The 60948-nt window shown below is 43.5% G+C and overlaps 1 protein-coding gene across 2 annotated transcripts; it reads left to right on the top strand.

The window, feature by feature from the left end:
- The first annotated feature begins 217 nt into the window (after nucleotides 1-217).
- Nucleotides 218-52089, top strand: SLC25A43 (solute carrier family 25 member 43). 2 transcript variants are annotated; one of them, XM_020975121.2, is made up of 5 exons: nucleotides 218-622; nucleotides 10981-11222; nucleotides 12719-12891; nucleotides 40133-40267; nucleotides 51753-52089. In XM_020975121.2, the coding sequence occupies exons 1-5, from the start codon at nucleotides 348-350 to the stop codon at nucleotides 51861-51863; spliced, it is 936 nt and encodes a 311-aa protein (XP_020830780.1). In that variant the 5' UTR covers nucleotides 218-347; the 3' UTR covers nucleotides 51864-52089. The 2 variants fall into 2 exon arrangements, with proteins under 2 accessions (XP_020830780.1, XP_020830779.1); XM_020975120.2 differs by lacking the exon at nucleotides 51753-52089 and adding an exon at nucleotides 41311-42712 and having other exon boundaries at nucleotides 220-622.
- The last annotated feature ends 8859 nt before the right edge of the window (nucleotides 52090-60948 follow it).

The following is a 60948-nucleotide window of genomic DNA, read 5'->3' as shown; positions in this document are numbered from 1 at the left end:
AAAATTTCTTATTGGAGGAGAAAGGGCTTTCGGTGTGGCTGGCCTTTTCTCGGTCCGGCCTCAACGTCGGGGTCCGGGCAGGGATAGGAGTGTAGGGACGGTAGGAAGGACTGCAGCGAGCCCACGGGCCGAAGGGCCGCGCCCCCGGCCCCCCGGCCCCCCGGCCGGCCGCACTCCCAGCCCCAGCCCCGCCCCGGGCCTCCACCCTCGCCTTCCCTCCCTCCCTCCCTCCGTCCCGCCCGCCGGCCGCCTGCTGCGAGGGGAGCCCCAGGGCCGCGGGCCGTCCCGGCTGCGGCGCCCGCGTTGGGCCGGAGCTGGGCCCAAGGCCACGGTCACGAGCCACTGCTATGGCTACCTGGCGACGAGACGGGCGGCTCACGGGCGGCCAGCGGTTGGTGTGCGCCGGCCTGGCCGGGGTGCTCAGCCTCAGCCTCACAGCCCCACTGGAGCTCGCCACCGTCCTGGCTCAGGTGGGCCGGGGCCCGGGGCAGCCGCAGGGCCCGTGGGCGGCCAGCCGCAGCGTCTGGAGAGCCGAAGGGCCCCGGGCCCTGTGGAAGGGCAACGGCGTGGCGTGCTTGCGCCTCTTCCCCTACAGCGTTCTGCAGCTGGCTGCCTATCGCAAGTAAGGGAGGCCGGAGCTGGGCCCAGGCGGCTCGGGGGGCGGTGGGAGGTGGGGGGGGAGAGGCAGAGAACAGTCGGGGCGGGGGGGCTGTTGGGCTTCCCGGATACCTCGGCCGGCCAACCCCACCCCCCGCCCGGAGCTCATCAGGACAATCATAGATTTAGAGCTGGGAGGGACCTCAGATCATCCAGTCCTGCTCCTCACAGCTTGGGAAACTGAGGCCCAGGGAGGGCCCGAGTGACTTGTCCACAGTAACCCAGAGGAGCTGGGAGGGACCTCAGAGGCAGTCCAATTCCAATTTAACCTCCTCACACCTCGGGAAATTGAAGCCCAGGGAGGGGTCAAGTGATGATGACTTGTTCGAAGTTTTCCCATAGAATCCTAGCCCTCGTGGTGGGGAACCTCAGAGATCCTCCAGTCCAACAACCTCCTTGACAAATGGGGAAATTGAGGTTCGGAGTGCAGAAGTCACTTGCCCAAGATGACACAGCTAATCAGCATCAGAGGTGGGATCCTTATGACCATTCCCAGGGCTTAGTTAATTGATCTTAATTCATTGAAGAGTGTGTGAGAACTATGTTAGAGTATCCCCAAAAAACTTGGCCTGTTTCTAGCTGTAGATAGGATTCTTCTGAATTTTTCCAAGTTTTATGTTTTTCTTCTTGATATAAGCACAGACTCACCCAAGCTATTGACAAAACACAAGAAGGGTTTGATTTAAAGAATTATCACCTATGTGAATCTGTTTGGATTTTCTTCGTTGAATAAAAACATTTATAAAAACCACAAGCCTTTTTTAAAAACAGCTGTATTAGCCCTAGGGCAGCTAGGTGGCTCAGTGGATAGAGCATCATCCCTGGAGTCAGGAAGACTTGAGTTCAAATTTGGTCTCAGACACTAGCTTGTGTGACCCTGGGCAAGTCACTTCACCCTGGTTGCCTCAGTTTCCTCACTTGTACTGGAGAAGGAAAGGGCAAACCACTCCAGTATCTCTGCCAAGAAAACTCCAGATGTGGTCCCCAAGAGTCGTACAGGACTGAACAACAAATATTAGCTCTGCCTTCAAGGATCATATGTTCTCTTGAGGAAGATGTGCATGTATCCAAATACACACAGATTAAATTTAAAAAATACACATGCAGTAGTTTAGGGAGAGAAGGCACTAGAGATTTGAAGACAACAAGTTTTGAAAGGAAAGTGAGGGATTCTCCCAGGCAGAGGTGAGGAGAGAATCCATTCTGGGTATGCAAAGGCAGGGATCAGAGATGGAGTAGCCAGAAGGTCAGTTTGACTGGAATAAAGTATAATTAGCCTCAAAAGGCAGATTGGGGCCAAGATGTAAGTACTCAAATAGTTTATATTTGATTCCAAATGCAATAGGGAGGTAGGGAAGTTTATTGAGTAGGAGAGTGGAAGGAAGGACCAGAAAATTCTTTTGGAGGAAGGGTTAGAGAAGTAGGGGGAGACTTGAGCCCCGGAGACCATTCAATAGTTCACATGTGAGGTGATTAGGGTCTGAAATAGGGTGCTTTTTGGTTGTATGGGTAGAGAAAAGAATAGAGAAGGAAGAGATACTGTGTAGGAGGCAGAAGCATCGATATTAGGCAACTGATTGGATACTCTCCTTGTAGATAGGGTAGTATTCTTCAGCTAGAATATAAGCTCCCTGAAGGTAGGCATTCCTTTAATTTTTGTAGAGGCAGATACCTGGCCTGAAGGATAGACCTGGACCTGGAGTCAGGAAAACCTGAGTTCAAATAGGGCCTCAGACACTAGCTGTGTGACCCTGGGTAAGTCACTTACACTCTCAGGCTGTTTTAGCCATCTATAAAATGGGGATGATAAGAACACCAGTCAGGGTTGCTGGAGATCAAATTTGTAGTGATTTGTAAACCTTAGAGCACTAAATGAAAGCTGGCTGTTATTATAGCCCCTGCCTGTGGCATGTGGTAGAAACTTAATGATTGTTTATTGAATTGAATTATTCATTGAGTACTTTTATGCAAGGTGGGGGGGCTATAGAGCCAGCCCCAGGGTTGGAGTTTCACCTCTGACATACACTGGCCACCTGATGGAATTTCTTAGTGTCTTAAAATAACAGACCAGGTTATTGATAGAGGGAATTCATTACATCTTGAAAATTACAGATCCAGGCCAACCTACCCCCCCCTTCCCAATTTTGCACAGGATACTAGGCCAGCAGAGGTAATGTAAAAGTGAGAAAGACCTAGGCCCTACCATGCAACACGTAGTAGTAATAGTAGGAGGAGGAGGAGCAGCAGTGATAGTGGTGGTAGTAATAGTAATGCTGCTCCTCCTGCTACTCCTCTTCCTCCTCCTCCTCCTAATATGTAGTGCTTTCAGGTTTGCAAAACATTTTTAAACATTTGAATAATCTAGGAAGCCAAGTATACACTTAGCTAATACAAGCTAAGATTGCCAGAAGAGGGGCTTAAAAAAGTACAGTTGGGATTGCAAAGGAGTAAAAAATTTACATCTGGTGTCATTAGGCTGGCTTCATGGAGGAGGTTACATATGAGCTGGGTCCTGTTTGGATCTGATTTTAGATGTGGAGATAACCACAGAGGATGTATGGCCCTGACCAAACAGTCAGAGATAGGAAAATGCAAGAGGTATTTGAGGACTGAGAGTATGGAGGAGACATGGGAGAATAAGGCTGAACATCAATAGAGCGGGAGCTTAATCTTGGCAGGCCTTGAATGTCAGGCTGAGGACAATAGGAGAAGGGAATAAGCATTTCTATATTGCCTACTGTGTGCCAGGCACGATGCCAGGCACTTTACAAATATTATCTCATTCAGTGCTCACCACAACTCTAGCAGGTAGGTACCATTATAATTATTTCCATTTTATACAGTTGAAGAAACTGGGAAAAATAAGTGAAGTGACTTGCCCAGTGTCACACAGCTAGTCAGTGTGTGAGTCTGGGCTTGAGTCTCAGGTCTTCCTGGCTCCAGGTCCAGTGCTCTGTGCACTTTGGCGCTACCTGGTGGCCTTGCAAAAATAGACTTCATTTAATTGGTAATCTGACCAGGCAGTCCAGTCAATAAGGCTGTTAGAATAAAGTGGTAATGAAGGTCTGAACCAGGATAATGACATAGGAAAATTTGACAACACCCCATTCCTTGCTTGCAGAGCTAACATTTTTCAAGAAATTTGTAAGGGCCAAGGGAATCGAGAAGTGGTGCTAGAGTACCCCAGAGAAAGGCTGGTAGGTGATCTCTCACTCAGCTAGCAAGTTATTCAGCACCTACTGTGTTCCACCAGCTGCCTGAGGCCCTGAGGTTCCCAAGGCAAAGTGGAATAGCCCCTGCCCTCTAGGGGCTAGAGGGGCACTATAGGATAATGAGAATGGGGGGGGGGTGTCCACTGGTATAGTGGAAACAGCTTTGGTTTTGCAGTTGGAGCTTTGGGGTTCAATTCCTTGCTGGGCCAACATTGGATAAGCCAGTTCCCTTCTTTGGGACCCCATTTCCTCTGCAAAATCAGGAAGTTGGGCTTAGTTCAGAGGTTTTTAACCTCAGGACTATGAACTTTTTTTTTCCCACCAATATTGTGTTAACTGCATTTCGATATAATTGGTGTCCTTGGTAATCCTGGGTATATTATTTTATGCATTTAAAAGCCTTATCCTGAGAAGGGCCTCTTCTGTAGGCTTCCCCAGACTGCCCAAAGGGGTTCAAGAAGCAAAAAAGCGGAAGAATCCCTAGACCAGATGATTTCTCAGGTCCATTTGAGCTCTAAATTTACAATCCCATGATCCCACTGTCCCAGGAGCAACAGGACATTTGATTTTCCATAGCTCTGTCTCTGCCCAGATTGCAAGGGTAGGATGAAATGTGTGGGAAGGAGGAAGACAATAAGCATTTATATAGCCCCTCTGTGCCAGGCACTGTGCTAAGTACTTTACAAATATTATCTCATTTGATCCTCACAACAACCTTTGAGGTAGCTATGTTTATTATCCCCATTTTACAGTTGAGGAAACTGAGGCAAACAGACTAAGTGACTTACCTAGGTTCACATACAAATAAGTGTCCAAAGGCTGATTTGAACTCACAGCTTCCTGACTTCAGGCCCAGTACTCTATCTAGATGTGTACTTCAAGACAGGAAGAAAATTCATGCCCTCAACTCTCCTTTATCCAGAAGGGTCATGGAATGAGATGTTCTGGTTAATTGAGAGAAAATGTGAGTATCATATGTGGGTCACCAGTATTTAAAAAGTTAAATCACAGGCAATTTAGCAGCATTAAAATCACAGATCCTTGAAGCAATGGCTATGTTAGTGAGACGCCCCAGGTTCAAATTCCACTTCTACCCCTTGTTATATAACCTGGGTGGTGCCAGGCAAGTCAGCTGCTTCTCTCAGTTTCCTCAAGTCAACAGGCGCTTAGTTTGTGGTAATCACTGGGGATACTAAGAAAAGCAAAGCTAGTCGCTGCCTGCATGGAGTGTACAATCCAGTGGGGGACACAATGTGAAGATAGCTGTGTACGAACAAGATATATTCAGGATAAAATTGGAGGTGATCACAGAGGAAATGCACCAGCATTATAAGGGATCAGGAATGGCTTCTTGTGGAAGGAAGGTAGGATTTTTTAAAAATTTATTTTTAGTTTTCAACAATCTCTTCCATAAGCTTTTGAGTTTTAAATTTTTCTCCCCATCCCTCCCCAAGACGGCTCACAATCTGATATGGGCTTTATACATTCCTGTTAAACATATTTTCACATTAATCATGTTGTAAGGAAGAATTAGAACCAATGGGAGGAACCATCAGAAAGAGGAAACAAAACACAATAGAAGAAAAAAATAGCAAATAGTAGGCTTTGATCTGCATTCAAACTCCATAGTTCTTTCTCTGGATGTGGATAGCATTTTCCATCATGAGACCTTGGGAGATGTCTTAGATTCTTGTATTGCTGAAAAGGGCTAAGTCTATCAACATTAGTAAAATGACTGAACATTATTTTTTTTGGTTTTTTGGTGAGGCATTTGGGGTTAAGTCCCTTGCCCAGGGTCACACAGCTAGTAAGTGTCTGAGACTGGATTTGAACTCAAGTCCTCCTGACTCCAGGGCAGGTGCTCTATCCACTGCAGTGCTACCTAGCTGCCCCAGGAAAGTAGGATTTTAACTGGGACTTGAAGGCAGCCAGGAGATGGACATGAGAAGGGAGGGTTCCAGGCGTGGGAGACAAGCCAGAGAAAATGCCTCGAGTCAGGAGATGGAGTATCTTGTTCACTGGACCACAGAGTACATAGAAGGGGGTAAGGCAGGGATATCAAACCTCAAGACCTCAAGGCTGCAGGTTCCTTATCCCTGAGTAAGGTGTAAGAAGCCTAGAAATGTAGGAGATGGCCAGGTTATGAAGGCCTTTAAAAGACAAAAGGGATTTTTCAATTTGATCCTGGAGATAATAGGGAGCCATTGGCATTTGTTGAATCAGTAAGGAGGAAGGTATATGTGTGGCATCGTCAGACTTATGCTTTAGGCACTGGAGTAGGGAGAGACTTGAGGCAGGGAGGTGAACCAATAGCCTGTTGCAGTGGTCCCAGAATGAAGTGATGAAGGCCTGCACCAAAGTGGTGGTAGTGTCAGAGGAGAGAGTAGGGGATATATAGGAGAGATGGTACAAAGGTAAAATCAACAGGCCGTGGCAACAGATTGGATATATGGAGGTTAAGAGTGAGGAGGTTGACAAGGCTAACACCTAGGTTATGAACCTGGGTGACTAGGAGGATAGTAGTGCCCCTGACCATACTAGGGAAGTTTGGAAGAGTGAAGGCTTAGTGGGGAAAGAGAATGAGTTCAGTTGGGACATGTTGAGTTTCAGATGTCTATGAGATGTCCAGCTCAAGGAGTCCCATAGGCCGTTGGAAATATGAGACTAGCGGTCAGCAGAGAGAAGTAGATCTAAGAATCATCTTCAGAGAGATCGTTGAATCCGTGGGAGCCAAGATCACCACATGAAATAGTAGAGAGCTGGGGCAGCTAGGTGTCATAGTGGTTGGAGCTCTGGTCTTGGAGTCAGGAGGACCTGAGTTCAAATCTGGCCTCAGACACTTATTAGGTGTGTGACCCTGAGCAGTCACTTAATCCTGTTTGCCTCAGTTTCCTCACCTGTAAAATGAGCTGGAGAAGGAAATGGCAACTATTCCATTATCTTTGCCAAGAAAACCCCTAGAACTAGAAAAAAAATCAGGATGCAGTCATAGCTAATGTGTCATTATCATCTGTGAAATGGGGGGGGGGCTAGATGGCTTCTGAGGCCTCTTCTAGCTGTAGATCTAGGAACCTAAATGTTCAAGTTAACACCCTTAACATTGACATTATACTGGATGTCATTTAATCTTCTCCAGTGAATCAGGGTGTCAGGATCCTGGCTGCCAATACCGTAGGGGAAAATTTAATTTATTTGAGCTTCTTGTTTGCTTGGATTTTTATTGAGCACCTGTTCTGTAGAAGACCTCATAAACACCAGGAGAAGATGCAAAATCAAATGGGATGTAGGCCCTGCTGTCCACTCATGAGAAGGCTGAGGCAATCATACAGAAAAATAGTACGTGGTAGAACCGTGGCCAATGAGAGACATACACATAATTCAATATGAGTTCCAAGGAGTGAGACATTTCCAGCTGGAGTGATCAGAGAGGCTTCATGGGCAACTGGGGGCTTATTCTTTTGAGAACCAGGGAGGTCTTTTATTGTTATTTTTGTTTTTGCTCTGTGATAATTAGAAAAGACAGGAGGGTGAATGCCAGTTTCCAAATACTAAAACTTTCTTTGTCTTCCCACCTCTCCAATCCCTGTGCCTGGACACCTGTTCCCCTGCCTGGATAAACAGCAATATAGGTATGCAAAGCTTTGAGGTGTTTCTTGACCTACCTGCCTCTGTTTCCTGAGCCCTTCAGGGACCTTGGTGGCTTCTACTGGGCTCACTGATTGCTCACAGAGATGGTTGAATTGAAATGTCTGGGGATTTTAGGCAAGGGTACTGAGGGTAGCACAGAGTGCCCAGATTTGTGTGCACGGAAAAAGGAATACATACTGACCTGATGACCTTAAATCAGGCCTGCACAACATACAACACACTCACATTATACTTAGGACATAATAAATATTCCTCGAACTTAATGTAGTGTCTTCATACTAGACACTGGAGCAGAGTGGTTAGATTTCTGGCCTTGGAATCAGGATGAGGTGGGTTTCAGCTCCATCTCTGACATTTAGGTGTCTGACCACTGGCAAGTCAAGTCACTTAACCTCTTTGTGACTCAGGCAACAAATTATAGGTTGTGTTCTGGAGATGAAAAAAAGTTCCCCCCCCCCCGCCCCGTGAAATCTTGGGCCCTTGATTGTACCCTAAGCCTCACCCAGCAAGCCAGCTCTCCCTGAGCTGTGCCCCAGACTCCAAAAACTACCCCTCCCTTCTCCTGAAATCCAAATCAGAATTACTATGCCTTTCAGCCTAAGCCCTCATTCATTCCCTGCTCCCAGGTCCCCTGTGAGTTCTGTTGAAAGCAATCTGATTAAATCTTAAGGTGTGAATGAGGCAAAGGATGGTTACCTTTTAAAAGGGCCAATTCTGTAATTGGTGGGATTTGATACCAACAAAAGTAATCCATTTCCAGCCTTGTGAGAGAATTATTTTAAAGGGATTAAGAAGTTATTTGGGAGGCAAAGGCTCCTTAAGCCCCATTGCCCAGGCCTAGTATCTCTCTATTGTAAGGTGGTCCTGGTAAACATGGAAACCTAGGGAAGAGAGAAGAATACACCAATTAGCAGAAAGGTAAAGAAGCTTAAGAGCCAAGGAGAACCTTTATTTGAGAGAGTAGAAAGGGGTCAGGCATCTCTGGTTTCAAATAAATTACTCTGCTCTTGTCTTTCTGCCTCTTTTACTTTTTGAAAATTAAATTAAATGTATTTCCATTAAAGTAATTGCCTCTTTTTCAAATAGTAGAAAATATTATGTCTCTTTGCTACCCTAGACCCCTTTGGCATGTTTTTTAACCTTGTTTGCACAGAGGAGTGGCTCCCTCCCAAGTTCCTTGGCTAGAGAATGCCTTCCATGAGAGTTCTCGATAAATATTCCTACTTTTCTCCTGGAAGACCTTTATGATGGAGTTTATGAGGAACCCTGTGACATTCATATTTGCATAGGGGGCAATTCTTTAAAGGCCAGAAGTTAGTGAAGGTACTTGCTTATATTTCAAGTCAATTCACTCTTTGTGGGTGGGGGGAGGTAAAAAGAAGGAACCTTTTCCTTAGTGGATGAGAAGAGCTCCTATTTACATTTCAAGGATCCTAGCTCTGGATCTAGCCCCCCCCCCCCCCCATGGAAGAGACTTCAGATTCATCTAATTCAACTCCTTCATTTTACAGAAGAGGAAACTGAGGCCCAGGAAGGGAAGAGTCACATGCAGGATCCTAGGGCTAGAACTGGGATAGCTCTCCAAGGCTATCAAGTCTAACCCCCTCATTTGAACAGATGAGGAAACTGAGAGCCGTAAAGATTAAATGACTTTCCAAAGGACCCACAGAGTGTAAAAATTGTATAAAGTCAAGTTTCATGCCCAGTTCTTGTGATTACAAATCCAGGGCTATTTCCACTTGCCCTACTCCCCCCAGCCATTAAGTATTATCATTCTTCTTGTTTTGCAGATGAGGCAGCTAAGACTCAGAGAGGGAAAGTGAATTTCCGAAGGTCACACAGCTCAAAGGCAAAGCTGGGACTAGATCCAGGGAGGCCTTTTGGCTCCTGATCTAGTCCTTCTTCCACCATCCCCCCCTCCATATCTGCCCCCTTCTAAGGTTGCCAGTAGGTGAGAAAAGGCCACTAGTCAAGCCTCAAGAAGTTTCTGACTTAAACTAAAGGAGGAGAGATTTCACTAGCTAGAATTTAAGCGGGACCATGGTAGATAGAGAGCCAGCCTGGGAGGCAGGAAAACTTGGGTTCGAATTCTGCCTCTGATATTAGCAGTGTAACCTTGAGCAAATCTCTCCCGCTCTCTGGGTCTCAGTTTCTTCTGCTATAAAATGAGGGGTCAGACTAGATAGTAGGCCTCAGAGGGCCCTTCCAGCTCTAGATCTAGAATCCTACAAGTGACCTTGGACAAGTCCCTTCCCCTGCTTGATCCTCAGTTTCCCTCTCTGTAAAATGGGGGAATTGGACTAGATCTAGGCCTCTGAGGCGCCTTCCAGCTCTAGATCTGGGAGCCTAGGACCTAAGTCTGTGATCCTGTGCTAGCAAATGCAGGGTGATACGACTCTTCCTTCAACACTTGGAGTGTCTGCAGTGTGGTTACTGTGGTCCTTAGGTGCCCCTTCCATCTCTGGAGCTCACATCCCTTCTACTTAGGCAAAGGTCTTGCTGGGACAAGAAATCTGTTACCCTACAGGCAAACACTGAGGTTCTTCCTGAGCTTGGCTGCTGTCCTAGGACAGCGTGGGCCGAGATGGACTCCAAGCCTTCCTGGCTTGGGAGAAACTGACCAAATTTGTCCTCTCTTTCATAGCCTTCCTGAACCCAGAGTCATCTCCATGCTACTATTTGGCATCAGAAATAGGCTATTATTGTTGTTGTAGTAACCTGTGTGCCCTTGGGCAAGTCCTTTCCCCTGTCTAGGGCCTCAGTTTCCTCATCTATAAAGTGAAGGGGGTTGGACTTAGTGGCCTCTGAGGTCCCTCCTAGCTCTAGAGTTCAGATCCCATGTATGACCCTGGGCAAGTCCCTTCCCCTCTCTGGGACTCAGTTTCCTCATCTATAAAGTGAAGGGGGTTGGACTTAGTGGCCTCTGAGGTCCCTCCCAGCTCTAGACCTAGGGTCTTATGTGTGACCCTGGGCAAGTCCATTCCCCTCTCTGGGCCTCAGTTTCTTCATCTGTAAAGTGAGCAAAGTCAGACTTTATGGCCTCTAATGTCCCTCCTAGTTCTTGATCTGGGATGCTATATGGGACCTTGGACGAGTCCCTTCCCATCCTGGGCCTCAGTTTCCCCTTTTGTAAAATGATGGAGGTAAGAGCACGGGCCCTGGAGTCAGGAGGACTTGAGTTCAAATCCGGCCTCAGACACTTGATACTTACTAGCTGTGTGACCCTGGGCAAGTCACTTAACCCCAATTGCCTCACCAAAAAAACAAAAAAAAATGATGGAGGTGGATTGGGGGCCTCTGAGGTCCCTTGCAGCTCTAGATCTGAGATTCGTCAGTAGTCCCATTGCTAATCCTAGCTTATGTTTGTATAGCCCTCTTAACTTTTCAAAGTCCTTTCCACTGCCTTGGTGACGGTCCCAAAGTAGAGGAGAATGCTTGGCCATTGTTTATCTTGCCTTTGTAGGTTCCTCCTGCTGTTCATGGATGACCTGGGTTACGTTTCCCAGTGGAGCGCAATCATGGCTGGAAGTCTCGCTGGCACGGTGGCCACCATTGTCACCTACCCGACTGATGTCATCAAAACGCGATTGATTATGCAGAACCTGCTGAAACCCTCTTACACAGGAATCTCCCATGCATTCTGTACCATTTATCGCCAGGAAGGCTTTCTGGCTCTTTACCGAGGAATTTCCCTCACTGTTATAGGTAAGCTGGAAGAGAAACTCTTGGACTCTGTCTTATTATGCAGAAGGTCCACCAGAAAATAGTATTTTATAGAGGAAAGAACACCCAGAGCATTGGCTTCTAATCCTGGCTCTACCACTAATTAGTTGTGTGACCTTGGGCAGTCTCTTTCCCTTTTCTGGGCCTCAGTTTCCCACAAACTCTAAAAATGACTAAATGATCTGTAAGGTACCTTTTAACTCTGTCATTCCATGACATTGGGGAGGTAGCATGGTACAGTGGAAAAAAACCACTGTCTCTGGAGTCAGAGGATCTGGGTTCAGATTCTACTGAGTGCTTGTGTGACCTCAGGCAAGTTACTTAACCTCCCAAGGCCTCAGTGTCCTCATTTTTAAAATGAAGGGCTTGGGCTAGCTGGCCTCTCAACTCCAGTGTCCTTATGTGCAAAATGGAGCCAATAATAGCACCTATCTCAGAGGATTGTTGGGAGGGCCAAATAAACAAATCTATATGCAGCACTTGGCAAATTTTAAAGCCCCGTAGAAATATGAGCTATTACTAAGTTATTTCACCTCCTCCGGGGCTTCAGTTTCCCTCTCTGTAAAATGAGTGGGTTGGCCTGGATGGTACCTGAGGTCCCTTCTAGCTCTAGATCCATCATTGAGTGAACTTCTAGTATCTAAGACCCTAAGACCCTCTAGGTCCCCAAATGCGGTCCTTTGATGGAATCCCCACCCCTGGTCTAAGATTTGGCCTTCCCCCCTCACCCCAGCCATTGTGGCAGCGTGTGTCCATGTCCTCATTTTAAAAGGCCGTGAATCTCAGATGTGACTGGTTTTCCTTACTTCTTCCTTAGCTAGAGTAGATCAATTGTTTCCCACTGTCATTTTTCAGGGGTCTAATTTGAATTCCACTCTGCCTTCCTCCCCCAGAGCACTGCTCTTCTACTTGGCTTCCTCCAGGTTGTTGTTTTTATCTTTTTTTTAAAATTAATTAATTTATTTTTAGCTTTCAACATTCACTTTTAAAAGATTTGGAATTCCAAATTTTCCCCCCTCCCCAAAACAGCAAGCAGTCTCATATAGGCTATACATGTACAATCATATTAAACACATTTCCACATTGGTCGTGTTATGAAAGACGAATCAGAACAAAAGGGAAAAAACATGAAAAAGAAAAAAAAAAGAGCAAAGAGTATGCTTCAATCTGCATTCAGACTCCATAGTTCCTTCTCTGGATGTGGATAGCATTTTCCATCATGTGTCCTTTGAAATTGTCTTAGATCATTAAGAATCAATTAAAAAACTACTTGAAATAGTGAACAACTTTAGCAAAGTTGCAGAATATAAGATAAACCCCTATAAATCATCGGCATTTCTATGTGTTACTAACACAGCCCAGCAGCAAGAGATAGAAAGAGAAATTCCATGTAAAATAATGGTAGTTTTTTTTTTCTTTAAGCCGATTTTTGTTTGTCCCTCAGCTCACCTGCCTCTCTCCCTGACCTTACCATGTAGGTGCTCTCCCATTCTCGGCTGGCTCTTTCCTAGTCTACGTGAACCTGCATCGCATCTGGAATGGCCCCCGAGATCGGTTTTCCCCACTCCAGAACTTTGCCAACAGCTGCCTTGCTGCTGGGGTTGCCCAGACAATCTCCTATCCTTTCGACACAGTGAAGAGAAAGATGCAGGTAAAGGGGTGGGAGGGAGTCTTAGTACATGGGTTCCAACCCCTGAAGATGCTGGCTTCTGAGGTCATGTTTGCCCTAGAAGAAAGAAGACCTGGTATTAATCCAAATTATTTCAAAGCAGCTTGGGTCCAAATGGGTCGATTTTCTAGTAAGGTCCTCTTTGCATTTTTTACACATCCTCTCTACCAAAGCGTTTCTTACCCTAACATCCTAGGATAGATTTGGGGGACCTCTGAACTTAGACGGGGAAAAAAAATGACATCTTTATTTTCACTAACGGCAAACTGAAATTTAGTGTTTCCTTCAAATGTGAACATAGTTATTGGACCTGCTGCTAGATCGAAGGTGATTGCAGTCTTCCCATCTGTAGTCGGTACTTCAATCTACTTATTTTCTTTGTTAGCCTACATATTTTACACCTTTAATTAAAAACATTATTCTGAGAAGGGTTCCATAGGCTTTGTCATAGGGGTCCAGGTCACAGAAAAAGGTTAAGAACTCCAGGTCTCCAAGTGATAGATTGGCAGGAAGGGGTCTCGAGTCATTGGCACAGGCTAAAAGAGGCCAGGACAGAGCAGAAACCTCTGCCTCATTTCCACAGTCATCCATCTCTCTCCTCCCTGGCCTCCTTCACAGTCGGGGGTGGGGCTGCCAGTGGCAGGAGGAATTGGGCCTACTGGACTTTGTGTGGTTTCTGAGCTGTTGTTGGAGACATAGGCTTGCTGCTGCCACCACCTGGAGAAGCAGTGTCCCTCCACAACACAATGGCTTTCCTTGAAATTGTACTGGAGGCCCCGCCTCAGTTACCTCATTGCCTGAATGTATGGCTTTAGGTCATTGTGCCCCCCCCCCCAAATTCATCAATCTCTTGTCAGCTTTCTGATGGTGAGCCCCTCTCCCCACATAGCTAGGCTGGGTCTTAAGCAACAGACAGAGGGTTCATTGTCAGCCTGTACCCAAAGGTACACTAGATAAAGGGCTAGATTTGAAATCAGGACCTGGGTTTGAATCTCAGCTCTGCGGCTTGCTACCTGTGAGACCTTAAACAAGTCCACTCCCCTCCCTGGGCCTCAGTCTCCTCCTCTGTAAAATGAGGGCATACCCTCCAGCTTTAAATCTAGGACCCTATGTGTGTGACCTTAGACAAATCACCTTACTTCCCCTGGGCAGCTAGATGGAGTGGATGGAGTGTTGGACCTGGAGTCAGGAAGTTCTGAGTTCAGGTCCTGCCTCAGATACTTAGTAGCTGTGTGAACCTCAGCAAGTTTCTTACTGTCTCTGTTTTCTCATGTGTAAAATGAGGATAATACTAGATCATGGGGTTGTTCTTGAGAATCAAATGAAATAGCATGTGAAGTGCTTTGCAAACCTTAAAGCTCTATTATAAATGCTAAGTCTTATCATTATCATTAGCAACATCATGGTTATCATGATTTTCTCCTCTGTAAAATAAGGGGGTTGGACTCATTTGCCTCTGAGGGCATTTCCAGCTCTAGGATCCTATGTGTGACCTTGGGCAGGTCATTTTCCCTCCTTTGGCTTCAACTTCCTCTTCTGTAAAACGAGCAGCTTAGAGTAGACCACCTACGAAGTTCCTTTGAGCTCTGAGTCTCCAGGCCTTCCCAGCTTGGCAAGAACTAGCATAGTTGGCACTGGCTTGGTGTAGCCTTGGAGAAGGCCAGTGGGCACAGAGGAGGATGCCAGTGGAGGGCAAACCAAATTAGACTTGAAGTGCAATAGGGGAATTCGCCCTATGCAGAAGGGCCCTGCCATAAAGTGAAGGAACCTTTGGGAGTATGAATCATCATTTCCTGATGTTTTGAAAGTTTGAGTTTCCATAGTGGGCAGAAACAGACTTTACATTTGCAGGTTGGTGGAGTTATTAAGCACTAGCTGAGAAGAAATGCAGAACTGGGTCATGGGAAAGCCCTGCCACAGTGACAAGGATTTTGCCTCAGTTTCCCATCATTGATGTTTTCTTCAGAGTCCTGAGGTTGAGCTAAATTAGCCAAATGGGAACTGTTGTTATTTGGGATGGGACTATACCTGTGATTTCATGCAATGAGGAACTCCTGGGTGAGGACACTTCCTCTACCAATTTATGACTTAGGGTCTTAAAGAGTTTTCCCAGGACATTGGAGGGGAAGGTTGAGGGGGTGTGGTTAACACATCCAGTCGTGGCAGACAGGACTTGAACCCAGGTCTTCATGGTTCCTAGGCTGGCTCTCTATCCACCAGCCGCTCTTATTTTCCTCACAGTCCTTTCTTACTTCTCCATGGTCCAGCTCCTAACCTCATCGTTCAATCCATACTGCTCTCTCTGAAGTTACCAGTGACCTTTACTGCCCATTCAAATGGCCTTTTCTCAGTCCTCATCCTTCTTGACCTCCTTGCAGCCTTTGGCACTGCTGATCACCCTCATCTCTTTGATACTCTCTTCTCTCTAGGTTTTTGTGTCCTTACCATGTCCTAATTCTCTTCCTCCCTACCTGACTGCTCCTGTTCAGGCTCCTTTGCTGGTCTAGGTCACACCCAATAACAGTGGGTATTGCTCAGGGCTCTGTCCTGGGCCCTCTGCTCTTCTCCCTTTATACTATTGCTATTGCTGATGCCATCAGTTTCCATGGATTCAATTATCATCTCTATGCTGATAGTTCTCAAACCTGCCTATCCAGCCCTAAGCTTTCTGCTGACCTCTAGTCTTGAATCTCCAACTGTCTATTGGGCATCTCAGATCAGATGACTCATAGACATCTTAAACTCATCATGTACAAAACCAAACTCATTATCTCACCCTTCCTCCAAACCTCTCCCACTTCAAACTTTTCTATCATTGGCAAGGGTACCACCATCCTCCCAGGTTCCCAACCAAGGTATCGTTCCTGACTCCTCCCTGTCTCTCACCCCTATATCCAATTTGTTACCAAATTCTATCAATTCCACCTTGGCAATATCTTTCAAATATTCCCCCTTTTCTTCTCGGACACTGCCACTACCCTGGGCAGGCCTCATCACCTCATACCTGGCCTGTCATCTTCCCCAGCCTGCTCCCATCCCCCACCTTTTCAATCTTACATCTTACTCCCCTATGAGAACTCTTCCTTCCGTTCAGTGACCCTGGCCTCTGGACCATTCCTCACAGTGGATAGTCCATCTCCTGACTGGGCCTTTTCCCTGGCTGCCCCCCATGCCTGGAACACTCTCCTTCCTCATCTCTGCCCCCTGGCTTCCTTCAAGTCCCAGCTAAAATCCCACCTTCTGCAGGAAGCCTTCCCTAATCCTTAGTTCTGTTGCTTTCCTTCTATTGATTATCACCACTTTATCATATAGATGGATATTATACACACATACATATGTGTATGTGTGTATTTGGGTGTGTATACATATATCTTGTTTGTATGCTGGTTCCATGTTGCTGTCCCTGTTAGACTGTGAGCTCCTCAAGAACAGAGACTGTCTTGTCTGGCTGTTTTGTTTGTTTGCCTGGTTTTAGAAGGATATAATAGTCCAGGTCTCCAGGGACGGCCCCAAAGTCTCTTTAGAGCTGGACAGGACACATCTGGAACACATTTTCTGAAATCACAACTGAGGTCAGACAGGCAGTGGGAAGCCTGAAGGTGTCCTGTCTTCTTCCAGATGCCCCAAGGTCATCTGGGAATCACGATCTTCCCCTTTCTCATCCCCTGACCCCCGCTTCCACCTGCTCTGTTCCTTCTCGGCAGCCCTGGCCGCTTGATCCAGAGAATGCTCTGCAGGTGGTAGAGAGCCATTGGCTATGGCAGATAACATCTGCTAGAGTATGCTGTCCTACTGCTCTGACCTGAGCAGTGAGTGGCAGCCATGAGACAGGCCTGCTCCTTTTTTTTTTTTTTAAAGAATAAAGGTAGAGTGGGGTATTATATTATTACAGCCTTTATTCAATCTTGTCAGTTCTGGGCCAAATAGTTTTGCCGTTTGTCAAGTGTGGGCATTAGCTCTCAGTAAATGCTTGTTAAATGAGGAGAAAATTGCATTTATCCATACAGTTTCCTGAGGGACTTAACCATTTGTTCATCGTTTTCATTCCCAACTAAAATCCCTTCTTTTGCTGGAAACCTTGCCCAGCCCCTCTTAATGCCAGTGCCTTCCCTCTGCTAATTATTTCCTATGTATCTTGTATGTAACTTGCTTTGTTTAGATTTGTTTGCATATGGTCTGCCTCATTAGATTGTGAGCTCTTTGAGAGCAAGGGTTGTCTTTTGCCTATTTTTGTATCCCCAGTGCTTAGCATAGCGCCTGACACATAGTAAGGGCTTAGTAAATGTATATTGATTGATTAATCCAAAGATATCATTCCCCTTTCCCCTCCCCAGAGTTTCCTGCATTTGTCATTTGGAGGGCACCTGGATTGCACTAACTGAATGAGATGGCTTTGGTTTTTTAGATCCATGAGGCCCCATCAGACGGGCAAGATGGCAAAGCAGAGCTGAAGCTTTTTAGGGAGTTACAGGGACATCCCAAGGAGTTATCATCCACATTTCATGGGAGTTGTCCTTTTCCCTCTCCCTCACAGAGAATCTTCCCTTATAGCAAAGAATAAAAAAGAAGGGGAAAACAGTTGAGTAAAACTAATCAATACATCAAAAATATCTATATTCCTTACCCATAGCACTCCACCTCTGCAAAGAAGAGAGAGAGGGGCCTTCCCATATATCTTCTTTGGGGCCAAATTTGGTCAGTACAGTTTCCCAGCATTCAGTTTCAGTTGTTTGGTTCTTGTCCTTTCCATTGACATTCTTAGTTATTGTGTATGTTGTTTTTCTAGTCCTGCTGACTTCACTCTGCATCAGTTCATATAAATCTCTCAGTGCTTCTCTGTTCTTTATAGTCATTGTATTTTAGAGTACAGTAATAGTCCATTACATTCATGTATCACAATTTGTTTAGCCATTCCCCCCAAAGAGTAAGTCTTAACATCCTCTAGGTCACTACCATTATTTAGATGCTCTGTCCTATAATTGGAATAAAGAAGTACTAGTTGCTAGGGGGTACAGTGGATAGAGCACAGAACTTGAAATAAGGAAGACCTGGGTTCAGATCCTGCCTCAGAAACTTAATAGCTGTGTTAACCTTGAGCAAGTCACTTAGTCTCTGTTTGCCTAAACTTCCTCAGCTGTAAAATGAGGATAATAATAGCACTTACTTCCCAGAGTTGTGAGGATAAAACGAAAGAATATGTATAAAAGGGGCATCTAGGTGGCTCAGCAGATACAGCACCGGCCCTAGAGTCAGGAGGACCCGAGTTCAAATCCAGCCATAGACACTTGACACTTACTAGCTGTGTGACCCTGGGCAAGTCACTTAACCCCGTTGCCTAGCCAAAAGAAAAAAAAAACCCAAAGAATATGTATAAAAAGCTTTGTAAATCTTAAGCTCCCATACAAATGCTAGCTACTATGATTTCCTCCGGGGGGGGTTGTTGTTTCTAAAGAATGTAAACAAAACAAAGACCTTTAAACAGAAACATTCAAATAAATGCCAAATTATGCTAGTACTTTAAATCTCATTCCAATTTATTTATGTCCGAGAGAGAATTCCACTGTACCTACAGAATATGACCTCATCAAATAGGAATAGGAACAATATAGATCCTGTGATTGACTCTTTTTTAAATTAATTTATTTTGAATTATCAACAATCACTTCCATAAGCTTTTATAATACTTGTGTGTGTGTGTGTGTGTGTGTGTGTGTGTGTGTGTGTGTTTTTGTGGTGAGGCAGTTGGGGTTAAGTGACTTGCCCAGAGTCACACAGCTAGTGAGTGTTATGTGTTTGAGGCCGGATTTGAACTCAGGTCCTTCTGACTCCAGGGCTGGTGCTCTATCCACTGCGCTACCTAGCTGCCCCTCATAAGCTTTTGAGTTTTAAATTTTTCTCTCCCTTCCTTCCCACCTCTCTCACCCCAAGATGGCATGAAATCTGATATAGGCTATACATATACATTCCTATTAAATGTGTTTTCATATTAGTGATGTTGTAAGTAAGAATTAGAACCAATAGGAGGAACCACCAGAAAGAGGAAACAAAACACAACAGAAAAAAAAATAGCAAATAGTATGTTGCAATCTATATTTAAACTCCATAGTTCTTTCTCTGGATGTGGATAGCATCTTCCATCATGAGTCTTTTGGAGATGTCTTAGATCCTTGCATTGCTGAGAAGATCCAAGTCTGTCAAAGTTAGTCATCACACAACGTGGCTGTTACCGTGTACAACGTTCTCCTGGTTCTCCTCACTTCATTCAGCGTCAGACCATACAAGTCTTTCAGGTTTTTCTGAAATCTGCCTGCTCATCATTTCTTATGGAACATTACATCCATATACCACAACTTGCTCAGCCATTCCCCAATTGATGGGCATTCTCTCAATTTCCAATTCTTTGCTACTACAAAAAGAGCTGCTATAAATATTTTTGTACATGTGGGTCCTTTTCCCATTTGTATGATCTCTTTGGGATACAGCCCTAGAAGTGCTATTGCTGGGTCAAAGGGTATGCACATTTTTATAGCCCTTTGGGCATAGTTCCAAATTGCTCTCCAAAATGGTTGGATCATTTCACAACTCCACCAATGATGCATTAGTGTTCCAATTTTCCCAGATCTTCTCCAACATTTATCATTTTCCTGTTTGGTCATGTTGGCCAATCTGATAGGTGTGATGTGGTACCTCAGAGTTGTTTTGATTTGCATTTCTCTAATCAATAGTGATTTAGAGCATTTTTTCATGTGACTATAGATGGCTTTAATTTCTTTATCTGAGAACTGCCTGTTCATATCCTTTGACCATTTATCAATTGGGGAATGATTGACTCTTAATAAGGCATCTTGGCATAGTGGATAAAGAGCTGGCCTAGGAATTGGGAAGACCTGAATTTGAGTCCCACTTCTGACACATATTGACTGTGTGACCCTGTGAAAGTCACCTAACCTCTTACTGCCCTAGGCCAGTGGTGTCTAACTCAAATAGAAATGGGGCCACTAACCTGTGCCTAAGGATCCCTGTGGGCTACATATTAACTTAGAATGCCACCTATGAACATTATCTATGTTTCATTGTATTTATTTGATTAAATATTGCCCAGTTACATTTTAATCTGGTTCTAGATGTACTTGGAAGTGTTCTGAGCTCAACACCTCTGCTCTAGTCGGCTAAGTCCAGAAGTTGCAGAGAAGGTACCAACCTGCCTTGGTAGAAGGAGTTCCCAGTCTGAAAAGTTATTTTTGTATAATAAATGGATACAAATAAATTTGTATAATAAATGGAAATGTCTACTGTACAGACAGTATATTATTAGAACATTAATCAAGGCCTTACTCTTGGCAGTTAATGAATTTAATGCATTTGTATAGCAGCTTAAGGTATGGAGTCAAATCTAGGCTCTGTCACTATCTGTGTGACCTTGGACAGTATTTTTTTGCAGTTCAAAGCATTTAATTAAAATATACTAACAAGTCAACACTAATCACCTGCTGTATTCAAGGAATCCACATTTCAGCAGGCATAAATAACAGTATCCAAGTAAGTATATATAAAGTCATTGCAGAGCAATGCAAAAGAATTTTAGAAGGGAGACAAACTGACAGACTTGGTGAATCAGCAGAGACCCTGTGCAAAAGGAAGCTGGGACCTTCTCCCGAGGCTGAGATGAGGAGGGACCTTTGATCCCCGAGACAAGGGAATCACAAAGGTTAGAGATGGAGTGTTGTATAGGGAAGACCCAACAAGCCAGCGTAAGAGAAAGCCATTTAACTTTCTTGGCCTTATTTTCCGTTACTGACCAGGTCAGGGTTTGGATTAGATAACATCAAAGGGCCCTTCCTGTTTTAAATCTATGACTCTGTGAGGGGAAGAACCACCAGAAAGATAAAAAGTGCTTTTAAGTTTGGGTGAAGCATTGCTCTTTTTGGTCACTAGATGGCGCTGATGTAAATGTAAAAGAAGTGAGGTCAAAATGTGATTTTCTAGAAAGATCTCAACCTGTGATGGGATGGGCCCTTGAACTGGTTTCTAATAAACCAACAAGCATTTATTAAATATGCATTGTGTGCCAAATCTCACGTAACCTGTTTGAGCTTCCTGTTGAGGAGAGGGTGAGGAGGGGAGAGCACTGGAGTCAGATCTAGGAAGAAGAAACCTGGCTCTTCCTCTTGACGCCTGTGTGACCTTGGCTTTTCTGGGCACAGTTTCCTCAGCTGTGAAAAGACGGGATTGGGCCAGGCTGTCTCTCACGTCTGTCCCAGCTATGGGAAAAGCTACGAAAGAATAAGGGTTGTGTGAGATTTGTGTGAATCTTTTGGTCCTAAAAAGAGCTAAAAAGGCAGTATGGTTCAGTAGAATGAGCCCTGCATAGAGAATCAGAGGCCCCGAGGTCAAGTCCGAGCTCCGACACTTACTACGTGTGTGACCTTGAGCAAGTCACTTCCCCTTTGTGGGCCTGAGTTTCCCCCTCTGTAAATGAAGGGGGTTGGACTAGAGGACTTCTGAAGGTCCTTCCAGCTCTAGATCTATGATTCTAAGTGTGACCCTTTGCAGATCATTTCTCCTCCTCTGTAAAATGGGAGTTTGGGCTGGATGGCCTCTAGAGTCCTTGGAAGCTTTGGATCTTGTACTCTGATTGGTCATGTTCTGGGCTAGGGGCAGTGTTTTTAGATTGGCTTTTCAGGGTGTGCAGTTTTCAGAGCACTCATGGCATCAGTGTCCGTCATCCTTTAGCTAATGAGGGGAAGGGATTATCCTTCAAAGTTCAGTTTCTATTGACTTTGAAGAGATAATCCATCTCAGTTATGAAGCACTGAGTGTCCAGTGTGTCTTTGGTAGCATGTGAATCCCCTCCATCTTCCCCCTTGCCTAAGCCTGTTTCTGTTTCCAACTGTGGTCTTTAATCAGCCACAGAAAGGGAGGAAAGCTGGCCCAGGTAATACCAAACCCAGCTGGAAATGTTCCAGGCAGTCATGACAATAACCCTAGGCCTTGCTTTGGTGATCCAAGCTTCCTTTTGTCTTCCTCTCTGCCCCTCCACAGCTGCTTCTGCTGGAGAGCCTAGGCTTAAAGTACGCATGCGTGTGCTCCTGCTTTTGGCAGCCTCTCCGGAAGCTAGGGGAGGAAGACAGCTCAGTCCACCGTGGTTGGTCAGGGTGGGCCCTGGGAGAAAGGAGGAAGAGGACCAGGCAGTACCTGCAATGGTGTTGTATGAGGCTCCCACCAACCAAAACCAGCCTTTCAGGGACCTCCTGCCAGGGCCTGGAATTCCCATCATTAAAGGCCTTTTAGTGATACCTGCATTTCTAATCAAAACATTTGACCCCTGAGGGAACCAAGCAACTCCTAGTGGGAATCAGGGTTCGAAGAAGCAGCATTGATACAGTGGAATCAGGAAGGCCTGGGTTCACAGTATCATAGATTTAGAGTTGGGAGGGGCCTGATCTGACCCCTTCATTGGACAGATAAGGAAACTGAGGCCCAGGGTCATGCACTGGATCCTAGATCTAGAGCTGCAGGGGACCTTAGAAGCCATCTAACCTAACCTCCCCATTTTACAGAGGAGCAAATTGAGGCAAGTTGCCTTTCCCAGGGTCACACAGCTAGTAAGTATCCAAGCTGGGATTTGAACCCATGTCTCTGTGACTCCAAGTCCAGTGTCCTATCCATTAGGCCATGCTGCCTCTGAACCGAGCTGTGTGGCCTTGGGCAAATTGCTTAACCCCCCTGAGCTTCTGTTTCCTCATCTGTCAAATGAAGGGGTAAATGGCCATCCTTTCCAGCTTTAAATCTTAGGATTAAGATACAGGATGGTCAGTTTGGGGCTGGGAATTTTTTTGTTGAGGAGAGAAAGGGGGTTAATAGAGGTTCTAGAACACTACCCTGGCCCAGTAGAATGCCAGAGTAGGTATTCCTGGGAGTTGGCCCTAGGTCACTGTGTGTCTGAGCGCTGAGCATGCTGGGAGGCAATGAGAGGTGTTGAAAACAGTGGCTGCACTGTGTCAGGGCCAGCCTTGGCCTGCTCCTCAGTTTTGTCTAAGATCAGCTGTGGTCACCCATATTAGGTCATGGAGTTTCATATAATAGAAGTGAAATATGCAATATCTCCTTGATTTACTGTTTAGAAGATCTGAGATCTGGAACTAGAAGGGACCTAAGAGATCAATGAGTCCAAGCCCCACTTTTTACATAGGGGGAAACTGAGGCAGATAGAGGTTTAAGTAAGTGACTTGCCCAGGGTCACATAGCTAAGAAGTGCCTGAGGTCGGATTTGAACTCAAGTCCTGTGCTCTATCCATTACACCACACTGCCTGGTTCCATTAAGATTCACAGGCTAAATGCAGTCAAAATAAGTGTTTGAACTGAGGACAAAAAAAACCGAAAGCCTGAAGGCAGTGTTCCAAGTGGTGCCACTGACTGAATACAAAGCAAATTCTTTGTGAATCAGAACTGAACAAAGGGCCTAGTGTGTTATGAATGGGGATGCCCAGCCTGGCCCAGTGTAGACTGGATGCAGCTCCTGGCTCATCTTGCTGAATGAATAATAATCCCTCTCTTTGGGGTATAGTGTCTTGCCATCTACAAAATGCTTTGAATATACTGTCTCATTTTTAGCCTTGCCAAAATCCCATGAGGTAGATAGGGGAGGGCCTCTTCTCACTAGTTTATAGATGAGGAGGCCGGCACCTAGAAGAGTGGGGAATGTCGGGCCCTGAACACTCCTGGTGAATGGCTAATGGAGTCATGGCTAGAATGCAGGCCTCCTCATTCCCAGCCTGCCCTTCTTTCCTCTACATCCTACATTTGCCTCAGTTCTTATGTTCTCAGAGGGCTCAGCCAGCCGCTCCCCTGGTAATCCTGCTTGCAAAGGCAATGTCTTCCTTGGCCTTTTTTTGCCAGCCTTCCAGCTTTTCCCCCGCTCTCTCTGACTGCTTCTCGAGTATCACTCAGGTGACCCATGGTGCTCATCCTCACACTTAAACTCCTTCCTCATCTTGAGCTTCTTAAGACCAGGGATTGTTGCTTTGTCTTTGGAGCCCCAGTGCCTACCACAGTGTTTGGCACACAGTAAGCACTTAATAAACAATCACTGATTGATTGACTTTCCTTGTTTCTGTTAATAGCACCACCATGGTCCCAGTTACCCACATTTAAAACCCTCTCTAATGCCTGCCACACCCTGGGCTCTGCTGTGTGGCATCTGACTTCGTTACTTTGTAGTTCTTCTGCATAATTGACCAGGTATGGAGGATCAGAGAATCCTAGATCTCAGGTTGAGAGAAACTTCAGAGGCCTAGAACAAGTCCAACCCCTGCATTTTACAGAGAGGGAAACTGAGGCCCAGGGCAGAGAAGTAACTTAACCAAAATCACACATATTGGATCCCAGATCTAGAACTAGAAGGTATCTTAGAAGCCATCTAGTCCAGAGGGGGAAACTGAGGCTCAGGGGAGGGGTAGTGACTCACCCAGGGTCACACATAGCCTCCTAGATCTAGAACTGGAAGGGACCTCAGAGGCCATCAAGTCTAACCCCCTCCTTTTACAGAGGGGGAAATTGAGGCCGAGAGGGGACGAGACCTGCCCAGAGACACACAGCTGGTGTCTAAGGCAGGATTTGAAGTTAGTCCCTTCCTTGTCCAGTCCCATAAGGAATAAGATCCATGCAGTGACTTTATTAGGCCACTACATGGTATTCATTCATTCATATATTCTCAATTATTCATCCATTTAATGAGCATGGATTGCAAGAATGCCACCTTTTCAGCAACTAAGTTTAAAAAGTTTGCATCTTTTTTTTATCCACTACTTTAAAGTTAGGTTTTTCCTTAGGATTTTGGGGAAACAAACCTGTGAATCCATCGGTGTGTGGCAACTCTCAGGAGAGTCCCTCCCCTGATGCAAGTTGCCACCTGCTGAGCCACTTTTCTTAGACAGTGTCTCTCGAGTTGACAAAGTAGTGCAGTTGATTCTCCCAGCAGCCCTGTCTTCAAATCTTCCCCTCAAAGCCTCTCCTCTTCCTCCATTCCTCATTACTGTGGAGGGCACAGAGGCCTTTCAGTTACCTGGGCTGGAAGCCTAAGTGTCATTCTTGACTCCCCCCATAGCTGGTTCCTTGTTACTTCCTGCATCTCTCCAAGATGCCCCCTTCTCTCCTCTGACACTGCCCCCACTCTGGTCCAGACCCTCATCACCTCTCCCCTCGTCTGTTGTAGTAATAGGCTGCCAGGAAGTGGAGGGGGCTGGGATGGGGGGCCTGCCTGCCTCAAGTCTCTCCCCACTCTAATCTACCTTCCACTCAGCTGTCAAATTGATCTTCTAACTCTCAGGTCTCACCATGTCAACTTCTCTACCTTCAGTAAACTCCAGTGCTCACTATCATTTTCAAAATTAATTTAAAAACCTTCTGGAGATAGCTTGCTTGATGGTCCCTCGTAATCTGGCCCCCTCTACCTTCCCGGCCTTCTCCCTCCTTGCTTCCCTCCATGTCCTCAGAGATCCAGAGACACTGGTCCCCTTGTTCTTCCTCCTTCTCTGGACTCCGGGCATTTCCTCGTCTTCGTTTCTTGGCTTCCTTCAGGTCTCAGGCCTCCTTAAGCTTGCCGCCTTTCCTCTTAGACTACCTCTGCTTTCTTCTGTCGGTAGCTTGTTTGTATACATATTGTCTCCTCCTTAAGAGCTGAGACCGTCTTTTGACTGTGTCTCCAGCACTTAGCACAGTGTCTGGCACATGGTAAGGACTTAATAAATGCCCATTGACTTAACATCAGTAGGGCAAGTGTTATCATCCCCATTTTACAGATGAGCAGGCTGAGACTCAGAGAAGTCAACTTGTTAGAGATCCCACAGTGGCTAGGCCACATTTGAACTCTTCTTCTTCTTGAAATCTTCTGTCAGTCCAGTATTCTGTGCTCCAGGCCAACACCCTCTTTCCTCCAAATGCCCCATATTTTTCCACCTTAGTGCATTTACTCAACTTGGTCTCCCTTCTTAGAATGCTCCCAGTCTTAACCTATTGAAATCCTACCATCAACTGTAACCACCTCTTTCTCCAGGAAGCCTTCCCTGAATACCCCTGTCCCTTCCCCACCAGCCCTTCTTTGTATCCCCATAGGAGCTGCTTTTCTTGGGTCACGTCACATTCTGCCTCACAGTAGATTTGTTTGTGCACATGCTTTATTTAGTGCCATTACTAGATGGGTAGCAGTAGTAGAATACAGAGACTCAGATTGGTCACTTGTGCTCCGTTTATCTTCTGAAAATATTGTGACTGACAAGCTACTCTCATGTCTGTCGTCTCCTGCTCCCAGAGCACAGACTAGCCAACAGGACATTTCCAACTGAGATAAGCACAGAAATGGAAAGTACGTTGGTGAGGGGAACGGATCAATGGACTGGAAGTTCAGAGAATCCTCCATCTGGAGTTGACAGGGCCTCTGAGGCCATGGAGTCCAATACCCTCCTGTTACTGAGAGGGAAACTGAGGCTAGAGAGCTGAAGTGACTGGTGTGAGATCGCCCATAGGCGCCTAAGCCTAGAGCTGGCAAGGCCCCCAGAGGCCATGGAGTCCAACCCCTTCCTGTTCCTGAGAGGGAAACTGAGGCCTGGAGAGCTGAAGTGACTGGTGTGAGATCGTCCATAGGCGCCTAAACCTAGAGCTGGCAAGGCCCCCAGAGGCCATGGAGTCCAACCCCTTCCTGTTACTGAGCAGGGGAAACTGAGGGCTCAGGGAAGGGAAGGGACTTGTCCAAGGTCACACAGAGATATAGAACTGCAAGGGATCTCAGAGGCCACTTAATCTTCCCCTATCCCTTAGCAGTGGAGAACCCCAAGGCCAGGGAGGTAAGGCAGCTTGCTCAGAGTCACACAGATAGTGAGCATCATAGGTGGGGTTTGAAGCCAGATTCTCTTGATTCCAGAGGCAGGATGTTGTGTGGCCTTACAGAGAACACAGGTGAAAGGAAGCCTCAATCATGGAGACTGGCAGCTAAGTGCTGGAGGACTTGAGAAGTATAATCCCTCTGCAAGCAGGGGCCTGCTTTTGGATAGGAAATAGTTAAAAGGACTGTGTGAGTGGAGGTAGAACAGAGCTTGCTGTGTTGGCAGCTTCAGGTCGGGGGGGCCCCCTGGATGGGAGGAGGAGCACCACACCACAAGTCACTGCTTTTTCAGCCCCCCAGACCTGTGGCCAGCAAAGCCCAGGAGTGGAGCGGAGAGGGAATGACCTTCCCGGGGCCTCCCGAGCTCCTGCAGGGGAGGACAGCCCAGTGAGTGAGAGCAGATTCAAATTTGGAAGTGTGTTTGCCAGGGTAGGTTAAACAGAGGCCCTAGTTTTCAGCTCAGCTCAAAACACCAGGGCAGCCAAAGACTGTTTTTCTTTCTTTAAAAAGAAATGGCTCAATACATTTCATTTTCACACAAACCCCAAGTAAAGCCCTGGGCTTGGAGCAAGTGGAATTGCTTTTCCCAGCTGAATCATTCTCATTCTCTTCAGCAGTGAAGGCAGCAGTGGCTATTGATCACATTGTCAAACACTCTGCAGATGTAAATTCATCCTTTCATGTCAGACACTTGGCTTTAGTTGGTACATCAAATGAGCTTCGCCAAGGAGACTTCCAGCTGCACAAACTCTCTGAGCTTAGGAACAGAATTTATCATCTGTGGCGTCTTCATTTCTCTCTTCATGTTTGGGCTCCTGGTAAGCAACACAATTGTTGAACGAGACATAAGCAACGAGCACCATAGAAACAACACTAACATGGCCCTTCTTCACATCAGTGTGCTTTTTATAATCCCTAGCCTAACTTCTCTGAAAGGCTCCCATAATTCCACAGAGGGGAGGGGGGCAGAATCTTGCATCATTATCCAGGCTCCCCCTTCTTGCTCTGATTTGACCTTAAAGCTGCTTCTAAGTGGCAGTGAAACTAAGGTTTCAGATGGTGCATTTGACCCCATCTTGCCACCTTGGAGCCCAGAGAACGTCTTTCAAATTGTTAACCTAGAGGGTAGCTAGGTGGCGCAGTAGATAGAGTTCCAGCCTTGGAGTCAGGAGGACCTGAGTTCAAATCCAACCTCAGAGACTTGACCCTTACTAGCTGTGTGACCCTGGGCAAGTCACTTAACCCCATTGCCTAGCCAAAAAAAGAAAAAAGAAAACCCCAAATTGTTAACGTGGCCTTGCACCCTCTGTCTGTCTGTCTGTCTCTCTCTCTCACTCTCTCTCAGCTGTGGGCACAACTGGGGACTGACATTTGGGCACTCCTTCTCTGAGGGACTCTCAGGGTAATGGAGAAATAAGGCAACCTTGAACTCAAGGCTGTTTCTAAAAGGAAGCCCAGGCTTCCTTTCCTCTGCATAGAAGCATTTTCATTGCGGAAGAAAGGGAAAGTACTTTCTGAGGCAAGCTATTCCTGGGGGATGTGGGGCTGACCTCTTGGCTTAGTAAGTCAGGAACAATTGGAGTCATGATAGAAGACGCCTGTTCATCAGCAAGGCCAGCATGCCTTTGTAGAAAAGAGAAAATAAATAAATAATACTCCAGGCCGGGTGTCCGTCACTGCAGAGCCACTCCTTCCTTCCCGCAACCCAAGTATCACAGCATTAATTGGAAAGCACTCTCATTTTTGTCTTCCAATTCCCAGAATTCCTGGGACATAATAAAGTATAGAGATGGGAGATAGAGGATCATGTGTAAGAAATAGAGAAGGTCAGCGTGACTGGATCATAGAGTGTATGTATTGGGGTCAGAGGAGTAATGTCCAGTGAGGCTGGAAAGGTAGGTTGGGGCCAGGGTGTGAAAGGTTTTGAAAGCCAGAGGAGTTGATATTTGGTCCTAGAGTTAATAGGGAGCTACTGAAGTTGATAGAGTAGGGAGGGAGCATGGTCAGACGCATACTTTAGGAAGATCACTGGCAGCGGAGTGGAGGCAGGGAGACCCACCAGAAGTCCAGTAGTAGTCTTGGTGAGAGGTGATGTGGGCCTCTGTGAGGAGAGAGAAGAGGTCAGGTAGGAGAGATGCTATGGGAAATGAAACACAAAGTCTGGCAATTAATTGGCTTTGGGGGAGGGGTGGAGAGAATGAGAAGTCAAAGGTAATACTGAGGTTACAGACCCAAGAGACTGGTCAGACAGGTACAGGATAACAAGAACAGGCCATCCTGCTGAAGGCTAATTAACAATCAGTCTTGTTAAGTTTAGAATTTTTAAAAATTGAAAACAAAATGAAAACAAAACAGAACTATTGAAATTATCCTCCAGAGTCTAGACTGTTGGCTGAGTGGACTGAGGGCTCAGACTATTGACATGCCTTTTGGTGGCCTAGGTACAAAACCTCCAGGTCACAAGAAGTCACCTATCTCTACTCTCAGGCTTCTGACTGGCAGACCATCATGGTCAATGCAGAGGCAAGGAGGGCGCAGCCAGCCTGATCAGTGCTGTATCCTTGAATGAAGGACCTCTCCTTGTTCCGTCCTTTGCCTTCCCCTGTATTACTAAGTAAACCTCCTTCTGTTAAATAGCCGAGAAATTCCCACTCAATCAGCAAGATTTATTAAGTGCCTGGGGAGAGAAGAGGAACTTAAAGATTACCCTGCCCCTTTCTTCCACATAGACCAGCCTAGCCTATTTGATCCCCAGCTAAGCAATAACAGCATCAGCGATGGCGGGGGAGCCGCTTCACCCACCCTCAAGCCAAAGCAAACTTACAGCTGCTATGTCCTGCCCTCGTTGCGTTGGGGAGGTCTGTGGACAGCAATGGGCATCTTGAGGAACCTCTGAGTTGTCATTCTTGTCATTATCTTGGTCATCTTGTCTTTGTCAGGGGGTGTGTGTGTGTGTGTGTGTATGCAGTTCCATCTTTGCTTCCCCCAGAACCCAGCAAGATTCACTTCAACAATTTAACAACAATAAAAATGAGATAGTCCCTGCCCTCAAGGAGTTTACATTCTACCAAGGGGGAATCAATCAGTAAGCATTTCATGCAGCAGCTGCTCTGTGCCAGGCACTGCTGAGCCCTGAATATACAAAGACAAAAACCAAAGTCATCCTGGCCTGCAACAAGCTTCTATTCTAGGGGGCTGTACTCAGATAAGCAAACACAGAACAGTACATCATTCCATTTGGACCATAGGATGTCCAATCAAAGTTAGAGCTGCCGGCCCCTTGAAAAAAATCCCACCAGTGGGGATGACTTGGAGCCTTCTTTTATTGGGCAATGCAAATCCGTTTGCCCTTTCTACTATGCACATGAGCTTCTCTGTGTATCATGGTCCTTAGAGACTCCAGCCACCACTGACTCTTTGGCACTGGGGGAGGCAGTTTTGAATCCTTCTTTAGAGCAGCTCTAAAGGGGAGGTAAAGACCCAGTACCATGTTCTTCATTTACATTACTCAGAGATAGGGATTTTTTGAGGAACAAGGTCTACAGTGACTATAACTTGGTAACATCCTACCAAAGAAGGAAAGTTGAAGTCTCCATCCCAATGCATGAGACAGAATACACAAGCTTTTTTAGTTCCTTTGCAGTGAAGTGGGTACTCAGATCGGGCTCTTAAGATGATTGAGTAGCCATAGGGGCATGCAACAGAGTTCATTAGGACTTGGTTGGGTTGGTGGCAGTGAGTATCACCAGGACCTAGGCCTGCAGAGGTGCCAGTTGCAGCAAAGGACTTTTAGCTGGGGCATTGCCGTGCTGGGAGCTAATGAAATTGACTAGTTGTCAGTCACTGCAGCTACTGACCTCCATGACAGTGTCCCAGTGTGCCTTCTGGAGCTGACAGAGTGCATTTGGCTACAGGTCCCCAGGGGCCTCTGGCAGGCTCTTAGTTCCTAGACCTGGTGATGGTCTCCTGCTGCATGTGCCCTCTAGTTTGAGGGATGTACCTTTCTTTAGATACTCTGTAATATATAATGTGTGTGGTAAAAGTCATCAGCAGTGCTTTTCCAGTAGCCCTCTGTCGTAAGGAAGAAAGCATACCTGAATCTGGAGGCAGGGAACCTGGGTTGAAATCCTAGCTCTATCATTTACTGCCTATGTGACCTTGGGCAAATTACTTCTCTCCAGGCCTCAGTTTCCTCCTATAAAATGAATTAGAGAGCCTCTGAGGTACTTTTTTGGCTCTAAACCTAGGATCTTATGTGTGACCTTGGGCAAGTTTCTTCCCCTGCTGGGCCTCACTTTCACACTTTGTCAAATGAAGGGGCTGGACTCTGAGGTCCCTGCCAGCTCTAGAGCTATTCTCTGAGCCCATGAATAAGGCATGGTTGCAATGGGGGCACATGTGATATCCCCAAAGGAGAAAAAGCAGTATCACATCGAGCATGGCATTAGTCAGGGCGCCCTGCACATCTCAGCTCATGTGAACATGAACTTGTCTCCAGAAATCTCCCAATGCATGTTGTTTTGGATTCTTTGCTGGCCCTCATCAGTAAAATGCTACCAGCAAGCTCAGGAAATTTCACTAAATGGATTCCATCATCCCTGTAGGTCTCCAGCTTCCCCATCTCTGGGCCCAGGGAAAGGAAGCGACAGGCCAAGATTGAGGGGCAGCCCAGAGGTCAAAGGGCTCCCTCAACTTATTCTTCTCTAGGACATTGTGTAATGTTAGGTAGCTGAAGACAAAGGGCCCCTAATCTCCAAATGCTAGAGGTGTCAGGTCAGGTTGCTATGGGGGGGGGGGGCCTGGAAATCACTCTTACTATTTATCTCTCCCATTCTCTACCTTTTGAGGAACATGGGACCAGACCTCTGATTTCCTTGGTATGAGGAACTCTTAGTGAGGAAATGCCATCCACCAGTGTAGGTAGCACCCAGGCCATTGCTTTGTCACTTAGAGTCTCTGAGAGCTGTCTAAGGCACTGAGGAGGTTGTTGACTTGCCCAGGGTAATAGAGCTAATATATGTCAGAGGCAGGATTTGAACCCAATTCAGAGGACAAATTGTTATCCACTGTGCTTCTGAATTCTCTGCCTATTTGCTACTAAATTATTTTTGCTGGTCAGATTCCTTGGGGACTTAGAATTGGAAGTGACGCCCCTTTCCTCAGGCCTCATCAAAATTGACGGGAGGCAGTGAGGATGCCAGGCCCTCTTTGCAAGGCAAGTTCACTGGCTTTTCTGCATTTCCTCCCAGGCCTTTCAATGTACAACTTGGTCCTTCAAGATACAGGACTGGAAAGCCCCCAGAGGCCCCAGTTGGGTTATTATGAGAGCTAAATGAAATAATATATGTAAAGCTCTTTGCAGACTTTAAAGCCCCATAAAAGTATCAGCTCTGTTATATTATATATTGCTGTTATGTGTTCCCTGACCCCACGTTGGAAAGGATCTTTCTTTTTCTCCTTTCACATCCCTCTGTGTCCTTCTTAGGCTCTGATCCTATCTCGCACTGCCATTGTTGTATGATACTAACTCACATTTGTGTTGTACTTTGAGTGATTTTCTCCCAACAACCCTGTGAGGCAGGTGGTGCAAGTGTCATCCCCATTTTACAGATGAGAAAACTGAGGTTCAGGGTGGTTAAGTGACTTGCCAATAGTCCTATAGCCAGTACATGTCAACATAGGGATTTGAACCCAGGTCTTCTTTCCACTATGCCGTGCTGCCTGGCTTCATTGGATGCTAAGCTCCCCGAGGGGAAGGACCAAATCTTAATTATCTCTTTATCTCTCCCACTGCCTAGCTCAAAGCTGGCACTTAATAGCTGTTGAATGTGTGGGTTATGATCTATGTTCCCTTTCCATTCCAACCTCCCCAGTCCCTGAGCAGCAATTGTAACAGGGTGTATGGGGCCCCCTTGCTGTTCCTAGATGCTGCTGGAGTGTGACTAATTCTGGGAAGGATAGCATGCAGCTGGTGGGAATGCCTCCCCTGCTGAGGAAAGTTGCTTACTTAGAGCAGCCATGTACTAATAACCTCATTCCAAGCCATGTTTTTGCCAGCTGAGAATAAAACAATTCTTTGGGGCCTAATTGGAGCCAAAAAACTCAGGGGCCATGTGCTTCACATGACATGGGGAAGGCGCCTTTACTCCCAGCTAATACGTAGGGCTGGCATTTTAAGGAATTTGCCTGCAAGTGAAAAGCCTTAATTCCTCATGTGCATCCAGCCATACTCACCACCAAACACTCAATGAAGCTGTTTTCTCCTTCATCTGAAGTTCCCTCCAGAGATACAGACTGCATGCAGCCCATCCGTGACTGCCCATTTATGTGACTCTTGTCCATGTCTGCCGAAATATGGGCCACAGGAAGGCCTTTGGACAACCTCCCTTGACTTCTGCTGACATGCAGAGGGTGCCAGTGGACCACCCTGGCCATTAACCCATCATCCCTTGGCATGCAACCCACTTTTTTTAATATAATTTTCTTCAGAGGTCTCATTGGGTGTAAGTTCCAGCCTATTCACACACACACACACACACACACACACACACACACACACACACTCACACTCACACATATACACACACACACTCCCCCATGAATCTCTCCATTGCCCTCTGTGGGAGATTCATTTTCACTTCACAGACTGTTGTGTTCTATGTCTCACAGCCATATAAACAGCAATGGTAGAATGCTACAACTGGACCATGGGTAACCATTGGCACTATGGAATCCTAGAGCTAGCAGAGACTCTAGAGATCATTAATTCCAACCTCTTTATTTTACAGAGGAGGAAGCTGAGGCCCAGGAAAGGGTCCTAGATCTAGAACTGGAAGTGATCTTAGAGTCCATGCAGTCCATCCCCTCATTTTACAGAGAGGGAAACTGAGGCCCAGAGAAGGGAAGTGACTTGTCCAAGGTCACACAGCTAATAGCTCAGACAAGCTTCAAACTCAGGTCTTCCTGATTCCAAATCCAGCACTCTAACCACTACACCAGAGGTTCCAGCAGATGCCGGCAAACATGAAGCCCAAACCAGATTAAAATATAATTGGAAAACATTTAACAAAATCAATAAAAATATAATACAACATAGGTAATGTTATTTTGTGGTTTTCTAAGTCAATATGCAGCCCATGGGGCTCTGTTTTATTTGGATTTGATGCCTATAGGATGCCTTGGTCTTCAAGATTTGTCCCATGTGAGACTTCTGGACAAGATGACTACCTGACTGGGAGAGAGATCTCACAGCTTCTACAGATCTACTCCAAGAAACCCTGAAGTTCACAGCAGACCAAATAATGATCAAGAAATACAGTAAGAAGCTATAGTAAATTACTTTTTCCACCCCAGAATTGCACAAAAAGATTGCCAGGAGGTCACAACAGTAGGAAAAGGGACTCCTCCAGGAGCACAGTGAATGCTAGCCAGACCAGTGACAGGACATATGTGGCCTACAAAGCTCTGAGTCTGGAGACAGCAAGAGTGGAGGACTTCCCCAAGAAAGCTCCAGGAGGTAGAAATGAACACCAACCAATCTTAAAGATCCAGCTCTCTGAACCTCAAGGACCCAAGAGGCAGGGGTCTTGTTAAGAACCTAGGAGACCCACAAGACCAAGGAGGGCTGATCAGCCCCACCCAAAAGTGCAGCAAAGGGCAAAGCCAGGCCCAGCACGAAGCCCCAATTCAAGAACTACAGTTGGAGAGATGAGTAAATCAAAGAAAACACCAATGCTTCCTAGCTGTGTGACCTTAAGTAAGTCACTTAACCTCTGTTTGCCTCAGTTTATTTGGGGCAGCTAGGTAGCGCAGTAGATAGAGCACCGGCCCTGGAGTCAGGAGGACCTGAGTTCAAATCCAGCCTCAGACACTTGACACTTACTAGCTGTGTGACCCTGGGCAAGTCACTTAACCCCATTGCCTAGCCAAAAGGAAAAAGAAAACACCACTGGGTATCAAAAACTATTTCAAGTCTAACTCCATGACAACTGCAAGCAGAGGCACAAAGGAAAAAAAGGGATTTTCTTTGACTACATTGAATACCTAGAAGACATAAAGTGAGAGATTTTTTTAAATGAACTGAAAGCTCTTGAGGAATGAATTAGAAGGAGAATGAGTAGTTTAAAAAAGAAAGTGGTAGATCTTACCCAAGAAACAGATTCCCTGAGAACTAGACTAGACTGAGCAGGAGCCGATGACTCCATGAAACAGTGAGAAATATTAGAACAAAATTAAAGATTGGAAAAATAGTAGAAAATGTAAGCTGTCTGATATCAAAAATAACTCATCTTGAAAACAAGTCAGAGAGAGAGATAATTTAAGAATCACTGGACTCATTGGAAACCATGATCCAAAAAAGCCTGAAAACTATATTTCAAGAAATACATAAATGGGGGAAGCTAAGTGGCAGAGTGGATGGAGCTCTGGCCTTGGAGCGAGGAGGCCCTGAGTTCAAATCCAGCCTCAGACACTTAACACTTACTAGCTGTGTGACCCTGGGCAGGTCATTTAACCCTAATCACCTCACCAAAAAGCAAAAAAAAAAAAAAAAAAAAAGGAAATACATAAATGCAAACTGCTCAGATCCATTGAAACAAGAAGTCAGGGTAAAGACAGAAAGAATTCATGAATCACCTCCTGAAAGGGAAAGTCCCAGGGATATTGTAGCCAAAATCTGGAGCTCCCACATCGAAGAAAAAATGCTATAAACATTCAGAAAGAAGCAATTTAAGTACCAGGGAACTACAGCCAGGATCACACAAGACCTGGCAGCTTCTACTATAAACGAGATCTTGGAATATAATATTCCAAGAGGCAAAAGAGATAAGCTTACAGTCAAGAATAACTTACACTGCAAAGCTGAGTATAATCCTAAACGGGGAAAAATGATTTTAATGGAATAGAGCAATTGAAAGGAGCAGTATGGTAATACAGTGCTATTGGGCAGCTAGGTAGTGGATAGGGCACTGGGCTTGAAACCAGAAGGACTCATCATCTTCCTTAAAATCTGGCCTCAGACACTTACTAGCTGTGTGAGCCTGGGCAAGTCACTTCACCCTATTTGCTTCAGTTTCCTCATCTGTCAAATGAGCTGGAGAAGGAAATAGCAAACCACTCCATTATCTTTGCCAAGAAAACCCCAGATGGGGTCACAGAGAGTTGGGCCCAAATGAAAATGTCTCAACAATAAACATTCTAATGGGGGAGAAGAAACAAGTGTACTAAAGATATTGGGGGAGTTTAAAACAGAGGTCCTAGTAATGGGGTGGGAGGGGAGGAAGAGATTTGTTCTGTTGAAAGAGATAATTTGAAAGAATTCTGAGTAGTATGAATTGAAACAGTGAGGTGAGCAGAAGCAGGGGAATAATTTCTATAAGGTCATCAACATTATAAAGATAGACAATTTTGACTTAAGAACTCTGATCAGTACAATGACCACCCATGTCTCTGCAGGACCAGTGATGAAATGTGTTACACACCTCCTCACAGATAGTGTATAGCCCCAAGGTGCAGAGATAATACTTAATGTATTACAAGTGTTTTTTTTTTCTCTTTGTTTTTAAATGGGGGTAGGGATATGGCTATGGTGGAGAGAAAAGAACTACCAGTTATGATGCCAAAAAAAAGAAGGCTATTGTAACACGCTTAAAAATGCGCAGAAGAGAACAGAAAGATGTTCAGAAAGAAAACAGAGAAGCAGGACAGTTTTGAAAGTAATATGTAGAACTTATTATATACTTTTTTTTTAGGCAGTTAGGGTTAAGTGACTTGCCCAGGGTCACACAGCTAGTAAGTGTCAAGTGTTTGGTCTGAGACCGGATTTGAACTCAGGTCCTCCTGACTTCAGGATCGGTGCTCTATCCACTGTGCTATATACTTCTTTTAATAAAGCAGGTGGTATGAAATGGACATTCACAGTTTCGTAAAGAATCCTCTTTTGTGTTCTACTGTGTGTGGGAGGGGAATGCCCCTTTTTGGTATTTAAGTTCAGAATTGTGTGTGTGTGTGTATAACTTTTTAAATTTTAAATAGTATTTTATTTTTCCCAGTTATACATAAAGACTCTTTTAACATTCATTTTAAAAATTTTGGAAAAAAAAATTTTGAGTTCCAAATTTTTCTTCCTCCCTCTTTCTTCCAATTTGATGTAGGTTATATATGTGCAATCATGTAAAGCATATTTCCATATTAGTCATATTGTGAAAGAAGAAACAGGCCAAAAGGAAAAACTCACTAAAAAAATAAAGTGAAAACAGTATGCTTTTAGTTCTTTCTCTGGATGTGGATAGCATTTTCCATCATAAGTCCTTTGGAATTTTGTTGGATCATCGTATTGCTGAGAAGAGCTGTCATTCATAGTTGATCATTGCACAATGTTGCTATTAATATGTACACTATTCTCCTGGTTCTGCTTATTTCACTTTGTATCATTACATGTAAGTCTTTCCAGGTTTTTTTGAAGTCTGCCTGCTCATCTTTTCTTATAGCACAATAGTATTGCATTACATTCATGTACCACAACTTGTTCAACCATTCCCCAGCTGATGGGCATCCCCTCGATTTCCAGTTCTTTGCTACCTCAAAAAGAGCTGCTATAAATATTTTTGTACATGTAGGTCTTTTTCTTTGATCTCTTTGGGATACAGACCTAGTAGTGGTATTACTGAGCCAGAGGGTATATACAGTTTGGTTGCCTTTTGGACATAGTTCCAAACTGCTCTCCAGAATGGAGATCAGTTCTCAACTCCACCAAAAGTGCATTAGTGTCCCAGTTTTCCCACATCCTCTCCCACATTTATTATTTTCCTTTTCTGTCACATTGGCCAATCTGATAAGCGTGAGGTGGTACCTCAGAGTTGTTTTAATTTGCATTTCTCTAATCAATGTGATTTAGAGCATTTTTTGTCATATGACCATGGGTAGTTTTGATTTTGTCTTCTGAAAACTGCCTGTTTAAGTTCACAGCTTTGGACGAGGGGAAGATAAGCCCTATACTTACCCTAGAGACAGAAGTCACTAGTAAGTAACAAATAGAAGGATCAGCAGGCATTTTCAACAGGCATTTATTAAGAACCTCCTATGTTCCAGGCATTGTTCTATGTGCTGAAGTTATAAGTACAAAAAATGAAACAGTCTTTACCTAAAAGGAGCTGACATTCACCTACTATGTCTCTTCCCCTAAGGTGGTGTGGGGTAGGAGATAAGAAACCAGCCTTGGAAATGAAGAAAACCTAAATTCAATTTTTGTTTATGAACCGTATGATCCTGGGTACATCATTTAACTTCTCAGGGTCCCTGACAGCTCTCTAAGACCATAAGTTGCTCAAAAAGTTCATATCTGCTTTGGTAAAGGGAATTTCCCCGTCTGGGAGTTCCCTACACCAAGGATGTCACTGGTCCAGGCCTTATTCTGTGTATCCTTATTCATTATGGTAAACTCAATAGGTGGATTGAGTCATTGCTGCCTTGAGACCTGTGTGAGGAAGAATGAAGAACCAAAACTTTGTCTCTGCCTGGGCATCTTTGCTGTGCTTGATCACAGTAACAGCTGACTGAGGCTTTTCAGTATTGTCTTTCTACCATTACAATGCCATTGCAGTGCTCTGAGAGGATCAGATTTTTTTCTGGATTTAGGGAATAGAATCACAGACCCTCAGAAGTAGAAGGGATCTTGGGAACTGTCCAGGCCAACCCACTCCTTCCCCCCCACCATTTTACAAGGCCTAAAGAGCTGAAGTGATTGGCCCAAGGTCACAAAATGAGCCAGTGGCAAAACCAGAACCAGAACTCTGCGTTCCCAACTCCCCATCCAATTTTTTTCATTAACCTCTGCTTCACAATCTCCAGCCCAATCTGAATGAATGGATGGAAAAAAGCACTTATTAAGAACTGACTTGGATCCAAGCACCGTGCTAAGGGCTGGGGATAAAAATAGAAAATCAAGACAATTCTTGCCCTCAAGGGACTTACATTCTAATGGGAAGAGACAGCCCAAATAGGAAGTCAAAATGCAAGTTATGGAACCAAAATTGGCCGTTCTAGGACAACAGCCCAAATCCAGACAATATTTGAAACCCAGGCACACATAACCAAGAGCTAAACATAGTTGTTTCCAAATTCTGCTTCAGTAATATCCATCTAAGTTCGCTGTTTGAAACTTGGCAGGCATGGCCCCATCGACGCAACGTTGTACTTGATCTGTGTCAGTCATACAATGATCACCATGTCTATCTATAATAGATAGAGCTCTGGCCCTGGAGTCAGGAGAACCTGAGTTCAAATCCCCAGCCTCAGACACTTGACACTTACTAGCTGTGTGACCTTGGGCAAGCCACTTAACCTCGATTGCCTCACCAAAAAAAGAAAAAAAAGAGAATGGTTTGCTGGTTGTTATGACAGGAACTGTAGCTGAAGAAAGGCATTATGATGTAGTGGAAACACTGGAGATGGGAATTCTCATTCCTGAAGCTGCCACTCACTCCAGCACCTCAGACAATGCTTTTCATATAGTTGGCATTTGATAAATGTTTGCTGAATTGAATTCCTGAGGATCATGAGCAATTAACTTCTCCCTGGGCCTCAGTTTCCTCCTTTGCAAAACAAAAGAGTTGGACTCTTTGAGATCCTTTCCACCTCTGGATTGGTAATCTTCTAACAATCTGATTTGGGGTTACCATGTTCCAAAGCAAGCCAATGGTCTAAGAGCCAGCCAGTCAGCAAAGTAGGAAGTAGGCTTTGACTCATGACAAGCCAAATTAGGAGTTTCAGAAGGCTTTGTCCTCAATAGTTGGACTGGGAAGAATAAGAACTACTTTGTCTGTCTTTCTGTGATTAGCCATGTGATGCTTGTACTTAACTTTCCTCTGCTGATGCTTAATAAAATGAGATAATTCCTGTCCCCTAAATATCTGCTGCAAAAAGACTCAGGGAATGCAAGCCAACAAATGAGCAGAACACCAAAGTACCATTTTTGGTCCATGGCCTGAATTTCTGATTTGATTCTTGGCTCTCCTGAAGCAGTGTCCAACCTCTGAAGCACACTGTCTATGTGGGTGTGGTAAATAGGCTGACCTTACTTCAGAGCCTTTTTTCATTACCTTGTATGTGGGGGGGGGGAGGTAATCTTGCTTGTACTTTTGAGATGGATCAAATGGTAAATTCAAGGGGACCAGGAAATGCTGCTGCTACATTCTGTGGTATCAGGTAAAACCTGTGGCTGGTTGATCCTTTCTTGTATATAATCTTGGCAACAAATACAGCACTCAGAGCTCCAACATGAGCTCTCATTTCTACTTATTGGTTCTTATGTCTCCTAGTGGCTAAACTGTCCTTCTCCCTCCCAGGCCCAGAGTCATTGCCTCCCTCATTGTGGTCGAGTAGACACCAACTTCTCAGGGGCCATGGACTGCTTCCGACAGGTAGTGAAGGCCCAAGGTGTGCTGGCCCTCTGGAATGGACTGACTGCCAACTTGCTAAAGGTGAGAAGGTTAGGCACCCCATCCTGTTTTCATGAGACTCTCCCCCTTCCCCTCTCTCAGAAACCTTCAGTTCTTAGCCCCACAAGGGAGCTTCATGGAATCATTCACCCTGAGTGCTCAAGTCTCTATAGTAAGAGCAGTGGTCTCAAAGCATGAGGAGGACTGTGGAAAAAGAAGACTAGTAGCCTTGCAGAGGGAAAGAATTCCCGCATCAGTCCTGAAGTATTCTGGACAACATGGAGTAGTGGAAAGTCTAGAATTCAGAAGGCCTGGGTTTGCGTCCCAGATCTGACACTTCCTGGTTGAGTGAACTTTAGAGTTGCCTAACATCTCTTGAGTGTCAATCTTCTCATCTCGTTAACCCATAATAGGATTAATAATGCCTGCCCTCCACAGGACTGTTAACAGGAAAGGTCTTTGGAAGCTAGAGCACTGTACAAGCATGAGCCATTATTGAGACTGAATGGCGTTCCAAGAGATTTGAGAAATTAAAATCTTCTTGATGAGTAGATGGTCAGTCGAACAAAAAAACCCACTGTGGGGTAGACTTATCTGCACACAGATTAACAACAGACATGGCATTTCTGCCATCGGCTTCCTGTCCATTGTATAGTATGAATCACTTCTTTCTCCTCTTCTCCTCTCTATGCCAGATCCCATGATGCCACTTTCCCAGGCTAGTCAATCTATAAGCATTCATTAAGCACCTATTAAATACCGGGCATTAAACTAGGTCCTGGGGATATGGAAACAAATATGAACTAGTCCTTGCCCTCAAGGAGATTACATCCTATAGGGGAGAGACAAAATCTCACTTGATCAGCAAACATTTATTAAACACCTAGTGTGTGCCAGGCCCTGCTGTCAAGGAGCTGACATTCTAACTGTGTTGTAGTAGTTACTGCATCTGCCTCCACCAGCACATATAGATTAGCCTGTGGTTGTGTCATAGCTTTAAAAGCATTGTCTTATAGTTTTTAATTCTTTAACTGGATTTTAACCTGATTTTTCTGTGTTTTTTTTGTTTATTTCCTTTTTTACAGATAGTTCCATATTTTGGAGTTATGTTTAGCACTTTTGAGTTTTGCAAGAGAATCTACCTTTATCACAATGGCTACACTGTGTCCCCTTTGAGCTATAAGCTTACCCCAGGTGTAGATCAGAGTTTACAGCCACAAGAATTGCGAGAATTAAAAAAGTTACTCAAAGACAGCAATTTTGAGGCAAGAAAACCCACTCTGTAAAACTGAGTAAGGCTGAAAGATGTGTTAAAAGCATACATGTATGTACAGCCTCATGACCTCGTGTGATCAGAAGAGGCTTCCTCTCTTCACTGTCCTGAAAAAAATCAGAAGCTTGGACCTTTCGCCATCTGATCACCCTACTCGTGGCTGCTCCACTGCAGACTTGGCGGCCGACTTTGATTAAAGTGCCTGGAGCTCTCCATCACTATGTCATGAATTATACCTGGTGTCCCAGGGATGCAGCTGGGCAGTCAGTCCCAGCTCAAAGCTCTCCAAGGTCAGTCTACCAAAGCAAGAGTCAGACTCGTATCTATGGTGAATCGATGCAGAGACCCAAGGAAGCAGGTTTGCTGTGTCCTGAACCTTTTTAAAAGAAAAGCAGAATGTAGATCAGACATTGCAATGCCTCTTGCCTTGCTTCCCAGTATCTGATGCTTGCACCAGCTAGCAATGACTGCAAAATTCATGCAAACCAACACAGACCCAGTTTAAATAGTTTGGCCCAAAGCTTCTAAGTGTAAGAGTTCATGGCTTCATCTGCACCCTTTTTAAGTACCTCAGAATAGCTTGGGTTTTCAAAGAAAAAAGGATGAAAATGTTTCCAAAATCTTTCATTTCAAGTGTAGGAAGCCTGGGTCGTCGATTACGTAAAATGGTTTTGTTCGTGTTCATTTCATGGTGCCACAGAAAAGCCCCGATTATCCTCAGCAGCTGCTATGGACGGGGTCATAGAAGTGATTTAGCAATGCCTTTGACCTTCATCATTTTGATCTTGCCTAGCAAAGCCAAGAATTTGTTGGTAATTTCAGTAGTTCCCATTCATTTTCTACCATGGCACAGTTGCAAAGAAGGGAAGTAAGAGAACCTTAGATGGGTCTTAGAAGGTCATCAAGTTTGAGCCTCATATGAAGTGTGAATTTCTTTCCAGGCACCAAAAAAAAAAAACAGAACAGAAAAGTACTTTGAGCTAATCTCTTCAACCAACTGAAGAAATCGCTTTTCAGGAGCAAAATACCTTGGATCTGCACTAAGGGCATATAAGCATACCTTTCAAATAATTCTTACTTATGTAGCTCCAGAAATAACTAATACTTAATTGTTAAGTCAATAATCATATCTCTGTGATTGGATTTTTTTTTCTTCTTTTTCAGTATTTTGAAGATATGTTGTATATTAAATTAGTCTCTCATTGGGTTTCTCATACTTGTTTGTTTCTTTATGTGACCTCATGTATAACATGAGATAATGTGGATCGTTGGTAATTGAATTAAGGACTAAGACACTGAGGTTATATATTACCAGAGGATCCTAGAATCGAGGGCTGGAAGGGCTGTGGAGTCCAACCCCTTCATTTTACAGAGGGGGAAACTGAGGCCCAGGGAAGAGAAAGGACTCATCCAGGGTCACATGTAGGCCATAAATCTAAAGGTAGGAAGGCCCTCAGAGGCCATCTAGACAAGTGGCCTCATTTTAGAGATGAGGAAACAGAGGCCCAAACAAATGAATTAACTTGCCCATGCTCATGTAGGTGGAAAGTTGCAGAGCCAGGATACAAACTCAGGTCCCATGACTCCAAGTTCAGCACTACACTGCTTCCCATTGACCTCATTCTTTCTGAGTATCAGAATTGTCAGCATGCATTTATTAAAGCGTCTACTATGTGCCAGGTACTATGCTAAATGTTAGGGACACAAAGGCAAAAAAACGGTCCCTGCTCATAAGGAGCTCATGGTCTAATGGAGAAGAAAACCTGCAAACAACTCTGTGCGAACAACCTATAGACAGGCCAGACTGGAGATAAGAGAGGGAAGGCATGAGCATGAAGTTGGGGGGGGGGGTTAGCTGGGGAGAAGCCAGAAGAGGGAGATGGGGAGGAAGAGAATTCCAGGCACAGCAGACAAGCAGGTTAAGTGCTGAGTTTGAAGATGGAGTGTCTTGTACAAGGAGCAGTTAAAAAAAAGCCAATTCACTGAGCTGCTGAGTATATGGGAGCCGAATAAGGTATAAGAAGACTGGAAAGGTAGGAAGGAGGCAGGCTGGAGGGTTTTATAAGACAAGGGATTTTGATATTTGATTCTGGAAGAAATAGGGAGCTACTGGAATTTATTGAGTAAGGGGGATGGCATGGGCAGACCTATGCTTAGGAAGATCACTGGTGGCTGAATGAAGGATGGACTGGAGTGGGAAGAGCCTTGTGGCAGGCAAACCCACTAGCAGCTATTGCAGTAGTCCAGGCATGAGTTGATGAGGGCCTGCGCTAGTGTTAGCAGTGGCAGAGGAGAGAAGGGGCCATATATGAGAGGTTTTCCAAAGGTGGAATGACTTGGCAAGACTTGGAGACTAATTGGATATGAAAATGAGAAAGAGTGAGGAACTAGGTGTCCTCCTAGGTTGGGAGTCTGAGGGACTGGAAAGGGGGTGCCCTTGACAAAAATAGGAAAGTTAGCAAGGTGAGAATTTGGGGGGGTGGGGTGGAGAAGATAATGAGTTCAGGTTTGGAAATGTTAAATTTAAGATGTATATGGAACATCCAGTTCAAGATGTCTGAGAGGCAGTTGGAAATACCACAATGGAGATCAGTGGAGAAGGTAAAGCTGGACAAGTAGATCTGAGAATCATTAACGTAAATATGTTTCATTGAATCCATGGGAGCTCATGAGATCTCAAAGCGATATTATATAGAGGGAGAGGAGGAGAGGGCCCAGGACAGAGGCGTTAGAGATATCTACCATTAGCAGTTGTGACTTGGATGAAGCTCCAGACTAGGATGGAATGGTCAGACAGATGGAAGAGCCAGGAGAGAGTGGTGTCCCCCAAAAACTAGAGAGTATCAAAGAGATGAAGGGGATGAACTGTGTCAAAGGCTGCAGACAGGTCAAGAAAGAAGAGGATTGAGAATCTGGCAATGAAGAGATTGTTAGTAAGTTTGGAGAGAGTAGTTTCAGTTGAATAATGAGGTCAGAAGCCAGATTGCAGAGAATTAAGAAGAGAACGAGAGGAGAGGAAGTGGAGGCACCGGTCATAGATGGCCTGCTTGAGGAATTTAGAGAAATATAGCCAGCAGCACCAACATGAACCAAATGAGGGGGTTTTGAGGACAGGTGTTTATAGGCAGCAGGGAAGTAGCCAGTAGCCTGGAAGAGCCTAAAGATGAGTGAGAGAGTGGAGTATCATAGAGGAGAATCTGCTGGAGAAGGTGGGATGGAAACCCTAGTTTTGTTCTTGAATTGGATTCAACTAATGTTATTTTACTGGAAGCACCAGAGCTTTCTGCTTCATCCCTAGTAACTATATTTATTCAACAAGAATTTATTGTGTGCCTAATAAAGGTGTCTCACTGTACTTTACAATATAAAGGTTTTCTTTAAAAGAAAAAGTAGAAGAAACAGTATCTGCCCTTAAGGAACTTGGAATTTAGGTGGGGGAATGAAACAGAAACGTGTTATAACTGGAACATAATTAAAAAGCACATACTAGCAAGATGAGACTTAATGAGGAAGAATGTAATGTCTTGTCTCGTGAGTTTGCTTGGATTCTGTGTTGTATTCCCAGCTCCTTGAGTTAGCAGTCCATTAAAGCCTCAAGTCTTCCACGTGAGTCACCATCTGACTACCATGTCCCCATTTTGTACTTAATTCAGGTGTAATCTTTTATTCTTATTCCTATGATAAGAGTGACAGGGATAGAGTGTCATGCTTCGAGTCCGGAAACTGCTTCAAATTCTGCCTCAGAAATAAGCAAACTCTGTAATCATAGGCAAGTCATTTCACCTCTTTTAGTATTGGTTTCCTCATCTGAAAAATATATAATTTGTGTGTGTGTGTGTGTGTGTGTATACCTGCTTGACAGAGTGATTGTGAGGCAAGGACTTTACTGACCTTAAAACAGTATAAAGGTGAGTCCTTATTAAATTTAGTTTTAATTGATTCAGATCATCATTCCAACCTGTTACTTTTTTATTAATTAATTTTGATTTATCAATAATCACATCCATAAGCTTTTGAGTTTTAAATTTTTCTCCTCCTCCTCCCTCCCCAAGACAGCATGCAATCTGATATAGGCTCTACATATACATTCCTATTAAACATATTTTCACATTAGTCATGTTGTAAGGAAGAATTAGAACCAATAGGAAGAACCACAAGAAAGAGAAAACAAAAGAAAAGGAAAAAAATAGCAAAGAGTATACTTCGATCTGCATTCAAACTCCATCGTTCTTTCTTTGGATGTGAATAGCATTTTCCATCATGAGACTTTTGGAGATGTCTTAGATCCTTGCATTGCTGAGAAGGGCTAAGTTTATCAAAGTTAGTCATTGCATAATGTGCCTGTTACTGTGTACAACATTGAGAACTTTTTAGATCTCAGTTCTGGCATCTAACATCGTGAATTTCCCTTCCATATTTGTGTCGTAAGCAAATGTGATGAGCATTCCACGTATGACTTTGTCAAAGTCCTTCATAAACCTGTTTTAAAAAAACCAGAACCAGGGATAAATACCTGCAGCATACCACTAGAAGCCTTCCTCTAGATCAGGGATTCTTAAACTTTTTCCACTTGCAATCCCATTAGTGCTTTTCAAACTTAAACTTCTTAAACCCCATATGGGGTCATGATACACAGTTTAAGAAGCACTGCATCTAGATTAATGCTGATCTAGTACAGGCATACCTTGCTTTATTGAACTTTACAGATATTGTGTTTCTACAAATTAAAGGTTTGTGGCAACCTTCCATTGTACTATTGTAATTGTGTTTTGGGGTGTCACAAACTGTACCCATATAAGAAGGTGAACTTAATCAATAAATGTTGTGTGTTCTGACTGCTCCACCAACCAGTCATTCTCTTATCTCTCTCCCTCTCCTCGGGCCTCCCTATTCCCTGAAGCACAATAATATAGAAATTAGGCCAATTAATAACCCTGCAATGGCCACTAAGTGTTCAGTGAAAGGAAGAGTCAATCGATGAGGCAAACTTCATTGTTGTCTTATTTTAAGAAATTGTCACAGCCACCACAACCTTCAACAGTTATCATCCTGATCAGTCAGCAGTCATTGACATCAAAGCAAGACCCTCCACCAGCAAAAATATTACAACTCACTAAAGGCTCAGGTGATGGTTAGCATTTTTTTTAGCGATAAAGTATTTTTAAATTAAGGTAGGTACATTTTTTTGGATGTAATACTATTGTATACTTAATAGATTACAGTATAATGTAAATGTAACTTTTATATGCACTGGGAAACCAAAAAATTCACGTGACTTGCTTTATTGTGCTATTTGCTTTATTGTGCTATTTGCTTTATTGCGGCCTAGAGCCAAACCCACAACATCTCCGAGATATGCTCTTTGGGTACCATCATTCAAACTAGCTTTGCATCTAAGTAACTGTATCCAGCTGGGCTTTGCTGACTGGCTCTTCATGACACTGCCCTAGTCCGTCCAGTAACCATTGCAAAAGTGGAAATGAAGTTAATTGATTCAGCTCATCATTCAGACCATCAGTAACCATTGCAAAAGTGGAAATGAAGTTAATTTGGCATCACTTGTCCATAGTAAATTGTTTCCTTGACACCATCTCTCGCCTTTCTAAGGCCTCGTGAACCAGCTGCTTCCTAACTGTCCTAGAATTTTTGGTAGAGAGCAACATCAGCCTCTTCAGCTGGTAGTTTCTTTTCCCCTCCTTTAGAAAGTTGGGCCCAGATTTGTCCATCCCTAAGTCTTTTCAGGATCACATCAATAAGTCCTTACAGTACCCTAAACCATGAAGACCGGAAGGCATGAACTCGTTGAAAGTGGCCAGGTGCTCTCTCCTTGCCTCATGTATGGGGGATTCAGTTCCCTCTTAACCATGTTTGTTTTGGCTTTTCCAGTTGGAGACTCATTCTCCTAGATAGAGAAGATAGAAAATAACATAGGTGTTGATGCCCTGCTTTCTCTATGTGGTCTGTTAATATGGTATCATCCACAGCAAACAGAGAGCAGCAACTAGGTGGTGCTGCAGTGGATAGAGTGCTAGGCCTGGAGTTGGGAAGACTCATCTTCCTGAGCTTCGATCTGACCTCAGACACTTACTGGCTGTGTGACCCTGGGCAAGTCATTTCACCCTGTTTGCCTCAGTTTCCTCCTTTGTCAAATGAGCTGGAGAAAGAAATGGCAAACTGCTCCAGTATCTTTGCCAAGAAAACTCTAAATGGGGTCACAAAGAGTCGGACATGACTGAAAAATGACTGCACAACGACAGAAAATAAGTTTGCTCTTTTTTAGGTACCTTCTAGCTTTGAACATACCTAAGCCTACTCTTTTTGTTGCCTTTAGCGTTTTTGCAAGCCCCAGCTCATTCTGAGTTTAACCTTGGTTTTCTTACAAGTTTACACTGCTATTCTGCATTCCTTCTTGGGGTTTTTGCACTTCCTTCTATCTTTTGTATGTGCACTTTTAAAATTCAAACTCATCAGAGAACCCATTTTGATTTCTTTAGAAATCCTGGGAGATAGGGGCAGCTAGGTGGCGCAGTGGATAGAGCACCGGCCCTGGATTCAGGAGGACCTGAGTTCAAATCCGGCCTCAGACACATAACACTTACTAGCTGTGTAACCCTGGGCAAGTCCCTTAACCCCATTGCCTAGGAAGGAAGGAAAGAAAGAAAGAAAGAAAGAAAGAAAGAAAGAAAGAAAGAAAGAAAGAAAGAAAGAAAGAAAGAAAGAAAGAAAGAAAGAAAGAAAGAAAGAAATCCCAGGAGATATACTTATCACATTTCTTTAGAAACTGACACCAGTCAGCATCAACAAGCATTTATGTGCCAGGCATGCACGGTGCTAAGTGCTGGGGAAACAAAGAAAGGCAAAAGACAGCCCCTGCCCTCAAGGGGCTCCCAGTCTAATGGGGGACACAACATGCAAACAACTATGTATGAATGAAATGTTAGACATGTGGCTAAATCGTAGGTAATCCACAGAGGGAAAGCACTTGAATTAATCAAGATTGGAAAAGGCTTCCTGTAGGTGGATGTAAGGTTTATTCCATTGTCTTCCTCACCTGGATGATGTGACTTTAAATGAAAATTATTTTTGAATGTATATTAATATTCTTTGCATCACAATTGTTTTCTTAGACTGTCTTCATACCCCACCCCCAAGGCAATATAGCGTAGGGCATAGAAAGGTGGCCTTAAAACCAGGAAGATCTGAGTTTAAATTCCACTTCTGACATAATGGCTATGTGACCCTGGACAAGTCATTTCACCCTGTTTGCCACTTTCTAGGACTATGAACATGCATTGGTTGAGTTTCCTCACCTGGGAGTTCCCTATAACAATGAAATTACAGGTTCAGTCCCTATCCTTCTTCCTCTCACTCCTAGCCCTGCCTTGTAACAAAGAAAAACAGTCAGGCAAAAGCAACTAACACTACATCTGTTTCCCTATCTGCCATGTTTGATATCTATAGTTATCTGACCTTTGAATTCAATACTGATCAGCTATTCTGAGCTGAGTTGCTTTTTTAATGTTTTTATGTAAGTTACTGTAGTCACCATGGATATTGTTCTCCTGTCTCTGCTTTGCCCAGCATCAGTTCATACAAGTCTTCCTACATTGCTCTGAATTCATCACATCTGCTTTTCTTTGGGGACAATGCTATTCCATTATGTTCCTATATAGCAACTTGTTCAACCATGCACCAAGCAGTGGCTATTTCCATTTTATTTTCAGTTGGTGTTTGTTATTGTCATTGGCTATCACAAAAAGTGATTCTGTAAATAGTTTGAGATTCTCTCTTTTGCATCTTTGCCTTCCGTGCCCAGTGATGTGATTGCCAGGTGAGAATTTGGGGGGGATGGGGCCAGAGCCTCCTACCTCCGTCTTCCCTTCTAGAATTTCTACCAAAGGAAAATCTTCATCTGAGCTCTTTAAGTCAGCCCTAAAGCTTAGTATACAAATCAGACTCTGCCAGTTCTTTACCTACTGTTGAGAGCTTTAAGATGACATGGTCACTTTGTTTCACGAAGTTCCCAGTCCTTTCTCTTCATCACGTGGGGTTTATTTTGTTAATTAGAAGGAAGTCTAGAATAGCAGTCCTCTACATTCTGAAAAATTAATTAACAAGGCAAGGATTAATCAGATGTTCCACTCTTAGCAGAATGAGCTATCCTGAAAATATCTAAAGTCACCTCCCACTTCACACACACACACACACACACACAACTGTATCTACTTCTATGTCACTTCTGTTCTATGCATTAGGAAAACACCAGCCATATCCTCTGCCATCCTGGTCCGTAGCATAATATCCACAACAATCATATTTTGTTTCTCTCTCCTTTTAGCCCCACCCAAAGGCCCTACAGGGAACTTCCCCCCTCCCACCACCCCTGCCCAGCATCTTTTCCTGTGGCATATTGTGCTTCCAATACCATATTCTAATGATGAGTGATACCATTTCTTCAGTATGAGTGAGATATTAATGAGATCATATTCACATCTTGGGTTAAAATTTTCAGCTCTGTTTATTTGGCTCATCAGCTGAAACTTAGTTAAAGCTCTAAGTTTTACAAAGTACTTTACCCGTCTCATTGGATCCTCAGGGGAACCCTGTAACACAGATGCCACCAGTGTTATTATGCCCATTTTACAGATTAGAGAGGCAACAATGACACAGTGGATAGAGAACTGGCTTTGAAGTCAGGAAGAGCTGGGTTCAAGTCCTGTCTCTGACAGATACTGGCTGTGTGACCCTGGGTAAGTCATTCGACTTCTCAGTACCCCTCCCCAAAAAAATTTCTCTAAGATTATAAGTTGTAGACTTGCATTAATAGAGGTTGTTTCCTCACTGGGTGTTCCTTATGGTAATGAAATCAAAGGTCTAGTTCCTATCCCTATTTTACTGATTAGAAAACTGAGGATCAGAAAGAGTTTGATTTACTTGTAGATTACGATGAACATAGATATCAATAAACATAAGTTGCCAGGCTATTTCAGTCATGTCTGACTCTTTGTGACCCCATTTGGGGTTTTCTCAGCAAAGATATTGGAGTAGTTTGCCATTTCCTTCTCCAGCTCATTTTACAGATGAGGAAACTGAGGCAAACAGGGTTAAATGACTTGCCCAGGGTCACACAGCTAGTATTTACTGACACAGTGAAATCACAGGTGCAGCCTCTATCCTTCTAGGAATCATAGCCTCAAAACCCTAAATACTTCTCTTTTTTTCCTCTTATGTACATTTGTTAGATCATTATATCCGTTTTTGGTTATCAAGCATTTACTTTTCCCTCACCTCACTGGGAAAAAACACACAAAACCATTTAAATACTTTAAAGGCATCATCTAGCTCAACTCTAATTTTTAAACATAATAATTAACAATAATAATAGCTAATACTTACATAGCGCTTGCTATGTGCAAGGCACTGCTCTAAACACTTAACAAATATTATCTTATGTGATCCTCACAATACCCCTATGAGGTAGGTGCTATTTATTATCCCCACTTTACATATGGGGAAACTGAGGCAGTCAGAGGTTAAGAGACTTGCCCAGGGTCACACAGTTGGGTGTCTGAGGCCATATTTGAACTCAAGTCTTCCTGACTCCAGACCTGAAGCTCTCTCTATTTACTGTCTCACCTAGCTGCCCCAAATGAGGAAAAGTCTTGGATGTGACTAGGCTAAAAAGCAATAGAACTTTTTGGAAAAAAAAAAAGTTGCCTTTCTCATTCTCTGGAATGCTTCCAGACCCTAAAAATATATACTTCATCATCAGCTGGATGGTTGTGCAGAGTGTCGCTGCTGTTGCCGGTTTGACCACCTATCCATTTGAAACTGTCTATCATATGATGATGCAATCAGAGGATATCAAAGCACCATTTCCTCATTCTCTCTTGATTTAAAAAAAAAAGTTTTTTGGCTGTATAGGAGATGCTGGCAGGGTTTTTTGTTGGTTTTCTTTTGGGGGGGTACTTTTTTTTTCTCTAGCAAACTATCGGAGAGCTGGCATCAAGTCCAATAGCATTTTATCCATTTCATATCAATAATTAATACGTTATCTAAAAACATTGGCAGTCTTCGGTTTCCTATTTTGCTGTTCCCTCTTGTACAATGGTTCCAGTATGATCTCAGTTAATACTCACACATGAGTTTAGTGTGATTTTGTGCTTGCAGATTGTATACTTTTTAAAAATGGTAACAGTTTTAGAAAGACAGAGCCATGAGACAGTAAGTCTTGTATCATCTCTTCCCTTTCAGCTGATATCATACATACCGGTGCAGTTGACCTCGGGAGGAAAATTGCTCATGTTCGTGGAGGCTCCAAGGCTTTTTTCAAGGGCACATGGTCCAACGTCCTCAAAGGCATGAGTAGTACTTTTGTGTTCATCTTAGATAATGAAATTGAGAAGTTTCAAGGAGCTATTTCCAACCTGTTTTTCATTTGTTTGCTTTGTTTCCTGTGAATTGGCATATTTTATGTAACATCGAATGTTCCAAATGGACTCTTGAACAACTCATAAATTGCTATTTACCAGTTGGAAATAGAAAGCAGTAACACTGACCTGCCAGTTTTCTCTGAAGCCATTCCTATTAAAGGATTCTATCATTAAGATAGAATTCAATGTATTTTTTAAAGTTTTACTCCTATTAAGTAACTATTTTAAAAATAAAATAAAAGATTTGAACTAATTGTGTTTGATACTTTTTAAAATGTTTTTACCTTAATAAATCTTACAGCTACAAGTATAGACTTCTGAGATGAAGATAACTTCATAAATTGAGTTTTTTTAAAAAATGTTCAGACAATGTCACACAAGGGATACCTTGGTTATATAATGATCTTGCCATATTTTATGTATGAGCCACAAGGATGATTTTTCAAATAACTTCATATTGGTGTTTTTGGTTTTTTACATCATCACAATTATCACCAGTATCCATCCCCCTCCTCCCAAGCAGTCATCTCATGTAGCAGAAAGTACTTTTTAAAGAGGAAAAAAGTCATTGCAACTGATCGATGTATTGAAAAAGTCCAACATGTGTAAAAATATATCGCATCTTTGGACTTCTCACCTCTACAAATGGGTGAGTTGGGGATATCCTCTCTTGATCGCTATAATTTTGTTACATTTATTTTTGATTTTTTGATGCGTGGTTGTTCCTTCCATTTATGTTGTTCTCGTAACTGTGTGTATTGTGCCTTTTTATTCTGCTCGCTTCACTCTGCATCAGTTTATGTTGATTTTTCCAGGCTTCTCTGCATTCATCACACAATTGTGTCTTCTAGCAAAGGAATATTCCACTACAAATTGTTGAGTCTTTCTCAATCAATGGGTATCTCTTTTTTTTTTTCCAATTCTTTGCTATCCCAGAAAGTGCTACTATAAATATGTTGGTGTATGTGGGTTCTTTCTTGTCAATGGCTTCCAAAGACTTCCATAAGCACAGTAATGGAGTCTCTGGTTCCAAACATAAGAACATATTAGGCACTTTTTTGCATGATTCCAAATCATTTTCCAAAATGGTTGTACCATTTCAAAGCTCCACCAACAATGTGTAAGTGTGCCTATCTTTCCAGAAACCCTCTGACATTGTTGCCCTTTTTTTGGTCATTTTTGCCAATTTACAGGGTGTGAGGTAAAACCTTAGCATTGTTTTGATTTTCATTTCTCTTATTATTGGCAATTTGAAGCATTTTTTATGTAGCTGTGAAAATTCCTTTGAGAACTGTTTGTTTATGTCCTTTGACTGTTTATCTATTGGGAAATGGCTATTACTCTTCTATATATACTTATTAGTTGTTTATATTTCTTGATAGCCAAACCCTAATCAGAGAAAATTGATACAAAGATTTTTTTTCCCATTCAAGAAGGGAGATTTTTTTAAATTTTTCTAATTTTTAAAATTTATTTTAGTTTTCAACAATCACTTCCATAGGCGTTTGAGTTTTAAATTTTCTCCCCCTTCCTCTCTGCCTCCCTTCCAAGACGGCATGCAATCTGATATGGGCTCTACATATACACTCCTATTAAATGGATTTTCATATTAGTCATGTTGTAAAGAAGAATTAGAACCAGTAGGAGGAACCCACAAGAAAGAGGAAACAAAACAGAGGGAAAAAAAGAGCAAATAGTATGCTTCAATCTGCATTCAAATTCCATAGTTCTTTCTTTGGATGTGGATAGCGTTTTCTATCATGGGACTTTTGGAGATGTCTTAGATCCTTACAATGCTGAGAAGGGCTAAGTCTAATAAAGTTAGTCATTGCACAATTGTGTTATAATTCTAACATAATTAATATAACTAATAACAGAGGCAGCTAGGTGTCACAGTGGATAGAGTAGCTGGTCTTAGAATCAGGAAGACCTGAATTCAAAGCCGGCCTCAGACTAGGGCAGTTTCCAGGTCTCATCTCCACAAGGATTGCTCCCCTGGATGATGACCGATGTCAGGTGTCAGACAGAGGTGTCAGGCTAGAAGCAGGGCTAGGGGTCAGGGGCTCTTGGGCTCAAGTACCTGGGCTATCTCCTTCAGGGTCTGAAGTGAGGTGTTTGCAGTGGTTTCCTCCTTCCCTCCCAACCCCCCCTCCAAGATGGCAAGCAATCTGATATAGGTTATACGTGTACAATCATATTAGACATATCTCCACATTAGCCGTGTTATGAAAGAAGACTCAGAATAAAATGGAAAAATCATGAGAAAGAAAAAACAAAAGAAGTGAAAATAGTATGCTTTAATCTGCATTCAGACTCCAAATTTCTTTCTCTGGATGTGGTTAGCATTTTCCATCACGAGGCTTTTGGAGTTGTCTTAGATCCTTGCTTTGCTGAGAAGAGCCAAGTCTATCAAGGTCAGTGTTCGAACAATGTGGCTGTTACTGTGTACACTTTTTATCATTTCTTATGGAACAATAGCATTCCATTACATCTTTTTTTCTCCTTTTAAAAATCCTTTTTAAAAAGTTACAAGAGTAACTGTGGTTGGGTTAGGGGGTGGAAAGAACAAGGTTTATGGGATGGAAGAGGGATATACAATCCCAAGAGTCTTAATGCAGTTTTAAGCTTTAAAAGCTTAAGATTGCACTAAGACTTTGGGGGCATGAGATATGTGGAATTGAAAATGATGTAAAAAACAAAGATAGCGATCAAAATGAGATTTTTTTTAAAAAAGTAAATTTAAGCTTCTTTTTCTCTCTGAAAGGCTGCATCTTCCATATCATCTAGAATCATAATCTACTAGCTGTAGAGCTAGAAAAGACCCCAGAGCCCATCTAATCCAACACCCTTATTTGGACAGAGGAGGGAACTTGAAGCTCAGATAAAGGAAGTGACTTGCCTCACATCAGCGCAGGTGACTGAACCAACATTGGAACTTGGGTCCTCTCTCTCCAGATCTAGCTTCTTCTTTTCAGGAGCAAATGCACGGTGATGACAGAACTCTGGTTTTTTCTTGGCAGTGTTCCTGGTCTATGGCTCATTTTTCATCCTTCCCAACTCCCCTCAGGAGAGAAATGGAACCATTCATAGGATTAGCATCACCATCGCCATTTCCAAATGCTACTTTCTCTTCTTTCAAATACGGACTCTGGAGGTGCTGTTTTACCATTTGGGGGAGGTTGGGTAAAGGGTGGGGTCCTCTTATTTTTAGTTTGTTTGTTCTGGGGTCTTTTGACTTTACCTTAGGATGCTCTAGCCTGACATTTGACAGGAACACAAAATACTAGATGCCCTTGCTGAGTTACAGCAAATGGGGGAGGGGCAAATATAGCAACTTTTGATAGGGTCCTTTATAATAATGGTTTGATTTTTAATTTAATTTAAAAAAAATTTTAATTTAGAGGCAGCCAACGGTGCAGTATAGAGCACTGGGCCTGGAGTCAAGAAGACCTGAATTCAAATCCAACCTCAGACTCTTACTAGCTGTATGACCCTGGCCAAGTCATTTTGCCTTGGTTTCCTCAGCTGTAAAATGGGAATAATATCAGCACGTACCTCACAGGGTTGCTGTGAACATCAAATGAAAATATTTGTAAAAGCACTTAGCACAGTGCCTGGCACATAGTAGGCACTATATAAATGTTCATTCCCTTTTTTTGAGGGAATCTTTTTTTAATGTATGTCTCCCCCCTTTTGCCCAGTTACCTTATCACTTGCTGTAGATGGCTTATTTTGCATTCGTGCAAATGGTGTTGTAAGTCTTTTTTATCAATTAAACTGAAAATTATTGTTTGTTTTTTTTTAAAAAAAGGGAGGAAAAGGAATAAGCAAGCCTTGGTTCTAAAATGAGGAAAGAGGCATCCTACCTAGAACTCAAGATGCAAGAATGCTTAGGTACGTCTATGGTCACTACAATAGAAACAGACCCATTCAATTGTGCATTAAAATGACCTACCTATTGAAGGTCACAGCATGGGAAATAGTGCCCCTCTTCTGAAAATGAAGGTCCAAGGACAAGAAGCCTTTATTAAGCATCTACTATTGTGCATGTAAAGGTGATGTAAGAACTAAATATATCAATTAAAATCAGATTTTTAAAAAAAATTAAATGTTAGGTTTTTTTTTCCTCAAAGGCTTCCTCTTCTATTTTGTCTAGAATCATACGGAGATGGCTGAAAAGGGCTGGTATGTGAGACGTATGTGGAAGACATGTTTAGCCAAACTAATGGCTTGACTCTAGGTAAGGAACGGGATACCAGTCAGAATTCTTTATTTTGCAACATGGAAAGGCAATGGAGTATAGTGGATGGGGTGCTGGATTCAGGAACTAAATTCAAATCCTGACACCTATATGTGACTGTAAGCAATTTTTTTTCACATTCTGAGTCTCAGTTTCCTCCTCTGTAAAATGGAGATAATGCCTGCGGTCCCTAACTCCTGGGCTTGTCATGAGGCTCAAATGATACAGTATATAGAAAGTAGTTGGCAATCATTCAAAATCTCTAAAAATACTAGTTACTATCAGCAAGATTTCTAAGCCCCACCCAGTGATTCATTCGTCAGACCCAGTTTTGACAGCCCTTTGGACTGTGGCATAATGATATCGACCAGTATTATCTGAACTCTGAGCTGACCACTTGGCATCAGAATAAAACTGCAGCATGCTCTAGTTTGATGAAGCCCAATGCTCTGATGCCTCAGCCAACTTATTCTTTTAGGCTCTGACCTTGATGCACCTCTCTTAGGAGCCTTAATGTCCTTCCTTATGAAAAAAAGGGAGCTAAGCTGGAAGATCCCTTCCAGCTTTTACATTCTGTATGTCTTCTATGCAAATGGATCTGGAATGACATCAGTATTGGCACTTTCTCCGATGACATCAACTTCAGCCCATCCATGCCTGCCCATCCTGTGCCACTCCTGCCCAAGGTCTCCCAAAAGTTCACCAGAGGGAATCAATCAAATGGTTCTGGGGCTTTACTAAACTTCTCTTGACATTATACGGACACCAGTAGAGTACATAGGTCCTGCTCTCATGGAGTTTACATTCTAACAGATTCATGTCTGATATAATATTTGTGAAGTGCTTCCTTAGCACAGTTCCTGGCACATAGTAGGAGCTACATAAATACTTATTCCCTTTCCTTTCTCCCTTCTCTTGTCTTTATGGTTAGAGGGGAAGAAAGGGACTGTTTCCCTTCTGCCTTTGCATCTCCAACACCTCACACAGTACCTGGCACCCAGCAGTGGCTTAATAAATGCTTACTGATTCATTGACACCAGTCATTTTTTTGTTTGTACTGTGTTGCAAACTGACCACATCTGGAAAAACAGAAGTCAACTGGATTCTTTAAAAGTTGCAATGACAGACCTGTGCCCAGGTGACTTCATTCTTCCTGTGTATAATTTCCATTTGGAAGGTTAGCTACCATCAAATACTTTCTAGCCAGAAACAAATCACCTACAGACTGTTCGGTTTAATCATGAAAAATCACATAAGCCAGTTTTGAATGAATGACAAACCATTTATTGGGAAGGGAAGGGGAAGGAAGGGAAGGGTTATACAGCACCTACTATGTGCCAGGCTCTGTGCTAAGTGCTTTTACAAATATTATCTCACTTGATCCTCACAACAAGCCTGCAAGGTAGGTGCTATTATTATCTTCATTTTACAGTCGAGGAACCAGGAATTCTAAGAGAGGCAAATAGAAGTTGACTGACTTACCCAGAGTCACACAGCTAGTAAGATTCTGAGGTTGGATTTGAATTCAGATCTTCCTGACTCCAGGCCTAGTGCTCTATCCACTGTGACACCTAGCTGCTTCTGTTATTCCTTATATTAATTATAATATACTTATATTGTATATATAAATATAAATAAACATATAATAATATAAATATAATAGAATTATATTTTATATAAAACTAAATGCTGGGGATACAAATAGAAAAGTAAAATAGGCAGTGCTTAATATACTGCTTCACACACAATAAGTACTTAATTAATACAATATATAAGGAAATGGAATTAATTTTGAATTAGCTATATCTAATATAAAATTATATATGCTATAATTGTATTATAATTCTAACATAATTAATATAGCTAATAACAGAGGCAGCTAGGTATCGCAGTGAGTGCTGGTCTTAGAATCAGGAAGACCTGAATTCAAAGCTTACCTCAGACTCGGGCAGTTTCCAGGTCTCATCTCCACAAGGATTGCTCCCCTGGATGATGGCCAGAAGTGTCAGGCTAGAAGCAGGGCTGGTGGTCAGGGGCTCTTGGGCTCAAGGACCTGGGCTATCTCCTTCAGGATCTGAAGTGAGGTGTTTGCAGTGGTTTAATCCACCTGGCACATACCACCTAACTGTTTCTCTTTTCAGGTGCCTGTTTGCTTCAGCTAGGCTGACTCGCCAGCCCTAGTGGTAACTGTTGGCTAGAAGTTGGTAGGAATGGTGGCGGTGGTGAAAATGGCCATCGGAGTTGCCTTGCTTGATGATGGCTATGGGGACCAGGATGGAAGCAGATGACCTAGGGGTGCTACCATTCCCAGAGATCTTCATCTTACCTGCCTGCCTATGATAGTTGATCATTTGTTGTTGGTAATGATGAAGATGGCTGCTCATTCTTTGTAAGGGCTACTACCCTGAATAATGGCTTTTGGGGGCCACGCTGGAAGCAGGATTGGTGGTCTAGAAGCCACAGCTGTTCCTGGGGCTCTTTGACTTCTCCACCCATCAATGACAGTTGTGATCCCAATGCTGAAAGAAAAAAAACAAAGCCTGACTTAGAAATACTTAAGAACTCTGATCAAGGCAATGATTAACCATATCTCTAAAAGACCTATGATGAAGCATGTTACTTAGAGAGGACATGGACACAAGGTACAAAAAGTAACAAACATTTTTAGACATGGCCACTACATATATACCTTTTGCTTAACTATGCTCATTTGTTACAAGGTGTTTTCCCCTTTCTTTCTCTAGTTGTTTTCAGTTTGAAGGGTAGGAGGAGGGATTGGAACAGGGAAGGTTAGCAACAGGAATGGGAAAAATGAAAGGACCATTGAAACATTTTCTAAATGTACAGAAGGAACTTCAGAAGGAAGCACAGACACGCAGGATAGTTTCGAAAGTAAAATGGAGAATTTCTTGTATATGGGAGAGAATGGAAATTCACAATTTCAGAGAGAATATTTTTGTGCTCTGCTGTTTAAGTTCAGAACTTTTTTAAAAAAAAATTAAAGAGTAAAGGAAAAAATAAAATGATGGCTGATCTTATTTGACTTTTATATAATTAGCCTAGAAAGTAATGGAAATGTGCCTGGTGGGTGTGAGTAGGCAGAGGCAGGTTGGCAACCAAGAACAGAGTAGGAGGAAGAGGCATGAAGGTTATCATCAGAAATATCTATGACCAGAAAAAGCAGTAGGCTAGTGACGCAGCCAGAGCTGGGGATAATCAATAGCCAGTTTGTATGCTCCGTATGGTATTTGAATAACATTGGGAGGTCCAGAGGAAGGCCCTTAGCACATTGGACTGCCTGTGGAGAATGTCCCAGAGGACATCTGTGTGAGGAGTTACACAGGATGAGAAGGTATAGATGGGTTGCAATTTATGCCATTAGAGGAAATACCAACACTTCTGAATAGATTCATTAAAATATCAGAATCATTCACCCACTTTCTCATCTTCTCATGTCTGATCAAACATGTGTGTAGACTGTGGACTGGGTGTATACATACATACCTTCAGGAAGTATTTCCACTGATCTTTCCCTTCCTCTCAGGTAGGAAGGAAATAAATATTTAAGTACCTACTATGTGCCAGGCACTGTGCTGAGTGCTTTAGAAATGTTATCTCATTTGATCCTCACAACAACCTGGGGAGGTTGGTGTTATTATTATACCCATTTTACAGTGAAGAAAACTGCAGCAGATAGAGGTTAAGTGATTTGCCCAGGGTCACAGAGCTAGTAAAGTATCTGTTGTCATATTCAAATTTAAGTCCTCCTAACTCAAGGCTCATGGTTCTATCCCCTGCCTCAGGACAAGGGCCAATGGGAATGCTCCTCTAGGGTGGCCCTATATACCCAGCCTAGGCACACCTCTGTGTATGACATGTGCATCAAAAATTGGGCACGTAGATTGGAGAATGGCCAAACCAGTTGTGGTCCCTGAATGTATTGGAATATTATTGTGCTATGAGAAATGATGACTATGAAGAATAAATGATGAATGTGAAGAATACAAAGAAACATGAGAAAACTTTTGTGAACTGATGCAGAGTGAAGTTGTCAGAACCAGAAATACAACATACACAATGACTACAACAATATTCGTGGAAAGAAAAGCAGCAAAGCAAATGAAACTTGCTACTACAAGAATAAAATGCCCAATCTTAGCCCCAAAGAAGACATAGGAGAAGACAACTTCCTTCTTGGCATTTTCTTGATGTGCTGGTTTGCTTTGACCGACTAGTTTTTTTCCCCTCTTTCTTATTCTTTGGTAGAAGGGCTAATTTTGTGGGAGGGAAAGGTGAGAGGGGCAATCCATTGGGAAAGGAACTGATGTAAAAATAAATATCAATAAAAAATTTTTGTTGGATTTCTACCTCATATTTTGTTTCAAACAAAATACAGTGCAAATGGTACTTGTACGCAATCTGCTCTTTGCTTTGTGGGAAGATAGGTGAACAGGGCCAGGTTAATAGTTCTCCTCTTACTCAAAAGGGTAAATGAATACTCTGGTCAGAATCCCAGCAACAAATGCCAATAATATTCAAGAAACAGGTTGCAAAGTTCCTTTCATTGCATCTCCCTTTGAGATCAAACAGTGCGTTAAATCAAAGCTATCAAATCATTCTTTGGCTTCTTTCCTGGACTGTCAATAAGGGAGTCGGTAGATGAGCTATTTCCTTTTTAGGGTACACACTAGTCTTGGGAAGTCTCATTCCTTCAGATAACTTTCCCAATGTAGACAGAAATTTAATCCTGGCAGGATTTGAGAGAAAACTCCAAGTA

The sequence above is a fragment of the Phascolarctos cinereus genome, unplaced genomic scaffold (genome assembly GCF_003287225.1).
Source record: "Phascolarctos cinereus isolate Bilbo 61053 unplaced genomic scaffold, phaCin_HiC Scaffold_8;HRSCAF=390, whole genome shotgun sequence".
Lineage (NCBI taxonomy): Eukaryota > Metazoa > Chordata > Mammalia > Diprotodontia > Phascolarctidae > Phascolarctos > Phascolarctos cinereus.
This window is presented reverse-complemented; position numbering and strand designations above follow the sequence as displayed.

Coding starts and splice junctions, on each gene's coding strand:
- SLC25A43 (XM_020975120.2), top strand. CDS start 348: ATGGCTACCTGGCGACGAGACGGGCGGCTCACGGGCGGCCAGCGGTTG. Junction 11,223..12,718: donor AATTTCCCTCACTGTTATAG/GTAAGCTGGAAG, acceptor CTTACCATGTAG/GTGCTCTCCCATTCTCGGCT. Junction 40,268..41,310: donor TGACTGCCAACTTGCTAAAG/GTGAGAAGGTTA, acceptor CCTTTTTTACAG/ATAGTTCCATATTTTGGAGT.